Source organism: Protopterus annectens, chromosome 17.part0 (genome assembly GCF_019279795.1).
Source record: "Protopterus annectens isolate FY-2018-M chromosome 17.part0, PAN1.0, whole genome shotgun sequence".
In the NCBI taxonomy this organism is placed as follows: domain Eukaryota; kingdom Metazoa; phylum Chordata; order Ceratodontiformes; family Protopteridae; genus Protopterus; species Protopterus annectens.
The window spans coordinates 424,686,778-424,758,866 of NC_056751.1; positions in this window are offsets into that span (position 1 = coordinate 424,686,778).

The window sequence follows — 72,089 nt, forward strand, 5'->3', positions numbered from 1 at the left end:
TTGAGTAATTTTGCCTGTTTCCACAACAGTGACCTGTTATAAAACTGTCCAGCATAAGAGGATAAAACATACATCAGGTGTGTTAATACCTGACAAGTGCAGCAGTTAAGCATTCCTCCCTGAATGTTCATCAGTGTTCTGTATGCTGGCCAGCAGCAGACACAACCCCTGACACATCGACAAGTTACTGCTATACACAGCTCTATATGTCCAAGCATATTCAGACTGCATTTGCCTGGCACCTTTAAACGCTGCCTTACAGCATTCCTGTGGGGTGTGCCTCCCCCTACTTTTCTAATTAGCTGTACAAAACTTCCTTGCTTTCCATAAGTCCTTAATCCTTGTTCCAAAATGTGTCACTCAAAGAAAATATTCTTATCCACACTATTAGCACAAGGAATGACTGCAGCAAAATAATTGTAAGACAAACATTGCATTTACAACAAGAGTTGGTAGTGCTACTTTTCTCCCTCTCAGTTAGCTTCACAAAGGTGTAGAGAGCATGCAATTAATGCTCTATGTCCTCTTATGAAGACTGATGAGCTGATGAGCCTTTAAGCAGCTGCTGCGGGTTGTATCATAATGAATATTCAAATTGGGGCTTGACTCATGAAACTTACATGCATAGTGACTGAAGTCATACTCTCACTTAGTAGTTTACATGGTTTCATGCACCAGCGTGAGCTCCTGCAGTACACATTGAGTGTGCATAGCCTGGTTTATGACAGAAGGATGGTTGTTGAATTTCATGTGTCTGTGGACTATGGAGGTGCTGAACAACAATAACAATTGAAATAGTTTCACAGCACAGTGCATAGCATGGTGGGTTCAGATATATCTCTCACACTTTTTGTTCCATTTACCATATAGATACAAGTGCTGCAGGCCATGTCACACCCTGCCACAGGTCACACTATTAAGCTGATCTGTGTTGTGCAGCAGTTCTCAGTATGTGAAATGTGTGCAAATGCTATATGTCAGCTGTTATTCTCTGGTAAGAGACCTATAGTATGGTCATGACTATCAGTGGCATTGTTTCTGGCAGGGCATCTTGGTGGTGCACTAAGGAGTCCAAGATCTTCCTTTACTTCCTACACAGAATTTACAGGAAGCACCTACTTTGGGACATCTGTGGGGGTCCCCAGTATAAGGTGAATTCACTGTCTTGCCAAAACAGTTGCAGATGCTGCAGCATTCCTTTGTCTGGCGAGCAGTACAGGCACCACTACAGTGACCTGTGGAGGTCAGCGTTTCTTAGTCAACAGGAAGAAGAAGATGATCAAAGTGATTACCAGAGATGAACTGTCAGTGTAATGCTATTTTTTGTATACATGCTTTAGCTATCCTACCAATTTGGTTTTCTCTCTTTTTTATTCACAACCAAGGAGGCTATTTCAGAGAATAGTCTGGGCTGTAAGAGGATGTTCCATCTTCCCAGATGCAGTGATGAGTACACCTGTCATTGTACATTTGTAAGTGTCATTATCCCTTCCTCAATAGTTTTGAGATGTGTTAATGTTATAGGAATACCTGCATATCATTCATGTTACCTCTAGGGAATGTTGCATGATTTATCCTTGTCGATAATCTGACATGTCATAGGCAGTGTATAGCACTTTAGTATTCAGATAATGTGTGTTGTCACCAGCTGGGTTTATGGTTTTCCTAGTACATCAGGGTTATATTATATAATGCATGGTAAAAGCTATTGGAATGTATTCCCACATAGTTATATTACTTTTTTACATCATAGGTATAGTACCAGACAATCATATAGGCAGTGCAGTAACTGTGCCCTTCATTATTTCATCTGTTTAGTATATGTAGGTAGCAGTTGTCAGCTTATATCTCTGGATTACCAGTACTCTCATGCGCCTTTCACCTGAATTTTTATTAATGTTGCAGGATGTTGTAGCATTTTCTAATGGTTATCTGCTCATATTATTGTATTTCATTTGAAGTCAGAATTTCTCTCCCCTCCCTCTTTGTCCCTATATTTCCTTTTTAATTTATTTAATTTTTAATGTTGTTTTTCTCCTTCTATTTTGCATTTCTCTGCATCATCTGCCATGACAGTGCCTGTGGCTCTGCTACATACCACACATACCACAAATCGCCATAGAGTGACACCTCCAGGAACAGCAGGGCGTGTGCCTGTTGGGGACACCTCTGCATTACCTTTACAGAGAAAGCTGTTAGGCCTTCTTCATCTGCCCCTGGTGAGACTTCACCAGCAGTGAGTGCTGTTGTTCCCATTGGTGGCTCTGTCATGGGAGAGTGATAAGTATGTTATGCACAGGCATCTGGTAGAGGTGTTAGGGGAGCTGGTGGACCTGGGCATTGATGCCGGCAATGATCACCTGGAAAGACTTCTCCTGTGACTAGCAGAATCATGTCCATGTCCCCCAGTAGCAGTTCCATTTCAGCCAGGACCCACATAGATTGGAAGGGTCAAGGGATCAGGCTCACCGTATCCTTCATCCTGATGGCCACCTCCCTTTTATGTCATTGCACTTCCTTGTTTATTATCTAACTACCTCTATCACCATTTGTCATCATCATCATCATCGCCAGTTCCCCATTTTCTACATGGGGTCATCTTTGCCAATTCCCTTTTTCCATTTTCTACATGGAGTCTGGCTATTGTGTCATCTGTTACCATCTTTCTGAATTTAATGCCTCTCTCCTGCCTTTTTCAACGGTCATGCCTGACTGTCGCATATCTTCTCTCACACAATCCATCCATTTGTATCGTGTATGTCCTCATTTCCTCTTGCCTTTTTCCTGCCTTTCCCAAATCTTCTTCACCAGATTCATAGGGTTAAAGGTGTATACTAGGCTAATGACTACTAGGACCTTCCTACACCTAGCTGTGCAACCCAAATGTGACCCACAAATTTGATTTATATACGGTGGGTAATTTACCTACAGCCTGTGTCCATCAGAGACAAAGTTGACAGACCAGGGGAGAATTTTTGATTACCTGTTCATAGCTGCATTGCACTTAAATAGAAATACAGACTGTTTTCTGCTTTCCTGCATATATGACCAGACCATTGTAATTAGTTCTCTTTGACTTCTAAGCAGTTGGAGCTACTTTTTACTGTTTTGATATCCCCATTTCTTTTTCTGCCCCCACAATGTGCAGCCTATCACCCATCATTCTTAGACACAGACCATATAGTAGCTTATTGACCCATGGCTGATGGGCTTTATGGCAGGCAGACACTAGCCAGTATAAAAGCACATAAACCCCTCTCACTGTTAGCATGGGTCCCTGGTGTTGTCCAGAGTAGGCACTTAATCTCCATAACCTCTAGCTTTCTCATCTGCTCTGCTTTTACTGCCCAGGTTTCTATTCCATACAGTAGTACTGGTCACACCAATGTTTTGCACACCTTACTTTTCAGCTTCTTTGGCATTCTTCAGGCACATACTATGCCTGATGCGCTGTTCAACTTGGCTGCATCCCCTCCGATTCTAGCTTTGACCTCCTTATTCAGATTTACTTTCTCCTCAGCCTCCCCTCCCAGAAACTGGAAACTGTTACCCTGTTTCACTATTTCCCCTGCTATCTCAATACTTAGCTTCTGATTTCCCCCATTTGCCAACAATTACAACTGTCTTATCTGTACTTAGTTTCATCCCATTTTCCTTCAGTTTGCATTCCATTCTCGTATGCTTTGCTGAAGCTCTTGTTCACAGTCTGCATGTAATGCCACATCATCTGGATATAGCAACTTTGATCTGTTCCATCCAACCTGTTTGCTATTGTAGACTATTACCAGTATGGATAGCAGTGGGCTCAGAGCTGAACCCTAATGCATACCTATTTCCACTGGGATCACTGTTTGAACTTTTGTTATTGTGTCCTTGTACATCATCTGTACTAATTCTACCTATGTTTCAGAGTCTTTAAACCATTGCAGGGTTGCCCAAAAAAGCTTTCCTGTAAACTTGTCATATGCTTTCTCCAGGTTTAGGAATGCCCAGTTGGACTCTTTCCTCATTTCTGCCTTCTTCTCAACTACCTGTCTCTCTGCAAACATTAATCTCTATTATGTGGATATTGTGATGAATATAAACCACAAGTGTTTCCAATGCAAGGATGAATAACATGGGGAAGAGTGGGTACCCCTGCCTTGTACCTCTCTGTAATTAAAAGGAAGGTGAAAGCATACCATTCATACAGATCATAGATATGGGCTTCATGTACATTAGTTTGCAGTGGTCCAGAAAGTCCCCCTGAATACCATAAGCAGCCACATCATCCCATAAATAAAACCATTGAATAAAGTTAAAGGCTTTCCAAAAGTCAGCAAAAAGGGCAGCCATAGGGAAGGAACTGTGTTTAGTATGTGCTAACTGGACTGTATTGAACCATACCTGCACCATCTCAGGTCTGCCCAATCATCCCTATACATAACCATGCTATATGGTGGATACTAAAGTTGTTATCACCTTCTGCAATCACCTAACCAATATTTATCATAAATCTTCATTTCAGTCTGCAACCGGGAGGTTGGCCTATACTCTGCAACAGAGGGGGTACAACCCTTAGACTTAGGAAGCAAGATTATAGATGCCAAGCATGAGGAGCTTAGCTAGAATAGTCTTAAACATCTTGTAAAATTCCCCAGTAAGCCATCCATACCCTGTGCTTTCCCTTGTGGTAGGCTATCAGTGCTAGCTATGATCTCCACAGTTATCATCTTATTCAAGTACTTTTCTTGGGCATTTCCTTTTTGAGGAATGTGCAAAGTTTCCAAGAGTCTACCCCATCTGACCACATCACATCTTGAAAAACCCTGTAATGGTACTGGATCATCCCCATTAGGACCATCAAAACATCCCAACAGAATTATAACACTTGCCATTTGAACATTGGCAGTTACCCATCTTCCCCTTATCCTCACCATGTATAATGAGTTTCCAGTTTAACTTGGTGTGGACTAATTTTGTAACTCCCTTCTTAGCTGTGTCCATGCAACTGGAAATGCACATCCCTTCTATATTCTTCCATATTCTGTAAATAACTAACATTTCTCTGTCAGTTTTGTTTCCTCAAAAAAAAAACAAAACAAAAAAAAAACAAAACAGTGGTAGCCTTTTTCCTAACAACAAAATGTAAACATGCCCTTTGCTTCACTGTGGTAAATTTCATAACACAACCTTGATAGCTGTCTCCCCTGGATCAGATTGACCCTGTATAGAACTTACAGAAGCTTGGCCCCCAGCAGAGATACATGGATGCTGGTTTGGCAACTCAAATATCTGACTAAGAAAACTGTCCAGGAAGACCACCCAGAGATCAAAACAAACACACATACACATCGAAAACCAGTCAAATAACCACGGAAGAGGTAAACGATGTCACTGTAGACCAAAACAAAGTTGGAGTTCAAAATGTAAATTTAATTAGTTATAAAGACAATAGGTTTAATAAATTCATAGATTAATACTAGGCTAACTGCCCTTGTGGGCCATTTTGAGCCTAGCCAAGTTCCCCATGTGAGAATCAAACCCCTGCACTTTGTGTCTGTAAGGAAAACACCTTAACCATTATGCTAACCTCCCACAGTTAAGCACTTTTATCCCAAACAACAATTGGGACTTCATCAGAACAGATGCAGACTTAATTCACAATTACTTAACTTATATAATGAATCACATGATCCAAGTCCAGGCCCAATTAATGCATTAAAAATACACTACAGTGCTGAATTTATTTAAATACAGTGCTTAAAAACACTAAAGCACAACACCTATCCAAAACAATGAACAGTAATATAAGCATCAAAAACTAAATAAAACATATACATATTACCTCCATTTACATTCTCAAAGCCCTTAGCTTTAACACACTCATAATGGAGGAATACTGAATCAATTCTGGGGCATTTTCAGCATTAGTAATTAATTGTCATTTAAGTTTGGACAGCTCCAACCATTTACACCCATTTTGTTCACCACAACCTTTTCCAAGACCTGAAAACAAAATTTATGGTCTAGAAACCTTTCAACATGTGTGCATAAAGCACGCTCTTACTACTTTTAGTCTTAACATCATATATATATATATATATATATATATGTTCAGAAATCTTGTCCTTTAATCAACATTCTGTTTTACTAATGTAAAATGCTGTGCATCTGTCACATATCTAGATGTAGACCACCCCTTTAGTATCACAATTACAGTGACTCCAATTTTTGCTAAAATCTGGCCATTGATAAAAACATCTTCAACTTGTCTTAAATATCTACATTGTTTATATCTACCACTCTTATAAGTTCCTTCTTTTTAAGGCTGCTACCAGGATACTAATTATGTGTGGTTTCCATTAAATTCTTGAGATTAAATCCTCTCTTGTAAACAACACAGGGTTTTAAACCCCACATACTTCACTGATGATTTAAAGATGTACCAATTATTTTCAATAACTCTTTTTATTGAGGGGCTGTCAATGGAAAAGGTCAAAACCATGGAGTGTCTGAAGCCAGCATCAAATGTAGGACTACCCAAAACATTGTTACCACTATGAGAAAATGCAGGCATCAAGGCTGGAACAACACAGTCACAAAGTCCTCCAGTAGTAAAAAGCAATCCAGGATATTTATTGTAACAAAAGGTAAGCGCTTTCACAGTTAAACTTCATCAGACCTGCAAAAGCCCTTACCTTTTGTTACAATAAATATCCTGGATTGCTTTTACTACTGGAGGACTTTGTGACTGTGTTTTTCCTGCCTTGATGCCTGCATTTTCCTTATGGAGTATTTTGTTTACTGGAAGAATTGGTGACTGTGCCTCGTTGCTATAGCAGCTGCATTTTTCTGCTTGGCTTCTGCCTGGTTCATCCGTTGCTTACCTGTTACATTACTTCAGTTATTTATATATTTTTAGCAACAAAGTATTTATCCCTTGGTCTGCATTTTCTTTGTTTTGTTTTTATTGTTACCACTATGTTGTATTAAAGATCTTCCTAACAAAGGAAAGTATACACCACCCATCCTCTTGATGACAGCCTTATGTTGGATATTAAGCAACATTGAATCAGGGTAATCACATCTTTTCAACATCTCTACAAGTACACAAATCTCAGTCTGAAAACTGGTATCATCTGATACCATCCTGGAAAGCTGAACCATTTGACCTTTATCTGTAGCCCTTTTCTGTTGAAAGGGGTGACACTCTCATAGTGTAAGAGGAATTAGAATACATAGGTTTGCAGAAAATAGTTGAAACAAAACCACGGTTCACTGTATCATTTTGTTATTTTAACACCCAGATAACAAAGACCATCCTCAACAATGTGATATGTGAAATTTAAAAATATTTTTAATATAACTTAAAAATTCAAGCAACATTTTGAAGAAATCAATACAAAAGATATATCACCTAAAAATGTGTGTGCATCTTTCAGCACTTTACATATGCAGTGTAGAAAATAAATTTTTCCCACTCAACCATTACCAAATTAGGAAAAGAGCTTGCTGTTCACAAGAGAGGATTTAATCTCAAGAATTTAATGAAAACCACTAATAATCAGTACCCTAGTAGCAGCCTTAAATGGGGAGGTACTCATGTGTGGTAAAATTTCCTCTAAAAGTAAATAAAATTGTTCTTTAGTTTGATTTCCAACAGGGTAAATAGTAAATTAATAGTTTAATAATCATATTTAGTTGATGTTATTAAAAATTCATTAACCACTGTAAACTCTCACAGTGTAGAATTGAGGAAAAATAAATCCTTAACATCAATGGTCATGAAACTCAAACCATCCTGGTAAAATTAATTAGTAACCAAATTCAAAATATCCCAATAGTCCTTTAAAAAGTAGGAAAACTCATCATTGTAGTCTTTAAGTTTAAAATCAATAATTTTTTCTATAGTTTCGGTCTTGGAACCATCTTCATGTACTGTTTGGCGCAATGGTAGATTAAATTCATTCTTATCTATTTTTAGGGATTCCAAAAATAGACAGGGTTAAGGGTTTACTTACAAACAGGAACTCAAATGCCTTCTTCTTTAACTGGCCCTGCATCAACAAATCCTGTAACGAACAATCAGGCTTGTAAAATTTTTCTCCACATAATCAAAATAATTCATAACTGCAAAACATACACCCTTGTCTGGTTTCATTAAACAAATATCCTTGTTAAAACTAATAAGTCTCAACATGTCCACTTCAATTTTTTTCAAATTAAATTTGGCACTTTTACCATGCTTGCCTAGTAGTGGGTGCATTTTAAAATGTCTTGCATATCCTTCTCACCAATTTTCTCACATAAGTTAACCACAGTGTGGGATGGTGGAATAAATGTACAATGTTTAAGTAAAACTGTAGACAGAACATTGCTTCCATTTTTAAGCCAAAGGGCTAAATTTAATCTACATGTAAATAATCTGAATTCAGTAAGGGTATTACTTTTTTTCACCTTTTAGGGGGTCCCCCATTAGTTAACTTTTGAGATGCCCCACCTCTTTCTTTTTTTTCTTTTTTTCCAACCTTTCAGAGTCAGAGTCCCTTATTGCATTTCTAACTGGTTTGTCTCACTACTATTTCAACTACTGTCTCTTATAACCTTATCACTCTATACTACTGCTAAAATTTTAACTTCAATACTTGCTGGCCCACAATCAAGTTTTTTTTGTTAATTAAACTCTATTTACACTGACTATTTTTCTTGGCTTATTACCTGTCCACTGACTCCTCTTCCAAGTCATTTTACAAAGCATTGGAGATATATTTTCTCCCATATCAGGACACTGAAAATCGCTATATCCTCCTATTTCCTCATTTGCTGAAACTAAGATTTTAACCCTGCCCCACCCCCCTCCCACACATCTGGAGCTAGATTTTATCTTCTGTTTACATCTGTGGGAGGCATTAAAAAAAAACACTACTCTGAGCTGCACGTCTTCTGAGGTAATGTGCTCCACAAGTTAAAAGAAGCTAAACTGGGTGCCTCTAGCTGCTTATGTTGTCTGTAGGTGCCCTGCGCCTTATAGCAGTGATTTATGGAGCCCTATTGTATGCTTATCTTATTGAAATTGAAAGCAACATCTTTCTCTTTTCCCACTGTTTAACTGGATAGTATGTGACAGCATTTTACCACTGTCAGTTGCATACCTCACATTGTAGAGGTACCTGGTTGCTATTGTATGCTTATCTTATAGAAGGTGAAAGCAGCATCTTTCTTTTTTCCCCCACTGTTTAACTAGATATTCTTCAACAGCATTTTACCACTGTTAGTTGCATACCTGGCATTTGTGAGGTACCTGTTGTCTGAATAAGCGTTATACTGGCTGTGCAGTGAATGGTGTAGTGTTTTTTTTAGCCAACAGTTAAAAAGCAGTACATTGTCATTATATGCTTATATTTGACCTTCTGTTACTGCCTATGCATTGCATTCTTAGAAATATACTGAATTGTATGAAACTGTAACATACTACTACACTTACCTGCCATTTTGGAGATGCTTTTGATGTGATTGTACTGCCTTTTTAATACTGCTTTTATTTGTGTGTCCAGCTTACCATATAATTCTTTTTCCTTTTTCTTTATTTTTTTCTTTCCCCTAGTTCTTTCAAAGTCATTATCCTAGATGTAGTCCAGTATTCTACACAGAATCTGCCCTCCTTACAAGATTACCTCCCCATCTACTCACAAAAGGAACTCTACCCACCTTTTTTAGAACAAAGTATGCTATAATTTAGGTTTAAAAACTGTTCTTAACTGTTTCAGTTGTATTGTAAGAGAGCATGCTACCAGGAACGGCAGCGGTCCAAACCTCCTCTGGCCCCCATTAGTACACTTCTGAGATGCCCCTAACTCTTTTTTTTTCCTTTTTATTCACCTTTCTGGGTCCCCATTAGTTAACTTCTGAGATGCCCCCACCTTTTTATTTTATTCTTTTTTTCCAACCTTTCAGAGTCCCTTATTGTGTTTCTAACTGACTTGTCTCACTACTATTTCAACTAATGCATCTTATAACCTTATCACTCTATACTACTGCTAAAATTTTAACTTGAATACTCACTGGCCCACAATCAAGTTTTTCTTGTTAATTAAGCTCTATTTGCCCCGACTATTTTTCTTGGTTTATTACCTGCCCACTGGCTCCTTTTCCAACTCATTTTACATAGCATTGTAGATAGTTTTTCTCCCAAATCACCACACTAAAAATCATGCTAACCCCCTCCATTTACCATCACTTTGCTCGGGCTCAATCCACTCCCCTACCCTACCCCCATTGCCACCCACACCTAAATACTCTATATTTATACTTTAACTCCACTAAATGACCCCCCCACTCTCCACTTATCCAATAATCTCATTTCCCTGTAGCAGATACACATACCCCTCCCCCAACCTGATCTCAACCTTTTTACATCACCCCACCCTTTATATTTTTCTCCCAGCACTTTAGAACAAATCAATTTCTCTCCTGCACCACCCTAATTATCATCACTTACGCCTCTATACTTTCATTGCACTAACTTTATTTTTCATCCTCCTCTTACCTTTGCACTCGCTTTTGCTCCCTATCATTTATACTCTTTTTGCTGTTCTCATATCTACTGCACCTCCATACACCTTCTTACAAAATCTTCCCTACAATCTACAACTCCACACCCCTCATCTCTATATTACACCCATACAAAGTAACAACATGCCACAGTATCTCTTCTTAACAACCATCCTGCTCCTCCTCTCTACATTAACATCTTATCACACTAACCTACTATATCCACATACAATACCCACCTACACACACATCATCCTGCTATACAAACCTGCACTTCCCTATTTCCCCTGCCCTCTTGACTACCTCCTACCTTCATTTTCACAAACTAAAACATTTTAACCTTTCTTCCTCCTCCACCAAAAATAAGCTCAAATCCACTTATTACCTTTCTTGTTTCACCAAACCTACTCTACTTCTTATCACACTCTTATTAGATGGGGACATCCACCCCAGTCCTGGTCCATCCCCTCCCACCAACTCTACTATCTACACCACACCTGTAAAGCCCCAACTCCACACCTCACCATTCAAATACCTGCCACTTTACTCTATAAACCTCCAAAGTCTTCCAAACAAAATAACATAATTTCATGCTTGGGTTGCCCAAAACTCTCCCCACACCTTATCTCTCTCAGAAACCTGGCTAAAACCACACATCCCAAACTCTGAAATTCTAGCTACTGGCTATAACATTTTCTTGCAATATAGACTTTCAAAAAAGGGGGGAGGTGTCATCATCCTGTATTCAGAACAGCTTAACCTTTCCCAACCCTCCTTGCCCCTCCCTGACTTCTCCCCAGCAGAACTTATCTTTCTTAACTATCAACTTAACCCACACAACAAATGGCCATAGCATCTATCTTCATACCCCCTGGAAACAATATCCCAATTCTTGAATATATCCTATCCTGGATTTCACAACATATACCATATGAGACTATCATACTAGGTGACGTCAACATTGATTGGAATAAGCTCTCACTCAACTCCCCTAGTCTTAGCATTAACCTTTTCAGTTTCAGTCAATTTATTTCTTCTCCTACCCGCATAAATAAAAACTCCAGCTCCACACTTGATTGGATCTCAACTTCCCATCCTAATCAATACCACAATCCCACTACTTTACCAGACTCTTTAAGTGATCACCTCCCTGTCTCAATACTAAGACAACCTTCTCAATCCCCTAAAACCCACCTCTATAGAAAATTCTGCAGCCTTTCAAACTTCAATGCAGACACATTCAACAGTCTACTTTCCCAGGTCAATTAGTCTCCTCTGTATAACTTTCCTCTAAATGATGCTGCTCCCGAATTCAAAAATATTTTCCTTGACATACTAAATGCCCTAACTCCCACTAGGAAAATAGAATCAAATCAAATCCTACTCCCCGGCTCTCTAAAGGTACCCTTTCCACTATGAAATGTAGAGTCAGCACCTGGAAGCAATGAACTAAATCAAAATCTCCACCTCTCCTCCTCAAATATAAACAACTAAGAAACATCACCAAAAAGTTATTATTCAGGACAAAATAAAGTTCTGTCAGGAAGCCCAATCCACCCAGTTTTCCAATCCAAAAAAGTTTGGCACACTATGAACAATATACTCCACTCAGGGAAACCTTCCACCCCAACCCGTTTCCTAACAATACACCCCTTGAAACCACCACTGTACTAAATAACCACTTCATAGACTCTATCAGAAATCTAACTCCCCCTGACAACAACTAAAGACAATCCCCAACCCCCTCCACCACCCATCTTCAGTCAGCCTTCTCCCTGAAACATGTTTCCACTGCCTATATCAAATCCCTTTTGCAGAAACTTAAAAAAACATGCTCACCCTCTTTTGACAACCTACCTCCCCAACTTCTCAAACTAGCTGCCAGTTCTATAGCATATCCCATCTCAGTCCTTATCAACCATTCTTTCAAAGAATCAACAGTCCCCAAAATCTGGAAATCCTTCTATACAGTTCCACTTCATAAAGGAGCTAACTCCAGAGACCCTTCTAACTACCGACCAATAGCCATCCTCTCCCCACTCTCACAAATTCTCAAAAAATGCATTCATAGACAACTTCTTACCTACCTGCTTCAAGAAAATCTCCTTACCCTCCCAGCATGGATTTAGACCTCACCACATTACATCCATAGTCCTCATGTCTTTCACCCAGACCATAGCAGAAGCAAGGGATAAACTGGTATCATGTCTCTTCCTTAACCTCTCCAATCCATTTGACACTGTCTCCCACCCTAAACTTCTCTCAGAACTGTCTGAACTAAACCTCTCCACTTCCACCATTCTCGTGTTCACTAGCTACCTCAACAACAGAAGACAATCTGTTAGTTGGCAAGCTTTCTACTCACCCTTCTTACCTTTCCAAACAGGCATCCCGCAAGGATCCATCCTAGGTCCCCTTCTCTTCAATATCTTTGCTAACAATCTTTGCTCTGCCTGCAACTCCTTATCACTAATCCAATACAATGATGAGTCTATCCTTATCACCCTCTCCGATAACCTCACTAATCTCTACTCCCTCACACAGACTTTCTTTAATATCATTGAACACTGGCTAATTGAAAACCAACTCATCCTTAACCCAAAGAAAACTAAACTTCTCCTTTTCCTTCCGAAATCTTCATCCCACCTTAAAACGTCTTTCAGTCTCTCTTCCCTAGACAACACCATTATTTATGCCAACTCCATTACTAAACTCCTAGGAATTACAACTGATGACCAACTGAAATTTGAGCATCATATCCAACAATCCATCACAAAGAGCAATCAAAAACTAGGTCTACTGTACAGACATAAAAAATTCTTATCCACCACTGCTAGGACTTCACTCGCCCAAGCCTATCTTCTCCCCTCCCTACTATATGCTTCCCCTATTTTTACACATATCTAAGCAAATCTCTTAACCAAACTCGAACAAACCTACAACCACATAGCCAGATTTGCCTGTAATCTCCCTTACAAATCCTCCCTTAAACGACTAAAATGGCTCGAATTCCCTAAACTACTTCAACTTTCACAGCTCCAGATGGCACACACTCTACTGTACAAACCTGCAGACTGTCCCTTCCTGTCTACCTTCCTATCCCTCTACAAACCCGCACAATCTCTCTGTAGCACTGACCAAGTACTACTTAACATCTACAGGCCTAACAAAACTATAGGCAGATTACTCTATAAATACTCCATATCTCAAACCTGCAACAATCTCCCAACTTACATACGATCTATCCAGTCTTCTTTCCTTTTCAAAAAAAAAAAAAATTGAAGAACTACCTTGTCAACTCTCCCTCCTGCACCTGTCACCACCCTACATAACTTCTGCTCCCCTTACAGAGAGACTACAACTTATTTCACTTCTTACATTTCTTTATGTAACCTTACAACCACTTAGTCCTACTGAAACTGAGCATCCCCACTGAGCTCTCTTATTACTCAATTTTCTTTCACCACCATCCTCCTCTCACCCCTTTTCCCTCCTCTATTTTTTCTTTTTTTTCCTATTAAATACTTCTCCTTTCCACACTACCTACTTTGACTAGTTATAAATATTACTCATGTCTTATCTGGTAATAATCTATTTTATGTTTCCCAGCTCTACCTCTATCAGTTTCATTGCTCTACTTTTGCTGAATTACTTTTACTGCTAGAACTTCGACTAAGGAATGAATGTTTTATTTATATGTATTCACATACCTTTTTTTGGACTTGTTATGCAACTTGTGATTGTTATTACTTATTGTTATTACTTTTTCTTTCATTTGTTGTTTGGAGTTTTTCTCCTTGGGTCTACAGTGAAAATGGGCTTTCTGGCCCAATGGACTAACCCAGTTAACAAAAGACAAATAAATAATAAAATAAGTAAGAAGCTCTCCTTGTAGGGATAAATGCATTGCCATGTTCAAAAACATTGGCATGTGCTTCAGCAAAAGGGTAATTACTGTAGTTATATATTTTAAAATCCCTGTACTTAATTCCAGTTTGTTCTCTCTCTCCCCCTTCCTGTCATCCATCCCTTCCTTCTCGCTCTCATTTCTCCCCTCCTCATATGCGTCAGATAATCCCCTACCTGGGGACTATTGTGTGATAAATTGTTCTTGTTTAAAAGATGTTCTGACCTCTACAAAGGGCATCATCATCAACCACAGGGGAATGTGACAAGAAATCCTGAACAACAGGTTTTGTTCTCACAAATTTTTGGGAGGGTAGAGGGGGATATCAGAACCCTTTCTTGTAAGCAATCATGTTACATTGTAACCTCTTATCTTAATTAATTTTAATTCCCTTACAAAAAGAGTCTCCATGTTAAATGCATTTTCATTCACAGAAGAATAGGAACAGAGGAATAAATCTGACGTAATAAAATTATTTAAAGCAGTTATTTCAGTTTCAAGTTTAACCTTTTGTCTTTGATTGGCTTTTGCAAATGTTTCCATAAGCTCAATACCACGCTGGTCAAATAATTGTATAAGCTCTTTATGAAAGTCAAAATCTTTAACCAGTCCAATAGGTACACACCAAGTTGGAGAACTTTCTCAAAAGTACCCATTTTCTAACTATAAGTAACTAAATTTCAAAAGTTTTATCTTCAAATCCAGGATTTAATATTTTAAAGAACCAGTCTCACTGTAAGAGTGTGACCCAAAGTTCATATTGCCCGCAAACCAATCACTAATGTTAATATAACCATGCATCAGTACATCAGTATTCTGCTGTACAGTAGAGGTACGCTGACCCAGCATAATGTTGTAAAAACTTTGCAAGGCTTGACCAGAGGGAATAGTCTCAACAATGGGTAACAAAACCCCATCAAAATCACAATCTACAAGAACATCATTTGTTATACCACTAGAAGAACTACTCTCATTCAATACTAAAGTAAATTGTTAAATAAGTCTGTATAGACTACACAATGTGGAGAAAATATCAGAGATAAGGGCTTCCACTTTAAAGCTGTCACTCATTGCTAATGTCATTGTGATGCACCAAACCAGAAACCAAAACAAATCCAAGCATTGAAATCCATTCAGATAACTACAGAAGAGGTAAAGAGATTGATGTTGACCAAAACAAAGGTTGGAGTTGAAAAAAATAAATTTAATTAGTTATAAAGCTGGTTAAGCACTTTGATCCCTAACAACCTTTATAATCTGTATGGCAAGTAACTTAGTGAATTTAAAACCCTGTGTTGTTTACAAGAGAGTATTTAATCTCATAAGCAATACCCTAGTAGCACCCTTAAAAAGAGAGTTACTTTTACAATAAGTGTGGTAGATGTAAACAGTGTCAATATATAAGAGAAGGTGAAGGTGTTTTGATCAATGGCCAAATTTTAGTAACAACTGGAGTCATTGTAGTTGTGATACTAAAGGGGTGGTATATGTCATGACCCATGACAGTTGCACAGCATTTCACATTGGTAAAACAAAGCGTCAATTAAAGGACAGGATTTAGGAACATATGTACGACTTTAAGACTAAAAGTAATGAATGTTTTATTTTACCATATTGAAAAGGTTCCAGAACATAAGCATTGGTTTCAGGTCTTGAAATAGGTTGTGGTCAACCTGAGGGGTGGACTGTGAGCTATGAGGTTAGAGATGTGTGAACTTAAATGGCAATTAATTACTGATGCTGAAAATGACCCAGGATTGATTGAGTATTCCTCCATTATGAGTGTATTAAAGCTAAGGGCTTTGAGAATGTAAATGAAGGTAACATATGTGTTTTCATTTAGTGTATGATGTTTACATTACCATTCATTATTTTGGATAGGTATTGTGCTTTAGTGTTTTACTTAAGCTGTGTTTTAATATGTTCAGCGCTGTAGTGTATTTTTAATGCATTAATTGGGGCTGGACTTGGATCATGTGACTCATTATGTAAGTGATTTAAATGTGAATTAAGTCTGCATCTGTTTGGTTCTGACGAAGTCTCCATTGTTACTAGAGATGAAAGTACTTAACCATCATTTTGTTGCCTTTATAACTAACTAAATTTACATTTTTGAACTCCAACATTTGTTTTGGTCTATGGAAACCTCTTTTACCTCTTCTGTGGTTAACACCACCCAGGAGCAGGAACAGCCAACAATGGCTATAGGGTCAATGAGTACACCCTTTGCTATCCAGGTCTTTGGGCTTAACCACTCTCCACAATGAGTGAAAGTGTTGACAAAGGAAGAACAAGCTGTCTGAAATCCGTAAAACTCCAGCTGTGGTTGATCTAAAAACCTACCCAACAATACAGACGTGTTGTTTGACATTCTCCACATAAACAAGTTTTGATACTCCAGTGGAGTCAAAATTATAGGTGCAACATTTAAAGCACAACAGTGAAAATGCAATAATCAGTAAGGCCCCACATGTAATCCATAACAGCTTAAAAAGAAAGAAAATAACAAGTTACTTTAAGTTCTGAGTTCACGTTACCATAGTTCCTTGAGTAGCAGTAACAGCTGTCTGTATGGCCTCAGCTATTTGCTGCACATTTTCTGTGTGTTCCAATTCCCCAAGAGATGGGTCTAGAGTAGGAACAATAAGATCTTCATTGTCCACAGTGCTCGCCAAAGGATTGTACTTGTAATAAGTCATGATGGCTGACTAAAACATGACTTGCTTCACCTTGCAACCCTGTGAAGGTGTAGAAGAAACAACTTTAAGAACCGAGACAGGTTTCATTTTACTTCCAGGCAGTGACTTCACTGGTGAGTTTGTTCTGTTCCATCATCTGGCTCCATTCTTTGCATGTTTCACCTTTTCTCCACTCCTATAATGTGTTGATAAAGATATTCACTTCTTCAGGAATACTGAAGAAGACATGTCAACCCTCGCAGTCTAGAACCAAGGTAACAGGGAACTTAAGTTGTGAAGAAATTCCCAAATCTTTAAACTTTTTTATGAAAGGGACTATAGCTTACCTCTTCAAAAACAATGAATACAATAATCTGGTGAACCTGAACTATTACCCTTACTATTTTACACCCTTCACCCATCTTTCTGCAGTGCCATAGGACAATTTCCCTGTTATTATAACTGAGATATTTTGCAGTCACCCTATTTTTTATGGATATCAGTTGGGTACAACAACCCTGTGTTTCCAAATGTTAGCCAAACATTCCACTTATGCTGTGCTGATGATGCCATAAGAAGGCAGAAACATGCATGTCCACAGCTAGTGGGGGTTGGCTTTATTGGCCTGAATTTGTCCATAAATAGACTTAAAATAAAAGTCATGGATATTCAGAATTGCCATTTAGCTGAAACACCTGATGTCCTTAAAGGGTAATTTGCAAATATCCCATGTCGCCTCTAATATAAGAGGTTTAATGTATCACACAGTGGAAAGTAAAGCTTTGCTAGATTTTTCTCATTGGTTTTTAACTGTTATTATAACTTAGGAAGCACACAAAAAATGAAAAGAAATGTTGAAATACTTGTTCCATGCCACAATTCCATGTGTGTGCATTCAATAATGCAATCCAATTTTATTTGCAACAATTAGGTCAGCTCTTGCTTGATAAACTGTATCGGGTTAGTCCTGCTTTTCCCCTCTAGTCAACCAATAAATCTCAGATTATTTTGCCTATTCCTATTCTCCAGGTCATCAAGTTTAAGTCCAGTTCTGTGTGTTTTAACCTATAGTTCAGCTGGTTCTACGCCATGTTTTTCAATTACTTCCTTTTGGCCCTCAGGCTGTCACTGCTGCCTTTCAGTAACAGCAGCTATATTCTGCAGCTACTGTTCTTGCTTATCATTGACTTCTTTGATATATGAGGTACCCTGTAACACAGCCTGCACTATGGACATAAGGGATGAAATCCCAGTCTGGATAGCATCTGGAGAATGTCCAAGATCTACCTTGTTCTTGGCCATCTTGAGCAAATGCATCCTCACACGCAGTTCATCTATTAAAAAAACAGCTCAAGATGTCAACTGCACTTGCCAAACAATATGGGGCTGTTTTAAACCATTGGAAAGGTTTCCACTTTCTTGCTTTATTTAAAAGAAAAAATGCCATCAGGCTGCTCATGAAACTACTGGGACATGTCTAACTGTTGCTTTCCCCTGTGTGCACCCATATTAGTCAACATGACCAAGTCACCAATTTTTACACCATCAAGTGACTAGCCCTAATTTGGCACACAGTCTATGATCTGTATTCTGCTATTTAGAGGATACTGCACACCACAGTTGATGGTTGATCTAGAGAATTCTTCCCACGATAGGTACCACCTATAGTCTGTGGTGCTGCCTATGACGTCTTTCAATTTATTTGTGTGGGTTTGAGATGGGAAGACCCATCATATTTTTCTGGGAGACACATGATGAGCATGCATACTCCACAGAGGCATTGGAGTGAAGTTGGGATTGAACCTTGTAGCTTGTGCATGGGAGACAAATACTTTATCCATTATGCCAGCTGTGTCCTGTTCTTTGTCACCATTCTCTGTCCTTTGTCTTCTGTCTAAAACTTAAATGTCATACCCCTCCCCAGCATGTCCCCTTGTCAGTTTTGTCTGTATTGTGTTTGTACATTTGTCCTAGCTAACATCCTCACCCTTTTGCTATACCTTCAGCTTCCCCTACATCGTTCCCCACCTTACCTTCTTTGAATAGATAAAAAAAAAGTATTTTCCATTCCGCATCGTATTCATTCATTCCCTGTTTCCCTTATGTGCTACCCTCTGCTTGATTTCCCCTTTTCCCGTTCTGTCTTACACTCCCATTTCTACCCTTTAATCTGGTCAAAATTGATTTAAAGTGTGCAGTATGTCCTGATAGTTACTACTCTTGCCTTGCCACTGTTGTGTGCATGTGAGAAAATGAGCTGTATACATGCACTTAGTTTGGCAGCTGTGCTCATCACAGTACATAGCTACCCCTCCTACTGCCATCACTGTGAGCAGCTTTCTAAATCCCAGGAGTGATTTTTGGTTGATTGTGAAAAAACTCTTTGTTTTTGGGATACAGGTGTAAGGAAAAGATGCACCAGGTTGTTGCTCACTGGCCAATCCTACTGTAGTCTTTCTAGGTTTAAACAGTAAATAAGGACATCAGGTGAGATGCAGAATATAACATACCCTTAACAAAAACAGAAAAGTGAATATTTACTGTTTTCTTCTTGGTCATACAACCGAGATGTACTTAATCAAATCAGAAACATTAACTATTGTTCATTTTTTGCTATAACCTTTGTTTGGCTGGTTGTTAAAATATATGCCCACACAGCCCTGCATTTGAAAAAGTGATATTTGGAATTAGAATGGCATTTGTTGTCAGTGCATCCAGAAATTGCTGAAGTTCATTCTGGCAGTAGAATTTTGTCTCTTGCATACTATGACAGCTATTCCATGATTAAAACTGTGAATCCTGAAAGGAAACAGATTGCTACAAGACTAAAGCAGTGTACATTAAACAGTGCCTGATGTCTCATGGGTAAAAGCTATGAAATATAGTTTCTTTCCCAAAGTATCTAATAATGCATACATTTGAAACTGAGCATAGCTTTAGTATCCCCCAAAATATATGCATAGCTCCCCTTTCTGTCACTTGTTTTTTTCTAGCCTCCAAAATACATCGATATACATATACGTATACATATCTATAACTGCCTGTGCGCACACTAATACACACATGCACACACACACACACACACACACACACACACACACACACACACACACACACACACACACACACACACACATGCCTACATGGCCGTGTTTAATAAGGAAAACACTTCCCTTTGATAAAGTTGTTAATCAGAATGTTGACTTACAGCTTGGTAAAAAATAAACAAAAACGCAGTTGGAAATATCACTGTAATAATGTTATTGCTGGAGAAGGTCCAGCACCCCACATATACGAGGAAGCACAGTCCATGCCCTCCCACTTAATTATTCTAACTACAAGGTTGAAGATCCCCAGGGGAAAGGAACTTATCATTTACCTGAGTCTGTGTGACCTGTAAATTAGAATCAATGCAGAGATTTTGATTTCCACATGTTTTTTTCATCTATTTTTAAAATGATGTTTTGGTTTTCAGGTTTCTGAATGGAACCTGAAAAAAACATAGCATAAAATAAAATAAAAAAAAAGCCATGCTACATAATCAAGATAATAGAAATGTCTCCAGACAGACAACTTGTAACAGCTCTAAAGCTTTTAAGTCCAAGAACCTAGAGCTCCATGAAGATGAATAAGATTCTTTAATTCAGCCATTCAGCCAGCATCAGCATTTTTGTTTCAGAAGTGTTAGGAGAGGAATTTCACTTTCTTTTTTTTTTATTATTCAAATTATTTTTATTTTGATGAAATAACACAATAATTTAATACATTCATAACATTCAATAACTATTTACAGTATTTACATTCATCCTGACAAAAAGGATTCAGATAAAAACATTTGTAGTTAAATAATAAGTTAATATATAAACTATGATAGTTAGGAAGAGTTTGATTCCATCAATAGGGTCATCATCATCTTCTTTCGGCTGTTCCTGTTAGGGGTCGCCACAGCAGATCATCTGTTTCCATTTCTTCCTGTCCTCTGCATCTTGCTCTTATCACACCAGCCACATGCATGTCCTCTCTCACCACATCCATAAACCTTATCTTAGGCCTTCCTCTTTTCCTGTTACCTGGTAGCTTCACCCTTAGCATATTTTTCCCAATATATTCAGCATCTCTCCTCAGCACATGTCCAAACCTGTCTGATCTCGTCTGTCAACCTGTCCATCACATTGCAAATAAAAAAGGGCTCAGAGCTGATCCTTGATGTAATCCCACCTCCACCTTAAATGCATCTGCCATTCCCACTGCAGACCTCACCGCTGTCACACTACCCTCGTACATATCCTGTACCACTCTTACATACTTCTCTGACACTACCAACTTCCTCATACAATACCACAACTCCTCTCTAGGCACCCTGTCATATGCTTTCTCTAAGTCTACAACAACACAATGCAACTCCTTCTGACCTTCTCTGTACTTTTCCATCAACAATCTCAGAGCAAACATTGCATCTGTAGTGCTCTTTCCCTGCATGAAACCATACTGCTGATCACTAATCATCACGTCCCTTCTTAACCTAACTTCCACTACTCTTTTCCATAATTTCATGATGTGACTGATCAATTTAATGCCTCTGTAGTTACTACAGCTCTGCACATCACCCTTATTCTTAAAAAAATCTGTACCAAAACACTTTTTCTCCATTCCTCAGGCATCCTCTCACTTTCCAAGATTTCATTAAACAACCTGGTCAAAAACTCTACTGCCATTTCACCTAAACACCTCCATGCTTCCACAGGTATGTCATCTGGACCAACAGCCTTTCCATTCTTCATCCTCTTCATAGCTATCCTTACTTCCTCTTTGCTAATCCATTGCACTTCATGATTCACTATCCCCACATCATCCAACCTTCTCTCCCTCTCATTCTCTTCATTCATCAACCCCTCAAAGTACTCTTTTCATCTGCTCAACACACTCTGCTCACTTGTGAGTATGTTTCCCTCATTATCCTTTATCACCTTTACCTGCTGCACATCTTTTCTAGCTCGGTCCATCTGTCTAGCCAATCGGTACAGGTCCTTTTCTCCCTCCATCTGTAGGGTATCAATCAAATTCAAAACTTTCCTCTATGAACTATTAACCAATAGCTTAGGAAAAGTTCTCAACTCTTTAGTTCTTTTCTCCATTAGTATGTATTTCTTCAGTAATGATAGGAATTCCTCCATTGTGGGTGCTACATTAGAGTTCCATCTTCTAGTTATACATTTTCTGGCTGTTGCTAACATTGTCCACAACAAATACAGGTCATATTTCTTCATATTATTACTATTAACAACATTCAATAAAATTAAAGACTTTGTCAAAACAAATATATCAGTATAGATAGCTTGAAGAAATTTGTTAATTTCATTCCAATATGGTTTAATATTAGTACAGTCATAAAAAATATGAGACAAATCAGCATTAGTGGACAGATGACATCTCCAGTATAACTTGCTGTTTGAAGGGTTCATCTTTGAGAGTTTCTCAGATGTCAAAAAGGATCTGTGTAGAAAGTTCCAATGAAAAATCCTCCAGAATTGTGAGTAAGAAGTTTAACTGAAAATAAAATGTTTGTTTTATCTTCCATTGATAATGATACTTAAAACCCTTTAGTTAGGTATTGCCAGTAAGAATCCTTAGGAGCTGTCTTATAGACAATGAAAGTGTTATATAGATATGATAATTCATTCTTAACATTGATATTATTATATAGAATTCCAAAAATCCAGTTTATAATTTTTGGTATGGTTTTGAAGGGTGAATTTCTGACTTTTTGCAAAGGTAGGCTATGACCTGCTAACATAGATTCTCAGTAAATACACATTATGAAACAGAATACGCAAAAAAAGAAAGAACACTGGCTTAAAGGGGGGGGGGCACATTATTTTGTTTTATACATTACTACAGTCTTCCTCCCTTAAAATTGGAACAGTAGTACACATGAATGATATTCAGAACTAGTTGGAAAAGCTTTAGGCACTGTACTCTTTGAGACATGCTGGTGGTCTTCTGACTGTAGCAGACCTCCTCAATTCAGGTGACAAATAAGACCTGCTACAAGCGGTTCAACTTGTTTCCCTCACATTTGTCCTAACAATGCTGTCCACAGGGGAGTGCAAAACTGGTACCATCACTGGGGGGAACAATCAAAAATTTTGTCCTGGTCTTAGCTTGTGCATTGATTCACTGGAATATCCCATCACCTGGGTCAAACACTGGAGAACAGGTTATTTAATCATTTCAATACATATTCACACAAGGTTCACGAAAAAAAGAAAAAAAAAAGTTTTAATTATACTGTAATGATATATGCAGCCACATTTGAAACTCTCATTTCACATCAAATCAGTGAATAATTTTGTTTGGTGCTCCTTGGAGTTTCCTTCACATCTAATTCCTGTTGATGTATGTCTAGAAGATTATCAACTGCTATCATGAATAAGTTAAGCACAAGGTTAGAAGCAGCACAGTCACTCAATAACTGTTTTCTGAGGCTGTACAATCCTGCAAATTGTAGTGACCCGTAAATTAACAAATTAATACTCCCTTAAATAAACTATTTTGTGTGGTGGAAACTTTAAATTGTTTACCTAAAATTACAATTAGAAGAACAGCTGGTAGTATTGGTACTACCCAAAAAGCTCATGTCACTTGTATTGGCAGAAATAAATAAGAATTTGCCAGATAATCAAATTTAACATAAAATACACAGATTGCTGTCTTACCACTTGCCCAAATAAATAACTTCAAGGTCATTCTTAATTCTTTAACTTTGTCCAGCTTTCATAGCATCTTTATTTAAAAAAATGTTGGAAATGCACATTAGGTTGTAGCAAAGATAATGACCTCATTGTGAAAGCTTGATGATTGGTAAAATATACCGTGACAGAACAAATAAGTTATTAGTAAAATGCAAATTAAATACTCAAATCAAAAACCCCAAATCAGACATGTGCAATAATTGGAATGCCCACAGAGATGCCTACAGAGATACTAAAATGATACAAGGCTGAAACAGTATATCCTACACGTACTGACTCAAATCCCTATCACTATACTTTGTATCGTACAGTTTGTTAGGAGGTGACCTTTGTTCAGCATACAAAGCATCCTCTGCCCCAATACAAACTTACTTACTGCACATCAGCAAGTCAAATGTCATAAGAAATACTCTGTCTAGGAATGTAAATCTCTTCTACAGTATCAACAGAATGGTTTGGAGGTACAAGTATATCCTGCAGAGGATACCACTGTTCTGGAATAGATTCCCCATCCATGTAAAAAAAGTTCATCAATGTTCATATTCAAAAACAAATTGTATCCATGGATGGGAAACAGAAAAATTAACCAAGGACTGTCCCCTGTACTACTAATAGACAGAGGCAGCTCCGAAATTCTTTATCCCATGCATGGGTCTCCTCATATCATTCATGGTGTGATCTCAGATGTTCTCACTAGGGATAATGTACGATTATTGAAAATAGGATGGGTAAGGCCAATGTACCACCAAATGGGATGGGTTAATTCAAGCACCAATAGGGGAAATTTGCTAGGGTTAAAAAGGAACACAAGGGCGGGTAGCCTAATATTTATGTATAACTCCATGAATCTGTAAAGCACTGGCCTGCTCCACATCATTCATATGTAGCAGATTATTCTGAAGGGCTTTTGCTTGACATGCATCGATGAAGTATTCTAGTTTGTGTGTGGAATGGAACAGCAATCTAGCCACATCACAATGCAAAGGTAGAATCATTGGACAAAAAAAAAGTCATGTGATGGACATGGGCCAATCACAACTGGCAGTTTTACCTATCTAAATTAAGAGTTAAATGTGTTGCTTTCTGTTGATAGCTTTTCAGTGACTAAAACTGATTAGGAATGTAATTAAGTAAAATAGTTTTGCAAATATGGGTTTTACTAATATCTCTTGATGGTTATATCTCAAAGAAGTGCCATTTCACAGATTTTATGTAGCATGGCTCATGGTTTCATTGACTAACAGAGGTGAATGTCAGAAACAATGACCAACCACATGTACGATTTGTCAGAACAACAGCAGTGTAAAATATAAAAGCTATCTCTGAGTTTCAGAAGTATGATAGAAAAGTAAAGTAAATACACAGCAACTTCTATTAATAGGACATATTACCTTAATGCACAACAAAGGTAGCCTGAAAAGTAAAGCAAAGCAAGTTAAATACAATAAAAAAATAATAATTTACCAAAACCAAAGGAAGAAACTCAGTGCCAAACAAAACCCAAAAGGTGACAACTCGAAAAAAAAAATACAAAAGGTACTGTAAGAGGTCCAGAAAATACTCAGAAGTCCAGGCAGAAATAAACTGTTTATTTCAATACAATAATTTAATGCATTAACTGACTCATCGCATTTCTATACCTATACACAGGACTTACTCAGGTATCAACCTACCCACAATTCTTTATATACACTTACAGTTAATTAACTCTGACAAATTACCATTAAAAACAGTTTGAAAAAAGTCAGTTTCAAAATGCCAATTTCAAATCGCGAACCCAAAACATGTAGCAAGTTAAGCAAAGCAAGTTAAATAGGAAAAAATAATTTAGCTATAATCAAATCATTGCTTACCAGAGCAGCTTGAAAATGCAATTATCTATATTTTCATAGTTCTATTTTGTTCTTCATATTCAGTTCAGTAGGGTGGGTATCTTAAAAGTGTACCATAAGCATTCTATTGTTTTAAAGGCAGGCAAGAAAATAAAGCAAAGCAGGTTAGATATGAATAAATAACTAAGTTATAATATAGCAAGAGTTAAGAGGACAACTTGAAAATACATTTCAGTGCATTTTCACAGTTAGATTTTGAGCTTTGGATTTAATTCAGTTTTACTAGACATAGGAGTTAAGGGGACAGTAGCCCCCTTTATAAAATTCATTTCTGAGGGCAGTCAGCAGTGACTTTTAATTTGATTGTCATTTCAAAGATGTACCACCTTAGCATCTGAGAACGCGTCTATTTATCCATTGGGGTATGTACTCATGAGATGGGCGGGGTTTGCCATTGCACATCCAGGGTGGTAAATCTTTGAGATATAACCCTCTTGATTTCTCCATGTAAACTGCTGTTACAAAATTCAGGTAATTTTATGGGTTCTGGGTCAACGATATAGTTAGACATACTAAACATATAGAATGGAGTATATTTTTTCTGAGCATCTGTTAGAATGATTATAGTTTCACAGACTTTGGCCATAATTTCTTTTAGCCATTCCTCATAGTTTTCAGTTGCGCACAAATCTCTTACAGTAGCTGCAGTCCTGTTCTAACTGTAAAGCTAACATGTATAGTTTGTGTGTGTTACTGTTGCAAAGTGAAAAAGGTTGTAATATAGTTGATGTGAAGTCTGCCCATGTTAATCCCCCACTTTTTCTTCAGTTATGAAGGAAAACAAGATGCTTGTGAGAAAAAAAGGAAATGGAATTAAGCTTCATGAGACTTTAAAATTGTCAGTACAGTATTTAACAGCTTTTTTTTTGCTTTTAATTGGTGACATGCTGCAATACTTTCTTTAAATATTTTGAATATCAAATGAATGGTGGCATTAGGGGAGCACATTTACCCCTTATAGATTGATAAATTGTACTTGTGAGAACAGCAGCTAATTTTAGGATAATGAAACGTTTAGGCAATGATTAGGGTGTATGTTAAAATGTACATAGCAGTTTATCACTTATTTCTGCACACAATCAACAACATTTTACCATTTGACAGAAACATAGGTATGTGCAGTGCAGCACACGCAATTAATTAAAATTAATTGTACTGTCAAATGTTTGGTATCATTCCTTTCAGTCTTATTTCAGTTTTGTTTGTAGATGACTATACATGCTTAATGTTTTAAGAAAACCTTACTGTAAAGTATAACTTCTGTCTTCCATGGATGCTTGGTCCATGCATGAACTTATTTTTCACTTAGATTGCTAGTGCCTTTTTATTGACATTGTTATGTGTAGTCATATATCTGATGAGACAAGCTGACTTGTGATCTTAGCCATAGAGCACCCGTCCCCATAAATCATACTGGACTGTTATATGGCTTATGTCCAGAGGCTGTTAAATGCAGTTAAAGGTTATCCATCAGTATGTGGTATAAGGGTTTCAGCTAGTAGATGGATTGGGATGTATTGCCACCTACAGGGAAGATGCAAAGTCTTTCATTACATTTTCCTTTAATAAAAGTTAAGGATGCTATGACTTAGATCCACTAACAAGGCACTAATCGCATTCTCCAAAAGCCATTACAGCTTTGGTGACTCCCTGTATTCTAGCAACATTGCCAAGACTTGGAACTCCCTAACACTACAAATCAGGGTACTGCCTAACAAAACCATCTTCAAAAAAACAGCTTAATTCCCACCTAAATAACTTCTGGATATGCAACTGCCTAGCACCTGGCTGACATATTCTAACTCCTTTCCCCTACCCACTATCCAACCTGCTCTTTAAAACTCCCACAGATGCACTATATATTATCACACGTTACTTGTAACTGCCTAGCACCTGGCTAACATATTCTAACTCCTTTCACCTACCCATCCAACCTCCTCTTTAAAACTCCCACAGATGCACTATATATTATAACATGTTACTTGTAACTGACTAGCACCTGGCTGACATATTCTAACTCCTTTCACCTACCCACTATCCAACCTCCTCTTTAAAACTCCCACAGATGCACTATATATTATCACACGTTACTTGTAGCTGCCTAGCACCTGGTTGACATATTCTAACCCCTTTCCCGTACCCACTATCCAACCTCCTCTTTAAAACTCCCTCAGATGCACTATATATTACCACATGTTACTTGTAACTGCCTAGCACCTGGCTGACATATTCTAACTCCTTTCCCCTACCCACTATCCAACCTCTTTAAAACTCCCACAGATGCACTATATATTACCACATGTTACTTGTAACTGCCTAGCACCTGGCTGACATATTCTAACTCCTTTCCCCTACCCACTATCCAACCTCCTCTTTAAAACTCCCACAGATGCACTATATATTATCATACGTTACTTGTAACTGCCTAGCACCTGGCTGACATATTCTAACTCCTTTCCCCTACCCACTATCCAACCTCCTCTTTAAAACTCCCACAGATGCACTATATTACCACATGTTACTTGCAACTGCCTAGCACCTGGCTGACATATTCTAACTCCTTTCCCCTACGCACTATCTGACCTCTTTAAAACTCCCACAGATGCACTATATATTATCACACGTTAATTGTAACTGCCTAGCACCTGGCTGACATATTCTAACTCCTTTCCCCTACCCACTATCCAACCTCTTTAAAACTCCCACAGATGCACTATATATCATCACACGTTACTTGTAACTGCCTAGCACCTGGCTGACATATTCTAACTCCTTTCCCCTACCCACTATCCAACCTCCTCTTTAAAACTACCACAGATGCACTATATATTATCACACGTTACTTGTAACTGCCTAGCACCTGGCTGACATATTCTAACTCCTTTCCCCTACCCACTATCCAACCTCCTCTTTAAAACTCCCACAGATGCACTATATATTATCACACGTTACTTGTAACTGCCTAGCACCTGGCTGACATATTCTAACCCCTTTCCCCTACCCACTATCCAACCTCCTCTTTAAAACTCCCTCAGATGCACTATATATTACCACATGTTACTTGTAACTGCCTAGCACTTGGCTCACATATTCTAACCCCTTTCCCCTACTCACTATCCAACTTCCTCTTTAAAACTCCCTCAGATGCACTATATATTACCACATGTTACTTGCAACTGCCTAGCACCTGGCTCACATATTCTAACACCTTTCCCCTACCCACTATCCAACCTCTTTAAAACTCCCACAGATGTACTATATATTACCACATGTTACTTGCAACTGCCTAGCACCTGGCTGACATATTCTAACTCCTTTCCCCTACCCACTATCCAACCTCCTCTTTAAAACTCCCACATATGCACTATATATTATCACACTAAACTTGTAGCTGCCTAGCACCTGGTTGACATATTCTAACCCCTTTCCCCTACCCACTATCCAACCTCCTCTTTAAAACTCCCTCAGATGCACTATATATTACCACACGTTACTTGTAACTGCCTAGCACCTGGCTGACATATTCTAACTCCTTTCCCCTACCCACTATCCAACTTTCTCTTTAAAACTCCCACAGATGCACTATATATTATCACACGTTACTTGTAACTGCCTAGCACCTGGCTGACATATTCTAACTCCTTTCCCCTACCCACTATCCAACCTCCTCTTTAAAACTCCCACAGATGCACTATATATTACCACACGTTACTTGTAACTGCCTAGCACCTGGCTGACATATTCTAACTCCTTTCCCCTACCCACTATCCAACCTCTTTAAAACTCCCACAGATGCACTATATATTACCACATGTTACTTGTAACTGCCTAGCACCTGGCTGACATATTCTAACTCCTTTCCCTACCCACTATCCAACCTCCTCTTTAAAACTCCCACAGATGCACTATATATTATCACACGTTACTTGTAACTGCCTAGCACCTGGCTGACATATTCTAACTCCTTTCCCTACCCACTATCCAACCTCCTCTTTAAAACTCCCACAGATGCACTATATATTATCACACGTTACTTGTAACTGCCTAGCACCTGGCTGACATATTCTAACTCCTTTCCCTACCCACTATCCAACCTCCTCTTTAAAACTCCCACAGATGCACTATATATTATCACACGTTACTTGTAACTGCCTAGCACCTGGCTGACATATTCTAACTCCTTTCCCCTACCCACTATCCAACCTCCTCTTTAAACTCCCACAGATGCACTATATATTATCACACGTTACTTGTAACTGCCTAGCACCTGGCTGACATATTCTAACTCCTTTCACCTACCCACTATCCAACCTCCTCTTTAAAACTCCCAAAGATGCACTATATATTATCACATGTTACTTGTAGCTGCCTGGCACCTGGTTGACATATTCTAACCCCTTTCCCCTACCCACTATCCAACCTCCTCTTTAAAACTCCCTCAGATGCACTATATATTACCACATGTTACTTGTAACTGCCTAGCACTTGGCTCACATATTCTAACCCCTTTCCCCTACTCACTATCCAACCTCCTCTTTAAAACTCCCTCAGATGCACTATATATTACCACATGTTACTTGCAACTGCCTAGCACCTGGCTGACATATTCTAACTCCTTTCCCCGACCCAGTACCCAACCTCTTTAAAACTCCCACAGATGCACTATGCATTACCACATGTTACTTGCAACTGCCTAGCACCTGGCTGACATATTCTAACTCCTTTCCCCTACCCACTATCCAACCTCCTCTTTAAAACTCCCACAGATGCACTATATATTATCACACTAAACTTGTAGCTGCCTAGCACCTGGTTGACATATTCTAACCCCTTTCCCCTACCCACTATCCAACCTCTTTAAAACTCCCACAGATGCACTACATATTACCACACGTTACTTGTAAGTGCCTAGCACCTGGCTGACATATTCTAACTCCTTTCCCCTACCCACTATCCAACCCCCTCTTTAAAACCCCCACAGATGCACTATGTATTATCACACATTACTTACCAACTCACTGCTGCCTACTCCCCACTGTCCCATCTATACCCACTAACTCTCCCATAGACTAAGTTGAAAAGCTTTCCCTTAAAATGTCAATGCACCTCATATGAACTTGTCTATATTCTCTTCCTTTTTTAGTTTTCCTTTCTTGTCTTATCTTCAGTACTTCTTCAAGATTATCTCTGCTAAACATACTGTATGAACAACATTCTTATGTTACTACCTGCTATACTTTTAATTGTATGTCTAAATCTCTATTACTTATGTAAATATCTTATGCAATCATATGTTATTATCTGCTATATTTTTATAAGTAAATGTGTAAATCACAATGCTCGTGTAAATGTCTTGTGTATAGTATGTTACCAATTGTTCTGGAGCTTTTCTCCCCAGGCCTCTGCTGAAAATGGACAGCTCTGTCCAGTTGTACTTCCCTGGTAAACAAATGTAAAATAATAAAATAATAATAATAAAAGTGTTCTGTGGCTTAGGTCCAGAGATCATTTAGCTGTAAAGTAATTTTGTTTGTGTAGCGGCTCATACTTCTTGAATGTTTGTTTATTTTTTTTTATTTGCAGATATTAAAGTAATGTAAACATGTTGAAGTGTAATTGTAGTAGGTTGCTGACCTTTTTATTATGGTTAATGACTGTTTTTCATTTGAAATTCTATTCTGTTAAATGGCTGGCAGGGAATCTGACAAAAAAAAGGAGAAAAGGGATAATTTTTTTAAAGTTATCAAATGTGAATCATCAAAGAAAGCAGCCAAAAACACAAAGTATTGTAAACCTGTCAGCTAGGATTTGATTACTGAGAACTGACGTAATACTCAGATGACTCCTTTATCTGTTCCATTAAGACAAACAGATAATATAATTTGTGTCTGAACTATTTAATATACTCTGAGAGTTTCTCCTGCTCTAATCTGCGATAAATACAGTGTATAACAATCACAATCCACCATTCCATATTGATTACATTAACAATATAATACAATGCAGTTGTTCTGCAATACCTATAACGTTTTGCGATATTTTGCCCCAATCCCAAAGTCTCTTCATTAATCTCTTTTCTGCACATACTTCTGCTTTCTTTCAACTTTTCTTTTACATCATTCTCTTCTGTATTCTCCTTCTCTATTCTTGTTTCCTATCTTATACTTTATTACTTCCAATAATTTTTATTAAATATCTCCTTACATTTACTGTTTTAACTTAGATAAATTGTATATTTTCCTCAGGAATTTACACTTCTATCTATCTGTTTATATTACGGTTATTTGTTCTATTTCATTATAGTTGTATAAAATATCTAAAACTCTTGTATGATGTATGTTTGTAGTAGTTTTGTTCTGTCTTTAATATTGTTGTATAATATCTTGTATAACTTAAGTTTGCAATTCTCTATAATTCTCTATGCAGAGCTATTCTTCCAGGGCTTCCACTGAAAATGGGGTTTGGCTTGTCAGACTTTCCCAGTAATCAAAAGTCAGATTAAATAAATAAACAAATGCAAACAGGAATAGAAAATAATTATCAAAAGAAAAAAAAAATCTTCCCTGACCTCAGCACTGTTAGAGCATAAGAACTTAACAGCAGTTTCATTAGCACCTGCTCTGGTGTCTCCTGTGATAATAATGGATCCAGATATTAAAATGATGGCTTGAGTTAGCTCTTCGCAATGATTTAATTTGGCCTAGCACACCAGATTTGCTACACTTAATACAGTTCCTGTTGCAGTGCAGCCTTTATCTGAATATAAAACCTTTGCAGGAGAATACTTTTATATAGTGCAGGAAGTAGGAGGGACCTATGCTGGTGCCTTCCTCAGGCTAACATTAATCTGCAGCTAGAACACAGTCTTTCAAAATAACCCCTGTGGGTTCAAGAAAATAAGAGGAAGTCAAAAAAGAAGTCATTTACTTGAGTCAGGCAGTCAAGATGTTGAGCTTTATATGTCTCAGATGCATTCCCCTTCCTGTTAAGACTGTGGCAGCTGGAATTCTTCCTCACTGTAGTGTGGTCCTCCTGCAGAAAATATTTCTTTTGTGAAGGCTTTACATTTTGTAGGAAAGGCTTTCACAAGGTTGTAGGTAATTGCCCATCACCTGATAAGAGATATAGAAAATGGTGAGATTCCTCGGAATAAAAATTGACAGTGTCATTCCTTTATGACATCTTCCAGTCAGTGCCCAGATTCATAAAACCCAGCTGCAAAAAGCCTGTGTGTGTGTGTGTGTGTGTGTGTGTGTGTGTGTGTGTGTGTGTGTGTGTGTGTGTGTGTGTAAGTCTCTTTTTGATGGACAGGTTTAATAAAATATACATTCCATACCCTTTTATATTCAGAGTAGTAAGGCTGTCCCTGTTATAGCTTTAGCTTTTGATAAAAAATTCTAGGTTACTATATAAATATTATAAAAATATGCATGCATTTTTAGTGCCTTAGCTGTAGGGGCACTTAATTATTTAGCCCATATGGTTTCATATTAAAACTGTAATTGATTCAGGAATATGTACAATTTATTTCAAGCAGTAATACTGCAAACAGAGGAGAACAATAGTACATACAGTGGACAAAACTGAAGTTCATAAACTGAAGTGTGTATATGATGCTGTAGATGGGTCATCAAGGCCAGCAATGTCTCAGGTAGCTTTGAGTAGATGTGCATGGCTTAAAACAGAGTCTTACAATAAGAATGTCAGATCTTGGCTATTGAATGTTCCAGTGACACAATATTTAAATTTGATCAACCAGCTTATAATATTACTGCAGACTTAGAAAATAATATGTCTTCATTTAAATAAATGTGTAGACTGGCAGCGAGGCCGTACTTTGATACTGATATATTTGACACTCAGAAATTTGAATGCTGAAGTGTGACTATATTTCCTTGTATACTAATTTTGATACTGCAGTATCTTAAAGAATTCCACTTACCCTAATGTGTAGGGATCTTGGAATTCATATATATAAGTACCTGGTGTCAGAAGGACTGATGCAGGGAAACAGCCCCATCCAAAAAAAAAGTTTTGATTTTTTTCTGTTCTAGTTGTAAGATGTTTGTTTAGTTTTCAGACTTGTCAATGTTGAACAGTACCTTGCCATTCAGTCATGCAGCTGTATAGACTACATCTCCTCAGTTTCAAAGGAGTTACACAACAAATAGAAACTCATTTTAAAGAAAAGGAAATTAGTTTCAACAGTTTTGTCAACGAGAAGGTTTTAAAGAAAAGGAAATTAGTTTCAACAGTTTTGTCAACTAAACAATATAAAAAAGTCAAGCTAATTACAATTCAGCTTCATCAGGAAAAAATCAGCCCAAACTAGAAATCTTTCAGATGACTACAGCAAAGTTCTATCAATTCCTGACCTTATCCTCAATGCCCATAGGAGGGCAAGCTGAGTGATTTTTCTGTATATAAGAGCTCACTAAATAAATTGATTTTAGAAACAATAAAGCAAGGTTTTGCAGTAGAATGTGTGTAGAAATTATAAATATATACACCCCAGTAGTAAATGCAACATATTTTGAATTTGATAAATCAGCTATTAATAAAAAAGCAGTACTGGGGATACCACCCACTCAAGGCTTTTCACTCCAGGCTGTTACTTACACCAGAAAAAGACAGAATCTCGACTCTAGATTTCTCAAACCTGAGTAAGATTATAAAAAACAAATTATTTAAGATAATTACTTTGAAGGCTCTACTTTATTTCATAGAAAAAGTGTGTTACACATCAGGTCTAGATAAGGAAGATGCCTGTCTTCAAATCCCCATGATGCCATATCACACAAAGCATGGAGATCACATGAAGTCTAAATAAGGAAGATGCCCTTCTTCAAACCCCCATGATGCCATATCACACAAAGCACTGAGATCACATCAAGTCTAGATAAGGAAGATGCCTGTCTTCAAACCCCCATGATGCCATATCACACAAAGCACTGAGATCACATCAAGTCTAGATAAGGAAGATGCCTGTCTTCAAATCCCCATGATGCCATATCACAGAAAGCACTGAAATTCCAGATATCTCAGCACTACTTTAGTTTTCACTGGAGCCTTTTTAACTACCCATAGCTCACAGAGTATTCGGCATAAAATTAACCCTAGTGCTTCCAGAAAGCAACACATAACTGTCTTCCTTAGCTGGACAATTATTTGATAGTAACAAATACAAGGGAGCTGTCACCACAACGCATAAATAAGGCTGTTGCTCTGCAACAGTATATTTAAATATTGATAAATTACAAAAAGTAATCCATGACTCCATCAACATCAGTTTTACTAGAGATAACCATACATTCATAGTGATTAACCTTTTTCCTGCCTAGAAGAAACAAACAAAGATTTAGACAGTCCTGAAAGAATTGTTTTAGTTTTACATCACTATAGCAGGAGAGTTTCTGAGAGCCTTGGAGTATATGTGTTTTTGCAGTCTTCTCATCCACTGAATGATTCAGTGGCATTTCTGAAATCAATCTACATCTGGGCTAGACATGATGATTCCTTTTTTCTTACTATGTAAAGAAAAGTTCCAGCAGTAGACAGATATGAGAAAATTGGATAGTTTTATTTATTTACACTTTGCTGACCAGGTTAGTCTCACTAGACCAGTGGCCTCTTTTTAGGAGAGACATGATGTGGTATTCATACTGACATGAGGAAGTTTGGCCAGATCACTGTGAGACTTCACCTACTATTTTTCATAAGTGCTGTGGGATCTCTTACATCCACCTCAGCTATCATCAACTTAGGCAGAGAGGGTCCTAGTTTAGCATCTCATCTGAAGGACGGCACACTCAGGAGAGCACTAACTCCATTGTGCTGAACTGCAGTGCCAGTGTAGGAAAATTAATCCAACTATCTTGTGTGGGAATAGAATCCACAGCCTTCTGATCTTCCAGCACCAACACCAAAGGCTGTTGAATATCCATTAAAATGACCTTACTTCCTCCAGCCAAGATTCAGTACCTAACAGCAGATTCTTTGGAATATGTGTGAGGGCCCAGTTCAACAACCTGTTGGTGAAAAGCAACTAGTTTCAAGGAGAAAAATCACTTCACATCAGCTTGAGATGAAAGTAGCTACAATGTCTTTTCAGTATTTTAGGACAGGTTTTATCCAGGCCACCACAAAATCAGTATGGGCAATACTTCAATAGTATGGTATATAAACATAAAGAGAGGGATCAGATATTTACAGTTTTGGAAAGGTACCATCTATATTTGGAAACAGACCATGTTATACAACTTTCAAATGTAATCAGTTCATGATCCAGGCTTACAGAATCATTTAGTGGTTGTCTTAAGCAAGAAGATAACTTTGGTCCACAGATGGAGGCTAGGTCAATGGATATTTCAACGCATTTTAGCTATGTGAGAAGTGGACACAACAATTAAGTCAAAATCTTTTGCTCACTCATTCATCATAAGGCAGTTTGAAGAGGGTTACATTCATAACCCCAAACAGCCAGAAGGATGAATGACATTATGACAAACACAAAGGGCAAAACACACATTGCTGAGGAGATTGCCATATGGTGGGGATTGGTCTTTTTCCTTTTCCCCACTGTAGTGTGGTCTTGGGGTTGGTATAGATGAGTTTTTTGGCAATGTGTGTTTTAGCCATTTGTATTCATATTGCTGTTCAGCATTCCAAACGTTCCGAGTTATGAACATATTCTGTTTGAAGGATGGAAGCTTTCACATTTCATTTAATTCAGAAATCACTTCTCAAAGCAAAACAAGAAAAGGGCAATTTAATTTAATAGCTTCCTATTGGAAAAATCACCATTGCATTCCCCACTAATGCATATGATTAGAACTTTCATAAAAAATACCATAACTGCAGGTAGCTACAGAACACCATGGGTAACAGTGTCAGTAGCTCAACAAGTAGCACACTTGCCTTTAATAGGGAAGGCTGCATTTTTCCTTCCTATGCCATGTAGTTGGATACTTTTTTCAGTACTGACACTGTAGTGCAGCATAGGGGGGGGGGGGTACTGCAATACTGAGAATGCTATCCTGCAAATGAGACATTAAACTGAGGCCCCATCTGCCAGGGTTGGTGGTAGCTCAAGTGGATATAAAAGCTACCATGGCACTTATTGAAAAGAAAATTGGAAATTCCTGGTGCCCTGCCAAATTTCCTCTAGTTAGTATGAATATTATTTCAGGTCTCCCTTGAAAAGAAGCCATTGACCTATTGGGACTAACCTGGACAATGAAGTCCAAATATAAATAAACAGCTAAATAAATCCTTGGGTGTTACTTTCAGCAGTGCATGTATAGATAAACTATTTTATTATTAATTGAATGCATAAAAACATTTATCTTAAGTGACCTGCAGACGTTACAGTTCATAGGATCATAGGAAGTTACTAGGATAATGGCCCTAGGGCTCTTACAGGCCTAGCCAAGTTCTTTTCCTTATTTTCACAATCAGCACCTATTGCCCCTGTCCAAGAGGGACACAGATGGAACCCCTGGGGTGAATCTACAGTCACCCATCCAATCATCCAGATTGCTTTTGAAGAGGGCCAATGAGGTGTTCTGTTTGACATGAAGTGAAAGTCTGTTCCAAAGGTGTGGTAACCAACACCAAAAGAAATTTGCAAACCCTATGAAGTGGGGGGGTTTCACCCCCACACACCCCAATATGGGGGATTGTGCTCCCCACAACCCCCCTAACTAAATATACCAAATCCAAGATCACACTACAGTGGAGGAAAGGGCAAATCCCCAATGACAGCCAAGCAATTTTTTCCCTGGGAAAAATTTTTCTTATGTGGCCGCTTGGGGTTTGGTATTTTGATTATGTGTCGATGAAAGGGTGTTTGATGAACAGCCCCTTTGACAATGTAATATAGACCCTTTTGGACCAATCCATTAAACTAAATGGAAAGATTTGTTGTAAAGACTGAAAATGTACACCATTTTTACTTTTTGTAATCAAATCTTTATTAATATAGAGCATGACAAGTTTCAGTTTTGGAAGTAAGAACATATAATAAAACAAAACAAGAGCCATCCAGTCTAGTATTTTGCAAACAGTCAAATAGCCTGTGGTTCAGATACTGCTGAGTTATAAAGCATTATTTCTATGTTATGCTTTTCTTCTTATTAAATTCTATGAAACAGCCAAATATAGTGGGTTGCTTAACATGAAAAACAACATAGTTAAAAATATTTATAGTATACATGCACATAAATGATTGCACGTTCATGCAGGCACCATCACAAATGTCCCCAGTGACAGCTTCAATGCTTCCTTCCAGGACTGCTATGTCTAGTAACGTCTAGAGCATTCCCATTAACATTAAAGACAATGTTATTACATTTTTACTGAGAGCTAAACTAGAAAATGATAACCAGCAAGGAGAGCAGATTAATTGCAAAACCACATAGATAAATGCAAGTAACGGTATTTTGCAAAAGTCTCTAGATTTATTAACTAGTCTGGGCTGTCTCTTATGTGAATACCACATCAGAATATCTCATAAGGTAACACCAATATCTTATTTGCCTAGGATATTGTCTCTTGCCCTAAGAAGTACAATACAATAAGAGCTTACAAAAATCCAAGAACTTTGAGAGCTGCAGCCCACCTGCAGTAGCACAAATTTTAGTAACCTATGTCTAAAAGTTGTGTTACAGAATTTTACCCTTGCTATGGAAGATAAACTTCCAGCACCATCTTTCAGATGGCCCCAGCTTCCTTGTGACTTTGCTAATGATTCCTACATTGAAAAACTTCCAACACAGAAGCAAATACCTCATCATACTTACATGTTAACATGCCTTAAATCAGACAATGAGCTTTAGATAGTACCTTCTATACCCATAATTCCTAGCAGAGTGGCAACAGCTATTTAACTTAAGCATGCATTACCTTGTGGGTAACTGTATTAGCATTCAATAATGCCTTATAAGTGGTCAGTTAGCTGAGGAATGCATGAAGCACTAACTAAGGGCTACCCTACCTGAAACAAGTAATTTAATCTGTCACTTTAATTATTATCTCCAACAAAAAGTAGAACAGCCTTTAACATCATAAGACTTCTACCCCAAAATCTTATTGGCTTAGATGCCCAGGGTCTTCAAGTCTGAAATGTACCCCTATCATTTCTTGAACAGTCACTAAAGCAGTTTCAGTAGAGCAGGCTACTGCAAAAGGGTAAGCAGTTTCTCAGACGTAATAAAACAGGATTAGCAGTCAACATCCCCGAGTAACTTCATATAAAAGCATTGCTTTTTTGCTGATTTAACTTAAGTATTTGTATTCATTTTATGCATCCCTAAACTCTTTCAATGCATCCAATATACCCTATCTCACTGGTTTGGTACAAGAAAGACTATGTGATCAAAAAAGGAAAAAAGGGAGATGTGGTGAAGGAAAGGATGCGACAACTGAAGAGCATTGAAAAGGTCAATATTTGGTTTCCATTCTAAGGGAATGAAAAGAACTTGTCTATGTTAATTTGATGCATGACTGAGAAAAAAAATGACTCATCTTTCTCAACCAATTCATAGGTTTGTAGGTTAGTACTAGGGAGGCAGTTTCAGAAACTATATATAGCCTAACTACGAGGCCTAGGAAGTAGCACTGAGAAGTTTGCCTTCATCCTTAGAAAGGGCTGCACTACAGGTTCCTGGGCTGGGGTAGATTTAAATGAACCCATCCATTTGTCCAGACTGAAATTGAGAAAGAAGTTTGATCTATGGGTAGGGAGTCCTTTGGGGTAACTTACCCTCCAAAAAAGTCATATTTTCTATGATTTATATTGATAGTGCTGAAGCAAGTGTTTCTAACATAAGAAGCATTTCAATGGTAGAGAAAATCCAAAACAGGGTGTTTCATAGCCCAAAAGATAAGGCAGAAACCTCCACGTAGGAGTCTATACAAGACAGAAGAAAGTGAAAGACTTTTTGAATCTGTCAAGGTAGCTTAAACAGCCTTGTGCTTTGATTCTCTTGGTTGGAAAACATTGAAGTCTTTCAGTCTGGGCTGCATTTTTTTGCTATTTATATTCCAGTCAGAATGTTATATGTAATTGTCAACCTTAGAAATATAGGGAGTCTAAGATTTCTTTGGATCCTGAAGATATACCTTTGATAATTAACCGGATAATGAAAGAAATATATTTTCTTACTGTGATTATAACTTGACTATCAAAGGGTAGTTCACTGTCATCAAAATTGCATTGATCTCTAATGACTGCATCAGCCTAAAGTGGGGCTCTGTTTATGTGATAGTGAGAAAGACTTGTTTCCCAAATGCAGCTATACTGCATTTATTTACATTAGATGCAAAGCCATGATTGGAAAACCAGGCAATAGTTCTTATCTAGCCTTTCACAGAGAATATATGAGTCTGTAGTGGAATCAGTAGTGGAACACAGTATGCAGTCATTTACAAACTTGGTAAACCACAGATGTTGAGCATCTGTCTTCACATTAGAGAAGTAGATGTCAAAGAGAAGTGGACCAGCAATGATACCTGATGGACTCCACTAGTAATTAATCTAGTTGACAAAAAGTTACCACCAACTCACACCCTATGTGTATACTGTGTATGGTCAGAGAGCCAATTAGGAAATCATCAGATAGCAGAGGGGTTAATATTTAAACTGGTAAGTTTATCAGCACTGTCCTCATGTGGAACTGTATGGACTGCCTTAACAAGGTTGATCCAAGTGGCATGTACAGAGTAAACCCCCATCAATGGCTTCAGTCACACCCTCAAAAATGTCAGAGACAGCCCAGTTAAGCAAGCAAGTCTATCTTTCACAGATATTTTCTGACTCGGACTGAGTGTTTTAAGTTACCAGTTTCACTGTTAATGAGATTAACTAAGATCTGATCAATGATTTTACTAATACTAGTAAGGTTAATTGAAACAATAATTTTCAGGGTCTACTACAATACTTCCCTTATGCCGAGGCACCACAACTGCTGTTCAAGCACACACACACTGTGGAGAGGCTAAGATTTAAAAAGCTCAGGGAGGAATTTAGCAATAATGTACTTTGTACTAACACAAAGCAAGATAGTATGTTGTCCTAGTCTACAGAACTGTCCTTTTCAGTTTTGGTAACAGCTTCCAGAAAATGGTCCATGGTGATAATGGGAGAAGCAATGTAAAAAGATGTAAAGGAGGAGGCATTTGGGTGTAAAGGAGGGGAAATTTGAACTGAATTTGTCAGCCAGTAGATTTGCTATGGCTTTGGAATCAGAATAGGTAGTATCATTCATTTTGAGTTTTAACACTCCTAATACAATTGAAAAAAGACTTGTGATTTATCTTTCAATGAATTAACTATCTTCAATTCATATTTAGCCTTATTCTTCAAAATGATATGATTAAGATCCTTGTAGACCTGCTAGTACTCAATCTTCAAATTGATATTTTTTATATGAGCCATATCATTTTATCTAACTTTTATAACGTCTGTTTATGTGAGAGTTCCACCTTAGCGGTTTAGACTTGAATTTCCTACTGTACTTATTGTCTAATAGATACTGATTTACCTGTACATTAGTTGAGATAATATCTGTAAATCATGGTAAATCAGGTCAGCAAGGAATAAATACTTTTTGAAATGTATAAGGTTATGAGATATTGATATATGATTGTCTTTGGAGTGGCTTCTAAATGTAACTGAATTTTTGGGTAGCTTTTTAATAATTTTGAGGGAAAACATGACCATCTGGTAGTCACATTTAATCATGGAGATAGCATTAGTAGCTGTGCAGGTAAAAGCATCATTTGTAAAGACAAAGTCCAGTATAGTTCACCATCTCATCAGAACTTGGATAATTTTATTGTGGGAGATGTGCAGCACTGGATCTCTCTTGCAGCAGTCTATGCTATTTGGGTTGTATTCTGTCAGTGATATTACTGGCTGGCCAGCTTTTCAAAAGTTCTGGGTGCCTTGTACATGCTCTGTCAGGTGCTTCAGCAGAGCTAAATATAAAAGGAATTTAGAGTGTCCAAAAGTTTTAGAACTCTGTTACCACTGGATTGCACTCCCTCTGTGGCTTTTGTGGAGCTTTCCTTTAAGACTAGGCAAATAATTTCCCTTCTTGAAAAAAAAACTTCCATTAAATTATTTTTCTGAACAAAAAATCTGTTTCTTGGTGAAAACATATTTACCTTTAGCTAGGATTTTGTGGGGGGTGATTTACATCTAAAGGTTGTTTTTTTTCATTAGCGATTGCTTGTGTAAAAAAGCTGTGAGTAAATTTTTTTTTTCATTATTTTTTTTTCTATATTGGTTTGTAGAATAATTATGTTTGGGGCAGGATTTTGTGGTTTTGGGGACTGCCTTTAAAACCTTTACCTCAAAACCTGAGTCTGATGGCACTTACTTTACACACTCTCACTGATGCAGGCTCTGCTACCCACCTTGTGTGCACTCTTTTTGGATGAGCATACCACAGATATCAGTCTCCTCAGTTTTTCTTTCCTTACCCCTCCAGAAGAAGTATATTTCTTGGGGGTTTTAGGTCCAGACAACTCTGTCACCTCCACAGCTCCTGAATAGTGACTCTGCTGTGGTTAGACTGGGCTTGTTATCTCTCAGCCCCTTTGTTATGACACCTACAACAGTTAATTGCATCCCCTGCAGCTGTTTGTTAGTCCTTACTGGGCAATGGAGAACCATTTTTATTGGGTCTCAGGGGATGAAGCAGATAGAGTTTTGCCGCTTAGCCATGTTAGGTGCTTTTTATTCCCAGGGAGTACCCCTGCCATGGGTCAGCCTTTTTCAAGGAGTTCAGGATGGGAAAGTGTTTTTTGATAGATTTCTCTTCTGCTGTCCTATCCTTCAGAAGATGGAATCACCAGGGCCATATGTTAAAAATAATTTTTCACTGGCTTCTTTTGAGAACATGTGAAAGTTAATTGTTAAACTTCCTTCTTTAGAGGTTAAAATGCAACTCAGTGCATTATTGTGTTTGTTTCTCATGTAAATAAACACTCTTTAGAGTTCTTATGATTTTGCTAATACAGTATCCAGAACTGCTTTTTATTTATTATTTATTTATTTATTGCAGTTGGTTTACCAGGATAGTCCTGATTTATTTGTGAAAAGTATTATTTGGTTACATTCTCAAACCGTTCCATGAGATAATATGTTCTGTTGTGGCCCTTCTGTTGCTGTGGTCCTAACATTTGCAAAAGGGGTATTGATTTAAGTTTTTTTCCACACATCTTGCAATCCTCTTTGTCCTAAAATTAAAAAAGAAAATGTTCTTTTGTTTTCAGGATCTTTTTTTTTTACAAGAATATAACTAGCAGCCTTTGCAAGGATCAAACAATGTGTTTATAAATAAAGACATAGATACTTGGATACAATAAATTAAAGAATCCTTCCATGTAGGTCTTCATCTTACCCAGTGGCATCATGGTTTCTCAGACTTATGGTTTCTGAAAATATTCCTACAGGAATCCAGATTCCTCTTTTTGTTTGGGGGGGATTCCCTAGTTTCTGATGAGAAAGAAAGATGGAGCTTGGAGAACATTCGCAGACCTTCCCTTGTTACCTCTCTTATTGTCCACACTTTCAACATAACATTATATTTAAAAGATGATTACAATCTCATTCCAAACTGCATGTTTTTTGTTTCAAGATTTTATGTGTCTGTCTTACCCTTTTTGTAATCATTTGTACTAACAGTGTTTACAAAGTATCTGGCCCCAGTAATTGCTTATTACATATTGCAAGGCATTCACATCTTTCCATCTTCAGACAATGGTCTTATTTGCACACCTTTTTCCCAAATGTTAGGATTATTTTTATGCATCAAGGACCTCCTTTTAAATCTGTTGTTTAAGGTGAATTTCTAAAATCATCTTTATTTCCTTCTACAGAATAGTTTTTTTTCTGGGAAGCCTGAATCTCTAAGAAGAGAGTCTTACTTGGAATAGGGCAGAACTATAAGAAGAAAACTTCCTGATCTTTTTCTGCCAGTCATTGTCTTCTGCATAGGAATATCTCAGGATTCTGGGCTTCGTGGCCTTTGTGATTATCATGATCCCCTAGACCAGTCATTGCATGTAAATATTCCAGTGGTGTTTCTAGTCAGTCTTTTTCATCAGCACATGCTATTCTTTCAGATTCCAGTTTTGAGATTTGCAAGATGGAAGTTAAGTGGTGGGCAAACCAAGTGTCTCTTGATCCAGGCTTCCACTTCTGCCTTCCACCTTCTGTTAGTGTGTCACAATCTATGGCTTTGTTTTGGGGTACTCCCTTAATTTGATATGGGCTGAGGGAGATTACTGTAGATTTCAGACTTTCTGGATTTATTCACACAAGGCATGGATTGTTATCTGAGGACAAAAGGCTGATACTAAAAAAAGTAAAATACCTGCTACTAGAAAATCAGATATGCTTAAGTGGAAGTTGGTGCCTTACTAAGAACTAGGACCTTTTAAGGCTCAGCTGTCTCTGGTTCTACATTGTTTGTGTAAATTATTGTCCTCCGGCTACTTTACTTCTCTGTCAAACTTCATCTTTCGCCCATTTCTGCCTGTTTGCCCACAGAAGCTTCTCCTTTCTACCTGTTCTCAACTGAAGCAGTTTTTGAAAGGGCTTTACTTTTCCATCCACCTAGAAGACAGGTGACTTATCCTTGGAATTTTAACTTTGCATCTAAAAAACTGACACTTTTTGAACCAGATCATTAGGCTAGTTTGAGTTACTGAACTAGTAAACTTTTAAAGTATCCTTGTTCCTTTTGAACAAGCTCATCAGTCTGTTTGAGGTTTGTAGAGCATAGTGTAAAGTGTATGCTATATCTTTAAGAAGCATGCGAGACTGTATGTGCACTTATATAACACGCACACGTGCATACACCTAGTGCCATTTTGAAGGTGCAGCCAGACAGTGAGTATGCATGATCATAATTGCTAGTTTGTATATAAGTTACTTAAGTTAAAGTCAATAGCCAACAGTAGTAATGGGTTTGTATGAAATAAAGCTGATTGAACAGAATCCACAAAGTCTCTTTATTCATGTCCCAGACATGAAAGCAACATGGTATCAGAAGTGGGATTGAAGAGATAACAATATTCAGAGCCATGAGGTGCAAAGATGACAGTGAAGGTAAAACTGAAAGAAAAGTGCACAAACATAGCCAGAAATAATCAAAGGTAATGAGAATTAAGATGAACAATTTATTTGATATGAAAGACAATAAAGGGGCATTACAAGGGCAAAAACCACATTATCAGGCAAGCGGAAAGTATGAAAAGTTTGTTAACTAAAGAAAATGTTTAAGATAAAAGTATTCAATGAAATGATTAACAGTAAAGCAAAATGAGTAGGCTTAAAGCAAAAAAAAAACAAGTATGTTTAAAACAAAACAAGTGTGCTCAAGGTAATCTTGGGCATGTTTAGAGTAAAATGAGCACAAAAAAATATATTGGGTATGAAAGGGGACTAAATGAATAAAATGAATATAATAAGAACAGAAAAGGGGCACATGAAACAAAATAAAGCAAGGCGACTGTATGTGTTTTGGCAAAGTGCTGTATTTGGTTATAACTACAACTTTGTATTGTATCAAGAGCATAACTAAAGTTATTCAAAGTATCTTAAAGTGTGTAAAAGTGCTTATAGTGTGTGCTTATTACTGTGCATTTATTTTGAAGAGTTTATTGTGTGCAAAGTGCAAGTATTCATTTAATACAGTCAAAGTATAGCCATTTCAAAAAGTTTCTTGTGCTGGGTGTGTCCATTTGCAAAGTGCCACCATTACAGAGTGCTTCTTGTACTGTGGAGTGTTGCCTAGTAAAGTACCACCATTTTGGGGACATTTCAGTGTGCTGTATGCAGTTATCCACCAAGTGCAATTACCTCAAAGTTATTGAGTTTATAGCAACAGATGTTTGATTTATTTGCATTGTGCAGTTGTTTGACATGTTTCTTACACTGATAAGAGGTATTTTCTTACAAAAGATAACATTATAAAAGTATTACAGTGTTTATGAGTTATTCAGTCGCATCATAAAGTTCCCAAATGTTTTTTAAAATGATGGTAAATGATTTGAACACATGATGATAAATGACTTCAGCATTTTTTGCCCTTACCACGACATTACAAAAGTACCAAAATGCCCGAGAAGCTTATTTTGTAAAGTCCAATTATTCAAACGTACTACGAGTTTTATTCATATAATTCTGAAAAGCCCAGCAAAGGTATAAGTTCAGAGTACAAAGGCATTGGACAGTTACTGGCATTACTTTTGGCATATGTGCATGTGTGTATGTCTATGCTTATTTGCAAAACGCTTCACTGGTATGTGTTAATATGGCAAACGGATTTAGAAAACCCCTAAAACTTGTATTTGATCAGAATATTGTAGAGAACTGGAGAATATTTGAACAGGAGTACGATATTTTTATAAAAGCAGCTTATGCAGATAGAGATGCATGCACAGGGGCATTCATTTTGCTAAACCTAGCAGGGTCAGAGGCCATACAAAGAGACTGTTCATTTGTGTATGCACCAGCAGTATATGAAGGAGAAGCTGCAGACTGCCATATTGTTCTACAAGCTGAATCATGGGAAGACCCTGAGTGTTTAAAGCACAAGTTCAGAGAAATGTGTAACCCCCAGATGGATATTACATTAGAAAGGCATTTGTTTTACACAAGAGATCAGAAACCAGGGGAAACATTTGCAACTTATATAACTGACTTGAGAAACAGAGCTAAAATGTGTCAGTTTGGTGAATTAAAAAGATGAGCTGATAAAGGACAGGCTTGTATGTGGTATTAACAATGCTGCTGTGAGAAAGAATTTACTTTGTGACAGTGATTTAACATTGAGCAAGGCCATAGAGATTTGCCAAATCCATGGGTTGACAGAGAAATACACAAGTAAGCTTTTTTTTTGGCCAAGAACTGTTACAACTTGTTGTTCTATGTAGTCCAAAGAACAGTGCAATCTTTATTGGGTCTCACAGATAGTTTAAGGATGAATCTGTTTCTTTTTACTAAAGAAGTTCATCACATAAGTGCATTTCCAAGTTCTAATTTTTCAGAAGCCATTTTCATTGAGTTTGCTGATGTTTTTGATGACAAGTTAACCAAACTTCCAGTTGTGTATTCCATGAAGTTAGACCCAGAGGTCACTCCAGTAGTCAGACCATCAAAAAGAGTTCTGATAGGTAAGCAAGAAAAAGTTAAGGCTCAGCTGGATAAAATGGTGCAGCAAGATGTGATTTATCCAGTCAGAGAACCAACTGAATGGGTGTCATCCATGATAGCCGCTCAGAAAAAAGACTCAGACAAAATCAGAATATGCATTGATCCAAGAGATTTGAACAAAGCATTAAAAAGACTATATCATCCAGTGCTTACAGTTGAAAAGGTTGTAGAGCTAATAACAAATGTATTTTCTGTTTTGGATGCAAAGTTCATTTTGGCAAATAATGCAGGATCGAAAATCCTCATTTCTAATTATTTTTGGTCCTCCATTTGGCAGATACAGATTCCTAAGGATGCCATTTGGAGTAAATTCTGCAAGTGAAGTCTTCCAGCGTACAATGGAACAAATTTTTTCGGGTTATCTCTGTGCCATAATAGTAGATGATCTATTTGTTGGAGGCAGTGGTGAAGCAGAGCATGACAAAAACCTCAAGAAAGTTCTAGACAGAGCACATGAAGTTCAGTCTTCTGAAGTATAAATTCAGACTTCCAGAAGTTACGTACATAAGACATTTGTTTACAAGCACAGATTTGAGCCCAGACCCTACCAAACAAACAGCTATTCTTTTAATGTCAGCACCAGATAATTTGCAAGCTTTGCAGCGTTTTCTGGGCATGATAAACTATTTAGGCAGATTTATTCCAGAATTCAGTGAGTTGACTGCAACTTTAAGTGAGATCACACACAAAGATTTTTCATGGTCATGGTTGGAACAGCACCAGAAGGCATTTGAAGACCTTAAGCAGAACATTGCCACCCCACCTATGTTAAGATACTATGATATGAACAAACCAGTTACTTTTTCCTGTGATGCTTCAAAATTTGGTCTAGGCGCAGTTATCCTTCAAGACTGCAGACCAGTAGCCTATGCATCTAGAACACTAACCCAAAATGAGATGCAGTATGCTCAAATTGAAAAGGAACTTTTGGCAGTAGTATTTACATACTCCAAGTTTCTTGATTATATTTATGGCTGAGCTATTCAGATTGAAACTGATCATCAACCTCTACTATTCTGAAGAAGCCTCTGCATTCCACTCTAGTGAGTTTACAAAGAATAATGCTCAAATTGCAAAAGTACAATTTCAATATGATCTACACTAAAGGCAAATTGCTCTGTCTGGCTGATACTTTATCTAGATCTCCCAGAATTACAACAGAACACCTTAATGTGGAAACTTTTGACTTTGATGTGATGTCACTGCGTAATTCTTCCACCATTAAACTTGATGAGTTAAGAAATCACACTCAGACTGATCCAATTTTGCAGAAGCTCAATCATCTGCAGTCAGATGGCTGTCAAAGCAATGTAATGTATCACCCGAATGCAAACGTATTTTCCTTACAGAGATGAATTGTTGATGGAAGATGGCATTATTTTCAAAGGTCCTAAAATTGTTGTTCCTGCTTCCTTACAACAAGAATATATCCAGATTTTACATCATGGTCACCCAGGGTCCACATCCACTAAAAGAAGAGCAAGATAATTAGTATTTTGGCCTTCATTGCCGAAAGACATTAATAGAGTTCTTTCTTCTTGTTCAGTATACAATAGTACCAGATCGCATTTGCAAAGAGAACCACTTCAGCTAAATCCAATTTTTGAACTACCGTGGTCTACTGTAGCAACTGATATCTTGAGTGGAACAATCAAGACTACTTAGTTTTGGTAGACTCTTATTTGAATTGGTTTGAGATTGATCTACTACCTAGCCTAACCTCAGCCTTAACATCAAGGCTCAATTGTTTAAGAAGCATAATATCTAGAAATCTAGTTATGACTGACTGAGCAGATTACTTCGGACGTTGAGGGAAGGAGAGACTGTATGAATCCAGACAACAAAAGGTTTTGATCAAATTGGACAGATTACAGGCATCTGTGCCGAGCTGAGACCTTACCTGGTAAATTCTGAAGGAGTTGGGTATAGGAGGAATCACAAACATCTTCTTCCTGTACCAGAATCATCATCACCATTGCAATCACAACATTGTATCTGTGATGCGGACTCTAAATCGAATAGTGAGTCAGACACTGTTTTCAGACCAGAATGTGTTCAAAATTCTGACTCATATTCCAGAAAATGATTTGAACATTCCACAGGTCAACCATTTTACAGACATTGTTCCAGTTGTTAAATCTAATATCCAGTTTTATGTTGCACGATATGGACAAGTATCTAAACCAAGTGTGAAAAATGCAGCAACGTGGACTTGATTGTACATACATGTATATTTAATGCTGTATAATGTATGACTATGGGTAACCTGTGATTTCTGCATGCCAAACAGTCTCATAACAATAGCATGATCTAGTTCTCAAAGAGGGGGATGTAGATCATAGTCTAAAGTGTATGCTGTATCTTTAAGAAGCATGTGAGGCTGTATGTGCATGTATATAAACCGCACACATGCATACCCCTAGTGCCATTTTTAAGGAGCAGCCAGAGACTGAGCATGTATGATCATAATTGTTAGTTTGTATATATAAGTTACTTAAGTTAAAGTCAATAGCCAGCATTATTAATGTGTTAGTATGAAATAAAGCTGCTTGAACAGAACCCACAAAAACTCTTTATTCATGTCCCAGCCACGAAAGTGACAAGGTTCTTATATGGAAAATTGTGTTTGTCTTCACTCTGACTTCTGCAAGAAGAGTATGTAAGGTAAATCTCCTATGTTGAGTCAACCCTACCTTATTTTTTCACAGGCATAGGTTCCTTGAGAACAAACTTTTGTTTTATGCCCAGTAGTTTCAGAGTTTATCTTTATCCAGTCTATTATTCTCCCTGTATTCCTTGCAGAACCTTACAGCAAGAGTGAAAGATTTCTACTTACTCTGGATGCCCACTGGCAGCTCAGGTACTCTCATACATAATAAAATCCTTCAGGATGACTGATTAGCTGTTGTTTCCTGTGAAGATAAAATAAAGGGCAACCAGTGCTGAAGCAGGCAGTTCATAATGGTTGTCCAATGTTATTCATCCTGCTGTTCTCACCATAACACTTCCTGTCAGGGTTAAGGCCTAGTTTGTCATGTCTTTGGCTACTTCCATGGTTTTTTGGAAAGTGGTAGACTTAAGAAGATTTTTAGAAGCAATAACTTACTTGTCCCTCTGTTCATACCTTTACAAAGCACTACAGGCTGGATTACTTTACCAGGTCCTGACTTAGCTTTTCTAGGAACATTTTCCAGGGCCTCCTGGACTCATAAATAGTTTCCTCATCTCTATTTTACTAAGCTATAGTAGTCTATCCAAATAACTTAGGCTACTGGAAGAGTGATCCAGTGTTGAATGTAGTGCAGTTGTGTAAGTGGAATTTACTGTAACAGTTGATGTTCTAATTGATCACTGTTGCAGTAGCAGTCCCTTCCCACCATCCAGTTTCTAGTGCCTCATCTGTTTTTGCCAGGGTGTGGACTTATAAACTCCTTGTATGTGTGTTTTACAGATGTTTATATGCTTTATTTTTCCTAATAATTACGTTTTAGGGCTCAAGCCTCCTTTCTTCAGGCAAGAAAGTTCTGAAGCTCTTTGACCCTCTAACTGTATTTTATAAGAAGCACATTAAAAGTGTCCTTAAGCCTTAAAAATTTTCCATTTGGATATATGCTTGGCAGGATATAACCCAAATAGCTTTTGCTGCTGCAATATTGAGTGATTAATTAAAACATCTACTGTCATGGAAAGTTCCACATAAGCAACTGTACTTTGGTATTAATGAAATCTGAGAAATGCTGGGCATATTTATTTCTAGTTGTCTAAGACTCTCAAAAATAGACAGATAATAAAGTAATCTAGAATTGCAGTATTTTGTTCATCTGATATGGAACCAACTTACTAGACTAACTAATAAGCATAAGAAAATGAAAACTATCCAAATGAATGGAAGCAAGAAACACAACGATAAATCCACAGCAACTAGTTTATTGTTTTAAGTGCTTACGTCAGCCTTAAGCCTCAGACTTCATCAGAAACTACTGTACTCCAGTGACATTGAAAGAGATCTCTAGTAGGCAATGATGTGGTAACTGACTTTATCAAATGTGACTAAAATGTTAAAGAGTTCACATTCAGAATCTTGAAGTATTTGCATGAATTAATATTTGAGGAGATAACAGCCACTCTTCTGCCACCCCAAAAAGTATGAATGAGTGATGACCTGTACCCTGTTATATATGGAGTGTTATCAAAATACTGAAACCAAGTTTCTGTGGTAACAGATATATGAATGTACTCATGTAACCAAGCAATTTATTGATCAGACTCCTAGACTTGAGTACAGCTGCCTTAACATGGGCTGGATTATAATTTGTTAGCTTGGAATGTCTAACAAATGAACTTTGCATAAAAAAAGCACTATGAGGCAGAAAAAGTGTTAGCCAATATGTGGGAGCCCTAAGGAGATGGGCGAAGGCCAACCCTGCAAAGCACCATTTAATAAGCCAATTGCTGAAATAAATTATTTTTGTTTGAAATTGCAGCATTGCTCCTGGAGAATGCAAGATACTGCTCAAAGCAAATGCCTTACTGACTCTGACACAAGCATATAGAACTCAGCTATATCTTTCTACACTCAAACCATCATCATCATCATCAATCCCCTTTTCCTCATGTTCTATATGGAGTCAGGGTGATACGTCAACTAGGCTCTATATTAGTTTGCCAAAAGAAATATCCAGCAAACACCTCTTCATTGACACCTAACCATTGAAAATCACTTCTGCAATTTGCGGAATTTTCCCAGGGCAATGAAGTAGTTGGCCAACTACACAACTTTGCCCTTTTCCCCACTGTAAAGCAATATAGGAGTTGGTGTATATAGTTGGGGGGGTGAAGCCCCCTACTTGGATGAATTTTATTTAGTGTGTTGTATGTGCCATTGTGCTGCAGGGCAATTATTTCATTGCCCCGGGAAACTTCTGCAAATTGCAGAACTGATTTTTGACAGTTAGGTGTCAATGAAGAGATATTCGCTGGAAATATCTGTCAGTGAACTAATAAGACCCATCAACTATTGTCATTTGCCGTGATTCAATGCCACTCTCCTACTTTCTTTGACAGTTATGCCAGACTGTCACAGTTCTTATCTCACTCAATCTAGCCATCTTTTGGCTGGATATCCTCACTTTTCTTGCCTTCTTCCTGTTACTATCAAATCATCTTCACCTAATCATCTTCTGCTTTCTTGCACATGTGCCTGAGCTACCGTAATCAGTTCTATGACATCCTTTGTAATTGGAGTTACTTTGGCATCTACTCTGATGTCATTATTCTTTCATCTGTCCCACAGTGTTCATTCTACTACCCATCTCTGGCACTTCATCTCCATCACCTCTAGCTTCCTCAGCAGATCTGCCTTCACTGTGCAGGTTTCTGTACCATATAGTAGAACTGATCATACTACTGTTTTGTACTTTTACTTTTCAGCTTCTTAGCATTCTTCAGTCGCAAACTGCCCATGATACTCTGTGTCAGTTGGCTGCAACCCCTCTGATTCTAGCTTTGTCGTCCACATTCAGGCTTCCATTTCATTTATACAAGATTCATGGTACTTTTTGGATAAGTTTAGGAATTTTAAAGAAACCTATTGTTTTTCACTCAATAAAAATCAGTTACTAACAGCGGATATTTATTCACTTTTTACTTCCATTCCTCGTGGTGAAGGTATAGAGTACATGAGGTTATATCTGAACGATTTTACTAAATTTTATAACCAGGAGTTTAATTTTTATTGTGCTTTAACAGATATAATTTTAGATAGCAATAATTTTATTTTTAATGAGCAAGTTTACAAATAGATAAGAGGGGTAGTGATGGGTTCTTCCACTGCCCCTGCTTTTCTTAATATTGTACTTGGGTGGTGGGAATATGTAGTGTTTAGACCCATTAAAGTTAAATATAAGGTTTATTATGACTGGTTTGTTGATGAACTGTTTTTGGTTGTAGAAATGACTATGGAAAATTGCTTGAAGTTGGTTGAACAGATTAAATCTGATTCTTGTTTTTTTGAAATTTGTTATAGGTGATAAGGGGATGAGCATGAAGTTTTTAAATGTTTTATTTATGTTGGAATGAGGGCAGTAATGATTTTGATAGTGAAGTTTATAGGGAAAGTACTTTTTCCAATAATTACCTGCACTATCAAAGCAGTCCTCCAAAGTTCATGACAAATTACATACCTAGAGGACAATTTGTAAGAACCTCCAGGATGACTACGTGATACATTTTGTGAAGATGAAATAAAGTTTATAACATCATTATTTTTGGAAAGGGGTTATAGTTTAGATTTGTTAGTGACCACTGCTAGAGAGATTACATTAAAAAGGACTAGTGCATTTCCTCTTATAAAATCTTCCTTTACCTCACTTAAAGATCTTATTTCCTCTTCTGCAAATAAGTTTAATGACAACAGCTTAGCCTGTCGCTTAGATATTACACTTGATAGTTTAGATATCAGGAACATTATTATAGATAATTGGAGTATATCAGAAGGTAATTCGGAGCTATTTAATGTTGTAGGAGGTAGCCCTTGTTTTGTATATAGAAACAGCGTTAATATTAAAACATTGCTACAGAAGGACACTACTATTAATACTTTTATTCAGGGTTAGTTAAAGGGATGTATAAATGCATGAATTGTAGTATGTGTAGACATATTTTGGAAGGGCCTTTTATTACTTTGGATAACATTAGTCACACCTTACCAGTACCAGAAATTTGTAATTGTAATTCTAGTGGATTACTAATACTATACATTTGCATGTGTTCAGGTTGTAATGCCTTCTACATAGGGATGATGAGTAGAACGTTAAAAAACAGGGTAAGAGAGCATATATATGCTATTAGGAAAAAAGGCACAAAAAAATTCTCTACATAAACACTCTATAGAATGTAAAGGTTTTAAGAAATTTCTTTTTCCATTCTTGAACCTGTTTTCAAAGACCTAAGGGGTGGGAACTACAAAAATAAAATGGAACAAAGAGAAATCGTATGGCAGCTAAAGTTGGGGGCTGACAAAGCTCCTGGGTTAAATGATCTTATTAATATTGTTTTCTCAGGAACAAAAAGAGAAAGTTAAATGTTTTATAAGTAGATTATTGTTATAAAATGTAGTAATACGTTTTGAAATAAGTATTGTTTTTTATTTGATGGTGTATTTAACTAGAGCTCGATTCTCGGCTGAAGCACCTTCTGTGTGGAGTCTGCATGTCCTCTCCACGGTTGAGTGGCTTTCGAAAGACATGTGTGAATGGGTGTGCCTTCATTGAAGGTTGGGCATCGAGCTGGCACCTCGCCACCACAAAAATCTACTGCCAATCATTAGCGGACTGGAGTTTCGCTGTGGCGACCCCATACTGGGAAAAGACGAAAGAAGAACAATTGTTTTTAATCATATGATGAAATGTCATGTTCTGATTGGTGGTTTGGAGATATATATATATATATATATATATATATATATATATATATATATATATATATATATTTTTTTTTTTTTTTTTTAAGATTTCTTCTTCATTTCATTACATTGTTCTGAGGAAGTAGGTTTGTTTTGGATGAAAGTGAAGAATAAAGTTGATACGCTAAATATATGTAGTTTATTTGGTTTTATCCTGCTGCTGTGCCAAGTGGTTTTATATTATTTTTGGTTTGTTTTCTCTACTTTTTTGGGTGTTTTATTTGTTTTTATTCTCTCCTTTAATGCGCATGGGATGGTTCCTCCCTTTAATGTGCATTGGATGGTTCTCCACTTTAATGTGCATGGGATGGTTCTTCTCCTTTAATGTGCATGGAAATGATTCTCTCCTTTAATGTGCATGGCATGGCTCTCCCCTATAATATAAATGGGATGGTTCTCCCCTTTAATGTACATGGGATGGTTCTCCCCTTTAATGTGCATGGCATGGATCCCCTCTTTAATGTGCAGGGCATGGTCACCCCCCTTTAATGTGCATGGCATGGTTCTTCTCCTTTAATGTGCATGGGAATGATTCTTTCCTGTAATGTGCATGGCATGGTTCTCCCCTTTAATGTGCATGGGATGGTTTTCTCCTTTAATGTGCATCAGATATTTCTCCCCTTTAATGTACATGGGATTGTCCTCCCCTTTAATGTGCATGGGATGGTTCCCCCTTTAATGTGCATGGCATGGATCCCCCCTTTAATGTGCATGGCATGGTGCCCCCTTTAATGTGCATGGCATGGTTCTTCTCCTTTAATGTGCATGGGATGGTTCATTGCCTTTAGTGTGCATGGCCTGGTTCTCGCCTTTAATATGCATGGCATGATTCTTTTCCTTTAATATGCATAGCATAGTTCTTCTCCTTTAATGTGCATGGGATGGTTCATCGCCTTTAATGTGCATAACATGGTTCTCTCCTTTAATATGCATGGCATGGTTCTTCTCCTTTAATATGCATGGCATGGTTCTTCTCCTTTAATATGCATGTCATGGTTCTTCTCCTTTAATGTGCATGTCATGGTTCTTCTCCTTTAATGTGCATGGCATGGTTCTTCTCCTTTAATGTGCATGGCATGGTTCTTCTCCTTTAATATGCATGGTATGGTTCTTCTCCTTTAATATGCATGTCATGGTTCTTCTCCTTTAATGTGCATGTCATGGTTCTTCTCCTTTAATGTGCATGGCATGGTTCTTCTCCTTTAATGTGCATGGCATGGTTCTTCTCCTTTAATATGCATGGTATGGTTCTTCTCCTTTAATATGCATGTCATGGTTCTTCTCCTTTAATGTGCATGTCATGGTTCTTCTCCTTTAATGTGCATGGCATGGTTCTTCTCCTTTAATATGCATGTCATGGTTCTTATCCTTTAATGTGCATGGTGTGGTTCTCCCCCTTGCAGTATCACCAGTCATCACTCCTTCTACTTCTTTAAACCTATGGTACATATACAGACAGAAGTTTCCTGACTTCCTTTTGTGCAAAATCTGATATATTATCTGATATTTTCACTTCAAATTCTAATATTATTCCTGCATTTTCTTCATTAGTGAGAACAATGTGAGCTATGCTGTTGCCCTGCAGTCATGTTTTAGTCATAATTGTATTACACATTTGTCACTTAGCAGCTCTATAATGAACATTATCTGTGAGGGTTACTATTTCTTTTATTATCACCATGGTTTCTTCTGTGACAGAAAGGCTGCTGTGCACTGCTTCTACTGTCCAAACCCTAAGAGACAGAGAGACGGGGGGGGGGGGGCAGAGAAAGAGAGCCAAAGGGGAGGGATAGATTTTGGCAGAGGTATACAAGAAGTAAGTTATGTGTTTTTGGTTAGAATACCTCCTCCCCACCTTTTAAGAGTGGGATATTTTATATGACATACTACAGGATTATTTAACTTTCATTCAAGGTTATCCCTGTTGGCCTTTCTTAAATTCAAAATTACTCCCTATCATTTTGAGATGGGCCCGCTTAAGCTCAGAAGCCTTTTCTGGTAGTCCTGTTTTTTTCTCTCTCTGTTGCTTTTCTTGCAAATAACTTTTACTTTGATTTTCCCATTATCTGAGCTTATTAAACCTTAATTCTGTTGTATACCATAGTTTCCAGCATTACTGTGAATGTTATAATTCCATCCTTTTTTTACACATCCTCTTCTTTTCTTCCCATGAGAAAACACTGCTTGGATCATTTATAAACTCTCTTAAAATTCTACTTTATTCTGTATTTTGCTATTGTCCTATAGGAATGTTGAGAACAACCATGGGCTTGATAATTCATGTATGCCTACTATAACCTACTATTATTTTCCCACATCCAAGGAATATGTATCCTTACTCAGATTAAAATTTGTTCTGTTAAATGCAGGAAGTATCTGTAAAAATTGAAAAACATCAGGCAAGCTTCTAAAGCATGACCCTATTGTATTTGCTACTACAGAGTCTTTTCCCCTTGGATGCAGTCCATTATATAGAGTTCAGAAATTAAGGTAGATATTTCCTCTGAAGATCTAGATTTTTGGTGGAATTTCAAGAGAAGGGGCCATTGTTTTTATAGGGCTAATGAAAGAAAATTCATTCACTTGCTGATGGAGGACAGGAACTGATTTACCCATTTTGAAATGTTATTAGCTATAACATGATCATTCATACAGTTCTCTGAGAGATAATGTGGTCTGCTGGTTCATGAATAACCTGTGAAAGCCCATGGTAGCAAATATCCTCAAAGAATTTTGTCTATAGGCCCTAGAAGGTTGGAATTACAATAACCTAGAAGGGATAGCGCATTAATTGGGCTTTCAAACTCATCCACTTTAGTAGGTAAGGGTAGATAGGCAACAGTGTCTTAAATGCTTCTTGTCACTTTTAACTAATATGATTGTTAGACTTCCAAGCAAATTACTTCCTCATAAAAATGAAAAGGGAGGTCACACAAAAGGTACAGATTAATAAAACTCTGTCACATCCTAAAACTTAAGGGCATTGCTAGTTCATGCAGGAACCATTGTTATATCCTAAAACTTAAGGGCGTTGCATGGTCATGTTAGAAGAAATCACCAACCAATGTTCTTCTGAGACTTCTGACCACAAGTGATTAGAAAACATAAATTCTTTTTTCAATAAAACTCATAGACTGAGAGGCATCTGGACAGAGTGAACAAAATAATTTTGGAGCTCAGTCTGTTCTCAACCTGGCGTTTCCATGCCTCTACTTTCTGAAGATTTCAGAAGGGGGTTAACATCCTTCCTCAGCTCATTTTTCTTGTCAGTTCGGAATTGTAAATCTGTCTTATGGCTTATTTTTCCTCCCTTTTACCTCAAGAAAGAAACTATTAAACAAGCTCTTGCATTTTTAGATAAAACATCACACTGTAGCAACTATGGCAGTGATAATATTCACCCTGGTTTCTAAAATTATAGCGGATTCAGTCTGCAGACATGAATTTCATATCATCAATATTTCTATTTGCCATAGTTTTTTCCTCTTTATGGAAACTAGTTGTCACCTTCTTATTATTCCTCCTCTCCTTTCCTGGTTCTCCATCTGACTGCAGACTGCTTTCTCTTCTGCATTCAGTGATTAAACTATTTGAGAAAATAGTATTTCTACACTGTTCATTGCCTTCAGAAATATTATCTATGTTAAAAGGTGTTTATATCACGTTATCAAAAGATGAAAATAGCGAACGCTATTTCATCAGCCCCAAAACATCTAAACATGAAAATATCGAACATTCAGGGAAAAAATTTGCTGCAATACCTACACACAACACAAGCACATCAAACAAACAGCAATCACACACATACACTTAAATTCCTACATCTAATGCTACACTAAATTAAACATACACTACTATCTACCCACTTACCTTAACCCAAACTCTAACCCTAAGGTCCGTCACTATCGCACACTCACCTAACCCGTGCCCTAACCCTAACTTATTTAAACCGCCCTGTTAGAAAAATATGTATTAATGTGTGTATTAGTAATATGCTTAGTGCACTCAGAGCCTAAAAGAGTTAACACGTTTATTCATTTTCATACTGCACAAATCTGTACAAACTGCAGTTGCCTTTTGACCTTGTACTGTCAGCTAAATCTTGCTTGTGCCTTGGAAATTGACTGAGAAGCAGATGATTTCTGCTTGCGTTAGGAAAATAATGAATAGAACAATACTGCTTATATGAAACTTAGACAGGAAGTTCCACTGTGCCATGAGAACATACACAGCTGTAGAAGTAATAGATAATTAGGACAAAGCCTGCTTGAAAATATAAACTGCAATCAGCATTTTCTTGTATCTGTATTATAAAAGTACCTTGAAAAGTAACAGTTTACAATAGACGCTTGTAAATGAAGTACTGGTCACCAAGGCCAGGTTGTTTTTCTAAAACGTTTCTCACAAATCTAGTCACGTCAGCAGAAAATCTGAAGTAACACCTGCTGTAGAACAATGCTTAAAGTTGTGTTTGATTACGTCAGCTTAGAAGGTCATGTCTTGTAAAACAGTATAAGAATGAACATACTTCCTGTTAGTAGTTAGCCAAATCCTTGTATTTGCATGTTTTTGTCTCCTTGCTGCAAGTAAATTAAAGTACCTTAACTGAACCTTACGTGTATTGGTCTTTGAAGTTTTTTCCTTTGATACGCCCCTAACCCTAAAGTCTGTCACTATCGTACACACACCTAACCCACGCCCTAAGCCTAACTCACTTAACCCGTCCCTAACCCTAACGTACAAACAATTGCACACTTACCTGAACCCAACCCGTAACTTTCCACCACAGTGCTAAGAATAGCAAAGCCACAGAAATGGCCAACTGAATTCTTTCCCGAGGAAAGAATTCACTGTTCTGCAACTTTGCTATTCTTAGCATTCGCTGAATAGTGTTCGGTATCAGAACATTCGAAGTTTTAATACTTCGATGTTCTGATATAGATCCGTTAAAAGTGTATGCATGGTTTTACATTAGGAGGAAGTATTCTGTGTACCACAAATATTAGACATCTGACTGATGCCTTACATATAAATCTTTCCAAAGCCTATTATTTGGTTAGTCACAACATTGGTCTTCTTAATGCCTTAAAGGTTGCTGGCTGTACACAGCAAGGGCCATTAAGTGACTTTCAATCTACATTTCCAATTATTTCTAAAGGACCTGTGTAGACGTATCCTGCCAGTTCAACTTAAATGGCTACATAATAATGTTAGAACTTCATTATTGTGTTGAACCGTTTATTAAAAATATATGACAAATGTTGTTGTGATAGGTCATTGATGCCTAGGTTGAACTGACACATCTGGAAATATAAATGCATTATAAGTTAAATTGATTGCTACAGATGGATGCATCTGTTAATGGCAGATTTAACTACAAGTTATTTATGGGTGTCAAAAACAGATATTAAGTTTTGGTTGAAGTTAAGGAACATAAATCAAAGTGGACATAATAAATGATTATGTTGCTGTTGAAATGAAACCCAGTATGCAAATAAAGGTTGACCTGCAGGCGATTAATACTATTGGAAAAGAGGGTTGGACTGAATGGTGATTTATAAGGAATGGGGCATGGTCATAAATGTGATTTTCAGTAAGTTGGAAAATTTGTAAGTGTTGTAAGGCTGTGCCAAACTGAAATAAATTATTTTCCTGCTTTTTAAAAATGTTTTTATTATCATGAAAAATCTTTGGGGGTCCTAACCTGAGGGGAAATCATAAATATTAATGAAAATTTGTATTGTTTAAATGTTCAGTGTGGTTCTAGAAAATATGTATCTAGGTGATGGTTGGATATTATAATTTTTTCAGTCCAGCCATACCAGCTGATTTGTACTTTAAAAATGGTGACAGACGGCTGCATTATGTTCAGTGTGTAATTTCAATGTATTAAACCTTTTATACTACTGAATGATTAGACATTTTCAGTGTGGTAGAAGGAAGCAAGGCATCAGATAAGCTGTCATAGAAAGTCATGATATATTTCAAAAAGACGAAAATTATTCGATTAGTTAATTTGAGTGATTATGTTTGACTGAGTTCAGAGGAAGTATACCACATAAGTTGGGGACTATGGTATGGTTTTTCTCTGTTATATATAAAAAAAATGTAAGGAAGAGTCTTATCATTATATTTATACTCAGGTTTGTTTGACTACACTACACTGCACTGCTCTTAGCTATTGCAATATTTAATAGGAATGTATTATTCAATTGAGAGGGGGAATAAGCACAAGGACCAGAGACTAGTATATCAATGCTGCAGTAACAGAGGGGACCAGGTTGTTAAATTCAGCATAAAGTTGTTATGTGGCAACAGGCTATATACGGGATTGCCTGATAGTTAATAATAAAACAAAAACACACTTCATGTTAACAAGACAGATGCAAATTAACTCACCATCATTATTGCACCAAGAGTTTATCATTCTTGTTTTAAGCATGTATCAAATAAATTAACTAGATTAATGTCAAAATCATGTGGTCAGCAACAACTAGTCAGTAAAAAATTCAGTGGAACAAGTGCTGAAAGCATTTTATGTAAAATGTGCACAGAATAATAAAATTAAAAATGTACAATTTAAATTCCTAATATAACCTATCATTATTAGGTTGGTCTTAATATAAGAAGACATTTAATGTTATATTCATTTAAACCAGGTTGACATCTAGAGTGTGTAACCAGTGGTGTCTTAAGTTTAGCTACTTCCAATTGGCTGTTAAAATCACTCCATCTAACATCCAACATATTCCAACACAGAGAAATCAAATCACTTAAAGTTGCTACATTTTAACCTATGTTTAAAAAGTAAATTATTGATACTATGTGTATGCATTAGCATGTATATGTGAAAGCTTCCTTGATGTCTTTCCTACATAGATTTCGCTTTTAATTTTGGTCCATTTTATGGAAGTTGACATGCATTTTTGGTTTATTATACATTTTTTATATATCTTTTCTCTGTTTCATCTCTGTTTTGTGGTTATTGTCTGATGCTTCACTGAACATATACAGGATGGTAGAAAGCAAGCACCATTTTTAAGATTAGGTTTCATGAAATGGTATAACAATGATCTATGGAGTGAGATTCCATTGAACTAGATGACAGAGAGTGCATATTAGATAGCAAAGAACTTGCAAGTGTCTTAGGAACATTTAAAATTTAGTGTACAGCAGTGATGCAGGTAAAGAATATATGGAATAGTAAACACACACACACACACACACACACACACACACACACATATGAGATTGGGCAAGGGAAAAGATGAGATTTTCATAAAATTAAGATTATTGATTTGATCCTTATTTATATATTAGAAGATTGGATTGGCGAAAATAAAGATGTATGCATCCAGATCATTAAAGATCATTAAGGAGATTATATTTATTTGTAAAGAGAATGAAAATGATGTTTAATATCATGATTCAGCTTTACAGGTATGTATGTTAATGGTGCAAGATCTTTTAGTAGTTCAGTATGAGAAGCCCTGAAGTACATGCATGATTAGTTTTACATAGTCTACACTGAAGATAAGAGTTCAGAGATTATATGCATTTCAAAATGATTAAGATTTTTCATATAGTTACATCAAGATGTTCGTGATTATGTGGATTAATTAATGTAAGCAGGTACTTAGTAAAAGTGATTTGTTAGGAGCAATAAACAAAATATTGACTTTTCATAGCTAACATTATGGCCCCCTTTTCAGCCATAGATTGAATCCAATGTATTGCTTAAATGATCCACACACAGAGGTAGATATTACAATTACAAGGCATAATACAGAGTTGTTAGTATCAGTGAACAGATTCAAGACACAAAACCATGCCATTCTGTGCTCCTTGGACCTCATGGTAGGACCATCATCACTGTCCCATTTGATGACCTATGAGGTAGAGTGCATTGGTAAAAGATCATGGGCTAATGGTTGTAGAGTCAACATAAGCTAATGTTTCTGATGTTAATGTCAGAAACATATCATTAGACTCTGAAATGATATCATTAAACTCTGAAATGACAGACTAGTTCCACAAACCTCAGTGTTGCACTTCTCTTCCTTCTTCTGGGTCAGTCACAAATTCTGATGACGGATGCTTCACTAGTAGACTATAGAGCTCACTTGGGATTCTCTTTGGTTCAGAGCAAGTAGATTTCTGAAAAGAGGTGCTATACATAAACCTACCTGAATTAAGGGTAGTCCTTATTTTGCTCTAAATCTTCAGAAGTTAGTTGAGATTCAAGCCCCCCATCTGTGGTTAATCAGCCTGGCCATGGTTTGTACATGAGAGAATAAGTGTAGTGAACTGGACTTAGTAATTGAACTTTTTTCTTGTCAGCCATTCAGTCAGCATCACAGTTTTCAGTAACAATATCACTAGGTCATTTTTGGTATGTTGAAGCCATTGTTATAAACTATCTGCAGCCATAACATCATTGTAGTTTCCATATGCCACTGCTAAATATATGAATGTGATTTGTGACCTCTGCATCATTATATATTGCATTCTGCTCCTGAGGCTTTACACTGCACTGCATGTATGTGTAAATGGGTCTATATTATATACTTGAAGTCTTAAAACTTTGGCGCTCATATGATCAACACCATATGAGCGAAGTTTTAAAACATCGAACATATAATAAAAATGAACAAAAACAAAAAAAACTATCTGAATGCTTTGAGCAGGGGGCAAGCCCTCCTGTACCCCCCGTGTGGGAGGCTGAGCCCACCACACCCCCCTACTACTTAAATATACCAACTCCAAGATCGCACTACAGTGAAGTAAAGGGAAATATTCCCTACGGCGATCTCCGTTGAAATGTTTGAGCTTTCAAAAGTTTGCTCACATGGTGTCGACCATATGAGACTTGAACTTTTGAAAGTTCAAGCTTCTGATATAGACCCTGTGTAAATCACTGCTGTGGTAAGAATGTGAATCACTGACTCTGCAGCTGTTCAAATCGTTTTTCCTTTGAATCATTGTCTCTGACTGCACTGTATTCTCTAATGCAGTACATTTGCATCTGCACACTGTGAATTCATTGACTCGTGTGCATTAGCTCACACACAGACTCGGCGCTGATACATACATACATAGCTGACAGTTGCTAGACATCTAAAAATAGGAACCGGATGTAATTAATTATCTATGTCTAGGTCTATTTAAGTGCATTTATGTGCGCACTGCAGTGCTTAGCAATGCTAACAGGTAGTCCAGTAGTATATGTGGAGGTATACTACTTTTCATAATATCCAAGTAGCTAAATGGGTAGAGATACAGCAGTGATAAGTTGTCTGTAATTTAATTGTTTATATATGTTTAATTTTAAAAACAAATTTATGAAATATGGCACTGCTGCACTGTGCTGAACATTGCTTAAACATGCTAATGGCTACTTTTGTTTGCATAGTGCTAAGCTTAGCTAAAACCTTGGTTGTGTGAGTTTTCACACTGCTTAGCAGTGCTTAGCTGATTTGCGGGATACTAAGTAATGCGGCGCTTGTTTTTAGTGTTGCTCAGTGACTTGTAAGGTGTGAAAACAGCTATATTAGGCACAATCAGTGGGAATTCTGCAGCAGACTTTGGAATCATCAACTGGTGATATGGCAGGTGGTGCTGGTGAAAGTGCGAGCTTTCGGGTGCAGAGATGGGGTGTTCAGGAGTCCAGGGTCTTTGTTGGGCTCCTGGTAAAAATCATGAACCCAGGCTGCTGCAAGGTGGTTTCCAGGGCTCAGAGTGTAAGGTGGAGGCCTGAGACCAGTTGGCTAGGGAGCTTACCAGTGTTACTGGTATCCCCCAGACAGATGAGCAGCGACATCATCATTATGACGACCTGAAGAGGAGAAAGAGGGGAACCTTGGACACCTGGGTCCAGGAAGTCAGAGCTGGGAATGCCCCACAAATATGTAAGTATGTTTTCTACTGTTTTACCAATATGCAAGCTAAATTTCTGCAAAACTGGAATGCATAATGGTGTGCTTCTCTCCCAACAACTGCAGCTGAGAGGATTTGCAATGTTGATTTCCATGCTGAGAGGTTGGCCAGGTTGTGTCATGAGGTTGGTATGTATGGATTTATTATGCTGCCTGTAGTACAATAAGCAAGAAAGAGTAAATCATTTACTGCAATATAGTATACACAATAAAAACTGTAGTGCAATAAATGGCCAAGTGAAACTGTAGTGCAATGAATGGGCAATTGGAGCTGTAGTGCAATAAATGAACAATAACAACCGTATTGCAATAAACAATACCAATAAGAGTAAGCAAAATGGTGTACAGCAGGATTGTGTTGTCAGTAGAGCTGTATGCATTGCTTGTCTATGGTAAGGTTGCTGCAGTCAAGTGAAACACTGTAATAGCTGTAGAATGCTAAACTAATGGCATGCAAACTGCATTGTTTTACTCATAGTACAGTCCAAGGCTGTCTCCAGGCCAATATCAGTCACATAATGCTCTCTGTTCCTCCTATTTCAGGTAATAACGGCATATGGATGAGGTAGCCCACTCTATGGGTAGATATTGTGTGGACATCACAGATATTTATCAGCAATACCAGTAAAATGTTAAGCAGCATTGGTGATTCCTACAGACATGTGTTTTAATAAATGCAGTATGGCTGTATCCCATGCATGTGTGTTCTACTGTCACTGCATTCAATTATAGCACTGTAATAGTTCAGGAATGCAAAACAAATTCAGTCACATAATGCTGTCTTTCTCCCACTCCAGGAACAAGTGGTATATGGTTGAGGTAGCCCATGTTATGAGCAGATATGATTGTGCTAACATTTCACAGACACTTATCAGCAATACTAGTAAAGTATTAAGCAGCATTGCTGATTCCTAAATACATATGTTTACATATTCCTAGAACAGATGTATTCCTTGCATGTCTGTATTAAGCTGCTGCAGTCAATGTGATATTTTTTTGCAGATGTCCCCAGCAGTCACAGCTATTACGTTCTATTTCCATGCCTGCCATTTAAGACATGACAGATGTCTAGCTTACGTATTGTACACAAACATGCCTCTCAAGTGTCATCATTTCAAGTAATATAATTAAAACTGCCTAATCCATCTGGGATAGGATTACCAGAATAATAATTATCTGGAATGCAGTGTATTACCAAATCTGCATACAGAACACCTTGGTAGATATTATTCATGTTTCACTGTTGCAGCCATCACATTTAGGTTATCCCTGCCTGGGTAGCCCTCTGCCAGCTTGAATACCAGAGACTTAGTATTTCTGCGTCGGTTGCTGTCACTCGAGGACTGACGTTAGGTCATCAATAGTATAAAGTAAGGCAGCCAACACCATTACATCAGTCTTTCTTGCCATAGAGCCCAAAGCAGAAGCAGTCTGCATGGGTGCCGGTCGGCCGCTACCTGAGTTTTCGTCTACTGAATTGAAGTTGAAGTCTTCTAAAGCTAACTACCCTGTTGGGGATCCTTTTTTCTTGCACTAACCGATGTCAGAAAAAGTTAATATTTGTCTTGCAAATAGCACACAGAGACTTCCCCTCTTATTGCATCACTTGTTTTGGCCCAGACCACAATGTCCCCCGTTGTCACTTCTGTGCTTTGTTCAACACCAGAACTATCCATCTTTGGGCCCTTATTGTAGCCAGATATTTTCGCTTACAGTCCTCAAATTCCGATATGGCTTCAGTAAGCCATCTGACAGCAGATCTTCCAAAAAAATGTAAAGATAAAGACCAAAACAGACTGCACAGGTTCAAACCTACTGACAATGCTTCCATTAAGCTAGTTGTCAGTTCTCCGGTACTCAGTGAGGTGCTTTTGCAGTCCCCGATGCCCGCTTTTGTTGATTCACAGGCCACTATCGAGACCCTTATGGAGTCCAGTATGCTGCAAAACTCTTCTTCATCTAAGGATCCTGCAGTCGTCTCTACCTTGGATGGGTTCGGAGCTGCTGAGCAGGCACTGTCTTCAGAGGGAGTCCTTCTCACTACTGAATCTCGACACAAACCGACATCTTCTTCTTGACTTTCAAAAACAACCAAGTTTCTTAGGCCCAGGGTGCGAACCACTCCCAAGAAACTGACGACCCACTCTCAGGCGCCTGCTACTTTGACTCATCTCAAATGCTTAAAATGCCGGAAGACCTTATCATGCTGATCAGGGGAAGCCAAGCTACCCCCTCCAAAAGGAAAAGAGATCTGTCCTCTGTAGTTTTGTCTGAACAAGAGTCAGATGAATCTGATGCATCTGAATATGAAGGGTAACAGAAAGTTCACACCGGGGATCACACCAACAGCACTACTAGATAGGGGCCAAGGGTACTAGCTGCTAGTACAAGGGTTTAGGGAACTACTAAAGGGGAGGTTAATACCGCACAATGTGGCTGGGCTAATATATGCCTTCAGGCAGATAGCCCAGTACCAACCTATGAACCTATGAACCTATAAGGCATGCAACCCCTCTCCACTTATGAGGATTTTGATGCAGAGGATTCCATTCCTTCAGCCTCTTCCCCAGAGGATTTTTCATTTGGGGAAACCCTGCATACTTTAAGGGAGCATTTCCAATGGGAGAGTCAGGATTACCCTCAGTCTAAAAAGAGACTCAGGGAATTCCTAGATCTTCCACAACACAGACCCTTGGCCATCCCCCCAGTCCTGGACATTGTGGAGCATGTTTTCCTCAAATCCAGCTTGACTCCTGATGCCCTTCCTCCAGCTTCCAGAAAAACAGACAGGTACTACAGAGTCCCTGACTCACAGAAATATCTTTTTTAAAATCCTACAGCTTACCCTGAGGTCATTTCTTAAGGGCCAAAAGGGATTAAAGCAACCTCTGCTAAGAAATGCACCACCTCTGACAGGGATTCCCGAGCATTGGACAGATGGGGTAAAAAAGTATACATCTCAGCTATTCTTGCTGTCAGGGCACTTAATTGTCAGTTCCATATGCTGCAATTTCAGCAACATACCTTGGAACTGCTTAAACAAAAATGTCTTCCTTTCCTGCTTGGACAAAACTAAAGATGTACAAGAGTTAATGAATTCTGCCAGACAAGTAAATAAACACACCTTGCATTGTGGTTGTGATGCCCTAGAAGCTTCTTGCAGGACAGCAGTCACTGGATCTGTCATTAGAAGGCATGCATGGCTTAAGGAACAGCCCCTGCCATACCATGTCAAATCTAAATTGTTGGATGCCCCCTTGCACAAAGATAACTTATTTGGCACTAAGGCAGAAGAGGTCTTAAAAAGATGGAAGAAAAAGCAAAACCCATGCAAACAGTTAAGGAATTCTTGCAGGTCCAACCCACTAGGCTCAGCAGGCATTGTCCCTCCAAACACTGGTCCTTTCCTGCTCCCAGTAAACCAGCCCAGCCTAGGCTCCATGGAAACAGATCCCCGAAACAGCAGCCACAGGGAATTCAGAGATCTAAGCAGTGGACTACCTCCATTTCAAAACCAGGGAGTTCTAAGCCACCCTCTTATGGTAAGAACTTACAATGACTCACCTCCTCCACTCCCTCCCTCTGCCCACCTTCACTTACCCCTAGGAGAAAAACTCTCCTTTCACTCAAGCATCTGGGCCACCATTACCAAGGACCACTGGGTTCTGAACATTGTGTCTCAGGGATACATATTTTCCTTCCACACCCTTCCAACCCCAAAAGAGTTCCCCGATCTACCACCAAATCAGTGGCAGAGGCTCAAAAGCAAATCCTTTCCCTGCTCTTTATGAGGGCAGTAGAGCACATTCCTGCAGAACAGATAGTCCAAAGTTTCTACTCCAGAATATTTCTGGTACCAAAAAAAGAGGGCACCTGGCACCCCATTCTCAATCTATCCATTCTAAACACCTTCCTGGTGATCCCAAAATTTAAAATGCTCACCTTCCAGCAGCTGCTACCCATGCTCTCCAAGGATGCTTGGCTAGCCACCCTAGATCATGCAGGAAATATCTCCATTTCATGGCAGGATCTGAACACTTTCAGTCCTCTGTGCTTCCCTTGGGATTATCTACTGCTCCCAGAGTTTTCATAAAATGTCTGGCTTCAGCCATTGGCTTTTACAGACAAAGAAATATTCAGATTTACCCATACTTAGATGACTGACTTATTCAGGCAGACAGCCAGGAAAAGCTGCTCAAGCACCTGGCCTTTGTAAAGACCCTTCTAACCTCTCTAGGGTACACAATCAATGAAGATAAATCCAAGCAGGTGCTTACCCAAAGGATAATCTTCCTGGGAGCAAGTCTGGACACAGCATACCAGATGGCATACCTTACACCGGAGAAACAAATTTTCCTGACAACCTACTTCTCTCAACTAGTCACCAGGCCACAGCTATCTTCAAGGAAGATCCTGCATGCTCTGGGTTTCATGGCATCTTGCATACTACTTATTCCATATGCCAGACTGGATATGAAGGAACTTCAGTGGTACCTAAAGAGTCTTTGGTGTCAACACTCTCAAGACGTGGAAACTCTTCTATCTATAATTCCTTGCCTCAGAAAAGATTTTCTTTGGTGGCCAATAGCATGCACCCTCAACAAGGGACTGCCTTTCTCGTCCCCCCCCCACCCAGACCCTCACCACAGATGCATCAGACTATGCTCGGGGGGTGTACACCTGGATGGCAGGTGCATTCAGGTCCAAAGGATCCCACAGCAAAACCCTCTGCACATCAGTCAAAAAGAGATGATGGTTGTGCATCATGCCTTGATAGCTTTCAAGCCCCTTCTCTCTCCAGGGGCTCTCCTGATCAGAAAAGACAACATCACTGTGATGTGGTACATCAACAAGGAGGGAGGGACTCACTCCTACTCTCTATGCAGGCTGGCCATGACCCTTTGGCACACAGCTTCTGCCATGCAACTACACCTGTTAGCACAATTCGTACCAGGCTCTCTCAACTTTCTGGCAGACCAACTAAGCAGAAATCTTCTGGACCTACATGAGTGGCAACTCAACAGAAATACCTCCACCCTAATAACTCAGAATTGTGGAACCGCGAAGTTCGACCTCTTTGCCTCCAACACCAACCATCAGCTCAGCAAATTCTGCACCAGGGAGGATCACAGCATGGGTTGGAAAGTGGATGCCCTGTCTTTCCCCTGGGCCAATCTATCGGTCTATGCCTTTCCTCCCCTACCTCTCATCCCCAGGGTACTGCTCAAAATAAGGGAGGAAAAACCAAGGACCATTCTTATAGCTCCAGACTGGCCCTGGCAACACTGGTACCCCTTTCTGCGCAGCCTGTCCCCGCTGCCTCCATGGCATCTTCCTCAGATTCAAAACCTCCTGACCCAGAGGGAAGGGGAATTCATGCCTCCCCCAATTGCAGACACTCAATTTGGCAGCTTGGCCTATTCCCTAACCCCGAACCAATTTGTCAGCCTCAGTAAACAGGTTCTGAATGTTATCAGTGGGCCAGACGCCCTAGCACCAGAAAGTCTTATGCTGATAAATGGAAAAAGTTCTGTACTTTTATCCAGGCTATATGGCACAGCCCTCCCTCCCTCTCATCCTGGATTACTTAGCTGACCTACTACACAGTGGCCTCTCTTTCTCTTCTATAAAAATGCATGCCTCTGCTATTTCTGCTCATTTTCACCCTGAACAGCGCCTTTTCTCACACCCTTTGATCAAACAGTTCCTGAGAGGGGCTAGCAACTTGAGGCCACCCAGAAGGGCACCAACAGCAGCTTGGGGCCTTAACTTTGTATTGGAAAAGCTCACCCAGCCTCCCCTTTCAAACCAGCTTCTTCTGCAGAGCTAAAATTTCTCTCCTGGAAGACAGCATTCCTTCTGGCCATCATTTCAGCCAGAAGAGTCTCTGAGCTGCAAGCACTTATGGCTGTGGAACCCTTCATCATCTTCCATGCAGACAGGATATCCCTCAGAACTAACCCGTCCTTCATGCCCAATGTGGTGTACAGTGTGGCTCTCAACCAATCCATTCATTTGCTCACCTTTTTTCCTAATCTCCAGAACAAGGGGGAAAGGATTCTTCACAGCCTAAATGTGCACAGACAGCTCAGATTCTATCTAGACAGGACTAAATCCTTCAGAAAGTCTGATCAATTGCTGGTTAGCTATGCCACAGGGGCAGAAGGCAAATCCATCTTCAAACAAACCATTTCCAAATGGATAAAACACTGCATCCATTTCTGCTACAAACAGCATGGAAATCCTCCTCCCAAGGGGGTCAGGACACACTCCACCAAAGCAGCCTCCACCTTTGCAGCTTTCCTCAGAGGAGTCCCCACCAGGGACATCCTGGAAGCTGCCACCTGGACATCTGTTGACACTTCTACCAAGCATTACCACCTGACTCTCTTCTCCAAATCCAGGGCAGGGTTTGCCTCTGCAGTCTTGCAGGGCATCCTAGCCTGCCCTTAGTTTCCTTGACTGCCTCCACCCACATCCTCAGCTTTGGGAATCTACCAAAATGTGATGACTGCAACAGTGCGACATGAAGAATATAGTGCAGTTGTGTACACTTACCATAAATGCAGATGTTCGGGTGTATTCACTGTTGCAGTCCTGGTTTCCCTCCCTCCATCCCCCCTTCTTCTCTTTCTCCTTTCATTACCATTATTCCTTATTGTTTTCCTTTCCTTACAAGGGACATATTGGTATTTATTATCCACTAGTGGGGTTCTTCCACCAGAGCCTGGCCTCTTATTTGGGGTCTTCTGACAGGTTAGGGCAAGAAAAACTGATGTAATGGTGTTGGCTGCCTTACTTTATACTACTGACGACCTGACATCAGTCCTCAAGTGACAGCAACTGACACAGAAATACTAAGTCTCTGGTATTCGGGTCGGCCGAAGGCTACCCTGGCAGTGATAACCCAAATGTGATGGCTGCAACAGTGAATACAATCGAACATCTACATGTATGCTAAGTGTACACAACAGTACTTTATTGAAGTCCACATTATGTGAAAGTGTTCTGTGTAGTTGTGCACCTGCATTTATTATTGCTTGGCCCATACTGACCCATGCTAACAGCTTGACAGGTATGTACATGCTACATTAGCTATAGGAAAATTGTAGTCACTGTACTCAAAATTGACACTACATGCCTGTAGTTATTATCAGTGTTTTCAGGGATATAGTCTGCATTGTTAGTAATGGATTGTTTCTCTCTCTCTCCCCATCTCTTATCTTCATTTATTTATTATTATGATTTAATATTAATATATTTTGTTAACCTAACTATATTTTTGCAAACTGTGATGTATTATTGTTATGTGTTGTTATGATTCAATATTAATATAATTTGTTAAACTAGCTGTTTTGTTGGTCTTATGGTTTGATGCTGTTAGCATACTGACTGTTATATTATTTATTGTTGTGTTACACATAATCTACATTAATATGTATTTGGATTAATTAAAATGATGTTCCATTCTGTTAATACTAACAATGTTTTTTTTATTATTAACTGTAACTTTTTGCTATACCTCATTTGCCACAGCACATCAAGGTAGACCCGTTCCAGCTAATCTGCCTACCTTGCTTCAACCGGCCATGGCATATGTCCCCGGATGTCTGAGACCTAGACCGGTGGTGCCCCCTCTGCTGCCCCTATACTACCTGTGGCATTGGGTAGTGCTGCCCCACGGGACAGGGCCCGGCCCCC